The 72,089-nt window shown below is 36.2% G+C and overlaps 4 protein-coding genes across 4 annotated transcripts in view; 1 reads left to right on the top strand and 3 right to left on the bottom strand.

Moving 5' to 3' along the window:
* LOC113782888 (ferredoxin--NADP reductase, root-type isozyme, chloroplastic) overlaps window positions 1–4,622 on the bottom strand; it is a 5,222-nt gene extending 600 nt beyond the window's left edge. Inside the window, exons 1-5 of the mRNA XM_027328834.1 lie at window positions 4,448–4,622; window positions 4,287–4,346; window positions 3,423–3,758; window positions 2,451–2,670; window positions 1–182 (exon numbers count right to left, since the gene is read on the bottom strand). The exon at window positions 1–182 is cut by the window's left edge and continues 600 nt beyond it. Of these exons, the coding sequence (XP_027184635.1) occupies window positions 1–182; window positions 2,451–2,670; window positions 3,423–3,758; window positions 4,287–4,346; window positions 4,448–4,480 (831 nt within the window). The 5' untranslated portion in view covers window positions 4,481–4,622. The remainder of the gene's footprint in view (window positions 183–2,450; window positions 2,671–3,422; window positions 3,759–4,286; window positions 4,347–4,447) is intronic.
* A 46,452-nt stretch (window positions 4,623–51,074) lies between these two features.
* Window positions 51,075–52,055, bottom strand: LOC113782225 (zinc finger BED domain-containing protein RICESLEEPER 2-like). The gene has a single exon (XM_027328129.1). It carries the CDS (start codon window positions 52,053–52,055, stop codon window positions 51,075–51,077), a length of 981 nt encoding a protein of 326 aa, XP_027183930.1.
* Window positions 52,056–60,473: 8,418 nt separating this feature from the next.
* LOC113783469 (50S ribosomal protein L20) lies at window positions 60,474–63,886 on the top strand. The gene is made up of 2 exons (XM_027329609.1): window positions 60,474–60,782; window positions 63,478–63,886. The coding sequence occupies exons 1-2, from the start codon at window positions 60,597–60,599 to the stop codon at window positions 63,667–63,669; spliced, it is 378 nt and encodes a 125-aa protein (XP_027185410.1). The 5' UTR covers window positions 60,474–60,596; the 3' UTR covers window positions 63,670–63,886.
* Window positions 63,887–71,511: 7,625 nt separating this feature from the next.
* The window catches only part of LOC113783005 (nuclear transcription factor Y subunit A-7-like), a 10,918-nt gene continuing 10,340 nt past the window's right edge, over window positions 71,512–72,089 (bottom strand). The window contains exon 6 of the mRNA XM_027329007.1: window positions 71,512–72,040. Within this exon, the coding sequence (XP_027184808.1) occupies window positions 71,855–72,040 (186 nt within the window). The 3' untranslated portion in view covers window positions 71,512–71,854. The remainder of the gene's footprint in view (window positions 72,041–72,089) is intronic.

Here is a 72,089-nt window from a genome sequence, read left to right as displayed (position 1 = left end):
GTCAGTGTTTGCCACCCCAAGGAAGAGCCAAGCAAGGCCACCAAACTTGAAAGTTGGGACAGATTCCATAAACATGCGGCGAAGGTAAGCCCTATAGGGAGCCACACCAGTACCAGTTGCTATCATAATGTGGGTGGCCTTTGGGTTATCTTCAGGCAACAGCATGATCTTGCCAGAAGGACCTGAAAAATAATTGTGCAAATCGGAAAAAGGAGAGGTTAGTAACTATTTCACCATCCATGTAGAACCCAGCAAAGTAGGTAAAGCGAAAGACTGAACAATATTTGCCGCCTTGTTGCTTGGCCGGATTGCTGCCAAACTTCCTGAGTTCAAAACTGGGAAAAATACAGAAAATATTATAAAAAGCAACTCCACCTGACTTGCTTATGCATGACACAGTTGCACTTGCCAATAAGAATTAATGCCTATCAGTTACTTTATCCCAAAATTAATAGGAGTATTGAAGATTTCCAGAGTATCCTCTTCAGTCCCACAACAATGCCATATGTGAGTTTTCTTGGGAAAAACAAATCTTTGTTTTTAGGCGAAGTTGGAAACAATTGACAAAATTTAACAACTCTTTTGATGGTCACTGCCGCTACCTTCCCACCACACCTAATTCACCATCCTGAGTTCATCCATGAGTTTCAGCCAAATTATCAATCCACAATGGTGCTTTTTTCTTTTCTTTTTTTTTTTTTGGGTCAAAAGTGTCAGATATTTCATTTATTATAAACAAATAAGCACAAGCCATCGTGGTAACCTCTCTCTCCACTCCACATCATATTTAAGCTTTGTAGCAAAACTAGCTATTCTATCAGTAACACTATTACTGTCATTTCTACAGACTTCCTAAGTTCAGCAGTTAAACAGCATTCAACCGCAACATTTCCTCCCTTCCACGCTTTGCTTCTCTTTTAGGAAAAAATCAATTACTCAAACCCACCCCAAAGCAAAAGACTCATAACGCTTCATTTCCAGCTTAAATAACACAAAGGAAAATGCACCAATTTCAAGCACAAAGTGATGAATATTTCATAGATAATTTGGAAAGCCCATTTCTACCCCAATCTCACTATCACAGTGGGAAAAAATCTCTTTCTCCAAATAACCAAAGAACCAATTTATTTCTGAATGCGTGGAAAGTAGCAAGCTAGGGAATCTACTTGGCTTTTCAGAGAGCTTTCCATAAGATGGGGGAAGAGAAGGAAGGGGAATGAGAGGGTAAACAAGCACGCAGCCAGGAACAAGGTTAAGTTGGCACCAGGAATAGGAGTCATGGTGATTTGGCAGACAGTGGTGCCATACAGGGAACAGAGACATGAAAGGCAGAGGAAGACTCCATAAGAGAGATGTGCACTCTAGAAGTGTGGTTTCTAGGTGAGGCAAAGACGAAACTGCGGCTGGAGCAGGTGAAGGGCAAAATTGACAGATTGACAGGGCCAGCTTATGGATTGCAGCTACACAGGGTAAAGCTTTGATGGAGAGGGTTGCTTAAGTTTCATTTTTTAGGTTGTGGAGGGGTGCAGAGACCGGATGCCATGCTGGGAAGGTTTTGCCCGGGAAGAAGAATTGTGGGAAGCATTCTTTTTCAATTGTTGCATTTAGTACTATTGTCTGCTTTTCATAATTTTAAGTGCTATAAATTGAAGGTCGATCTCAGCATTTGGCATCCACCTTTACTCTATTCACAGTCTGTCAAGTATCAGGGTGCTTGATGTAGATTTTCAAAACTTAGGGCTCCTAGTAGTGATTTTAACATAAAACAACAGGTGAATAAAGTTACTAAAGACTGTAATTAAACAGCTCTTATAACTAGGTTCTTCAGACAAGAAAATGCAGGGCATGAATGTGATTAGATAGGAAGTACATTAATCAAGCAATACATAGAAATGTCTCTTGGTACCAAATAGCCCCTATGTGTATGCTTGATTAGCAACCAGCCTGAAATGTAAGATCAAAATGGTTGCATTAACTTAGTATTCCAGAAACATTAGATAACACAAGGACTTTGTACCATATGCTGACATCCATGTCTCTGAAAAACTTTAAATAACTTGCTAGCGATAATTCAATTCCAAATAACCTAGCAATAAGTAGTTTCCAGTTCCACATTTAAGGATTAGCCTTAAACATGGGAAGCAACCGTGCCAATAGCAGATAATTGTTTCTTTTGACAGTTAAAATACCTTTCTTAAATTTCAGCTAAAGAACAACACTCATGTTTTGTGTGATTACTAAAGCTAACTCCTCAAATTCACGAAAGATTCATAAACCAACCAACAAGTCAAGGATCTTCCCAAAATAACCACCAAGTCTAGCACCAAAATTACCTTTTCTATTTGATGTAGTAGCAATGACAACATCAATTACCATTTTAATCTTAACATCTTGAGCAAGTCAAATTGACTGGATATGGTGTAACTTTCAAATTATCAGTTGTGTCTTACCTGTGATCTTAACTTTGTCTCCAGGCTTTGAATCACATAGAAAGTTACTGCATACACCTTGTTTTGAAGGGTCTTCTTTTCCTGTATCCGGATCATAATACACGGCACGTCGGACACAGAAGCTTGCTGTTTTGCCATCAAAAGAGTCCCCATAGCGAGTAGAAGCAATTGAGTACAAACGAACATTGTTGGGACTACCTGGTTTCTTTGGATTTTCACCCTGCAATCCAACAGAAGAAAATTCCAAGCCATTACATGATTTCCATCAATATGCTAAAATAAAGCTAATGATATGTTTTACCCAAGAGTATAAAGTTGAAAATGATAAAAACAGGTAACTTCAATAATAAGTAATTACTTAATATAAGCCAAGTAGTTAGATAAGCCAACTTATAATCATCAGAAAACTGCTATATGATTATTGTTGATGTTTCTTTAGGTTCAGCAGTCCTGCTTGTTTAGAATTGATTAGCTAACAAAATTCACGAAATTAGAAGAGGAGAGGTAATATCCATCTATTAAGACATTCCCATCCTAGGAAAGTAGTTACAACTACAACTTCCGCAGTCAAAGGGCCAGGGCCTGCGATGTAAAAGGGAATATTAAATCAGTAGAAAGTAACATGCTCTTGATAGTCGATGCTACTTTCTATTTCCCTGTGCCACTGGCTTTATAACAAGGAATTCAAAATATGACTAGTGGTAGAGCAATAAGTCCATTTCTTTCTTCTATTAATATTGACAAGCACAATGAGCTGAACCTGTTCTTCAAAGTTCGAAGTCCATTAAGGATATATAAGCATGTCAGCAGAAAATAAGCTAAGCCTCTTGCTGTAACATAAGAAAGACCATACAACAGTACAACTATCAAGATTCAACAAAGGCATATTGAGCTGTTTTAATCTACCTTCCTATGGAGTTATTTATTCAACATCTTCAAGGAAAACAAGAAAGTATAGGATGTAAGGCTTACAGGAGGAATGACACCATAACTTTGTCCTTCCCAGTAAGGAACATTACCACCATGATCAATCACAATATGACAAGTCTCTCCAGGAGCTTTCGGGCCAACAAGCCTCTCAACAGAGACAATTGTTGCACTATACGGTTCCTTTGGCTTGTACAAGTGCATTGGTGGCTCCTTTGGATCTTCGAGCAACAAAGGTGAAACTCCAACCTTAGGTTTGCTTGCTTGTTGTACTGAGAAGCACAGAATGCGTTGGCTTCTGGAATGTACAACATTCTTTGTTTTCAAGTCAAAATCTGAGACAGAGATCCATGATTTGTCATGAAATCTCACATTGTTTGTCTGAAACAATAATGGGATTCAACTAATAAGTTAGATTTTATGTGATACACCAACAAGAACAGATATATAGGACAATGATAGAAAATTGTATAAACAAAATGGTACGAGATTTATCTACCAAAAAGGGTCTCAATCTGCAATAATAGGATAAACAGAAATGGTTACCATGTTATAGTCGGATGGAAATCCAATTAACATCAAGATAGTGATTTCATTTCAATTAGTTCTCACCATTGCATTAAACAGCAGGACAAAAACAAGAGGGTAAAAGAAAAAGAAAACTAAGGAATAAATTCTTCAAAAATGAAAATGATAAAAAAGAAAGGAAAAAAGAAGAACTGACTAATTTCATCTGACATAAATCATGGTCGCAATTTTTTATACTGAATTTGACTATAACCCAAAAAGAAAAAAGAATTAATACTTCAAAAAGACCAAATTTTGCAGCCGTAACTATTCACAAATCATCATTGCTTAGACTAAAACAGTAATACAAAAAGACAAACCAAAAAAAGAGAACTGAAATACCTTCAAAATCGATCTCCGGAAAGAAGAATCGCTGTTACAGGGATAAACCGCAAAAGTGATCTGCAAATTGAACAAAATCAAATTCAAATGCTAAAATCTAGGGAGAAACAAATTGGATTAAAATGTACTCAATAATCAACTTCTTGATTAATTATAGTAACCTGAGACAAAGCAGAGTGAGCCTGAGCCATCATGGATGAATAAAAATGCAGACTCAGAGAAAGAAAGAATTCAGGAGAATAGAAGCAGAAGAAGATGTATGTAATCAAGTGTTTCGAGTGCGTGAGTGTGTGAGTCAATGATGGGATGCTAGGAGGAGTTGAAATAGAGTACGGCCATCGGAGGGGGGTTTCAGCTTTCCGGCTTTGTTGCATTTGGATCACTGAGGTTTGCTCATATTACTATCTGGCCACCTGAGATTTGTTAAACCTCTGTTTTATTCCCATTACTTTACTCGATTACGAATTATTTTTATCTTTTCATAAAAAAATTATTAAGTAGTGAAATTAGTACTTATTGAATGGCGGTTTTTCTTTTTTCTTTTTTTTTTGGTGCAATTGTGGTACCAAGAAAAAGTTGGATGGATATCATATGAATAAAATAGGTATTATTCAGCATGTATTGAACTGGCACTTGAGATTGATTTAGTTCTACAAATACGTAACTTTTGCTGCTTTCTTGATTTTTTGTTTGTGTTTTTATTTTTCATACTCGTAATTCTTCGGAGTTAATCTTGAATTATTCAAATTTTAAACTTATTTTTTTATTCTTAATCTAATTAATGGTCTAAAATATGTCTAACTAACATGAAAAATTAATGTCATTCATCAAATATCTCAAAGTTTTCATACTAATTTATCATCATTACACTTTCTACTATTACAAACTTTATGGTATTTGATTAGTAACAATATAAATTATGCAAAGTACAATTAATTGGAACGAGATATATTCATTTTATAACATAAGTCAAGGCCTTGTATCTTCATTTACGAATTAAAAGTGTCGAATTCTCATTTCTACCTTCAATTTGTTCCACTTTCTAGTTACTCTTTGCCCCTCTTGACCAAAAAAAAAAAAGAATAAAAAGAGCAATCCCAATATATGTAAATCTCAAGGGGTCAACATGGATATCAACAAAAATATGTATCTGTCTTTTTTGTTTGGATTTGGGAAGTATAATCACAACTATGATCCTTTCGTAAGTTGCAAAGGACAAATCTCAAGAGGAAAAGCGCCACTGGACGTGTTAGGTAGGCATCATGGCTTTTCAGAGCTCTCCAATTTTTACTATGATTTTTCTTTTGTTGTCGCTATAGGGCGCTTGCTATGCTATGGTGCGTTACCTTGAGTTGTACATAGAGTTTTATTGGTTGTACCTTAAGTATTTGACTCTAGGGGAGAGTAACCAGTCACTCTTTCAATAGTCCAATTCTGGGTACAGTGTACTGATTATTAATTAATTTAATCACTTCCCTCGTGGGACATTTTCTAACGGAATGATGTCAAGCAAGTTATGGAGGCTACCTTGCCCAACAAAATTGTTTGGATTGGAATTTTTCTTCAAAAATTTTTATATTTTTCATGAATATATTTTTTAATTATTTTTTTATCTCAAATAAATCAAATATTTATGATATATAGTTTTTTACAATAATTTCATAAAATAGCAATCCAAATAGACTTAAATTGGCATCTTTGAAGATGTCTTTGTAAATGTAATAGAGCCAATACGAGTTGGCTTAGTTGCTAAGATTGAGCTACGTCTCCACAAAAGGTTAATGTGAGGACTACGGGTACAAACGAATCAAATTCAATTGAGTAACTTGCAATCTTGTTCATTCAAAACTTGAGCTCAAACTCGCATTAATCGTGTTTGAATAATGCAAATTCGAGCTCAATCTTAATGTATGAAACTTGAAAGCTCATCGACATTAATCAAGTTCAATTGACCTTCACATATCTACGTTTTTTTTTATTTTTCTTATTAGTATAAGATATCTATTTTATCCCTTGTTTACATAGAAAGAGAAGACCTATCTATCTTGCTCATAAAATATAAATTTAAATATTTTTAACCTCGATTAGGTTCGATTAAACTTGATTAAATTCAAATTAAGTTTGATTAGACTTGATTTGTATGAGCTCGAGTTGGAGTAAGGTAAAACAAAATTAAATTCAAGTTTTTTAATGCACTACTTGAGTTCAACTGGACTCGATTTTAATGAGAACTATGTTGAAAAATATCCGTAAGCGACCTATGATTCGAGGCATCTCTTGACCCGTGGCAGCGACAGAAGCCGAACCTGCCTAAATTTTTGTTTTTCAAAATAAAAAAAAAAAAATTGAAGACGTCACATGAATTTGCTGTTTGGGGACATGGTAAGGGACAAGTACATGTGCCCATTGCCTGATGTTTTGCATTTACAACTAGAAACTCAAAGCTCAATTTTAAGAAAATTTTGACAAGAAAAGAGAAAAAGAATCCAATGAGAACTTGTATTGTAAATTAAAGGATATTGAACTTAAGTAAATCAGTGGAGGAGAGAAAAAAATAAAGGAATCTGGAATTGTGAAGCGATAAAGGTCAGAAGAGGCCTTTGGAAGCTGGCTTAGTCACTTGATGAAGTTTGTAGCTGCCCTTAATTAACCTCAAGAGTCAAGAGTTCGTCAATTAATTATTGAAGCGTAGCTTTGCTAACAGTCCCTAGCAATATTTTCTGTTTGACCTCTGGGCATTTGGAAAAAAAGTAAGCGTGCCCTTAAGAAAAAACCTAGTATAGTCTTGACAAATCGTTGGTGTGGCAGTGGGATTAACCCGAGCGATGAAACTGGTCAAACGAGTGCTGCTATATTCAGCCAGATGCTGAGTATTTGATCCAATTCATTGCTTTATTTTAGTATCTTTTGGTTCGATTTGAACTCGTGTTTGGAGGAAAAATATTGGCACGCTCTTCGACCACATCAAAAAAGTCGTTACAACAATTTAGACTATATATCAGGGGTTCAAATTCTACTTACAATCAAAAAAATCTAAAGGAGGTGCCAAAACACCCATTTGATCTAGTCAGGTCTATATATCTGTTAGCCCTTACATAGTCTCTTTAGCCTCCCTCTCCCTATAGAATAGGATAGATTAAGTTATACAAATGTTAAGGATAGATTAAGTTATACAAATGTTATTGTTGGCAGAAAAAAAAAATTTTCAAAAACCACAGACAAAGACAACTGTACAAAAAATATCTACTTTTGCGGGGACTAGGGGCATGGACAGTGATAATCGTTCAGAACAATGTAGCATTTTTCGAATGAAACATAACTTTACGTGAATTATTTGTAAAATTTCATAACAGAAATATAATTATTATACATGATATTCATATGAACAATAACAAAATATCATACATTTATTGTAAAGATGTACAAACAATTCATTTAGAGTTACAAAACGTTTAAAAAGTGTTAAACCATAATTATTATGTATAAAATCCATATGAGCAATAACAGAATATTACACTTCTATTACAAAGATGTAAAATTACAAAACATTAAAAAAAAATTACACCGTTTTAACAAAATATCAATTTGTACTGAATCTTGTCACCTGCCACATCAATTTTTTAATTATAAAAAAAGGAAAAAAGATATTAAAACAACTGACAATTTGCTACTTTATTTTCTTTAACTACCAAATCACTTGAAGACACGGATATGGAGACCGAAATTCTTCTGCATCTTTTGCTCGTCATTTCTGGGTTAATCCAAAGGCTACAGATGTTGATAAGTTTAATAATCTTAAATTCTTAATTAGGCCCTAATGACTGATGCAGTTGTATGGATATAGTAGTATGTGGAAAATCTAACCGGTTTTATATGCATGTTAATTACAATTAACCCCCTTGGCCTATTTATTATTTTAATTTATATTTATCCCTTCTTATTAGTAAATACAAGTTTTATAGTAATAATATCCATAAGTCAAATGTGAACTTAACTCGAGCTAAAACTCACATTAAGCGTGTTCGAACAATGCAAATTCGAGCTCAATCTTAATGTATGAAACTTGAAAGTTCATCGAGTTTAATCAAGTTTAATCGACCCTTCACATATATATGTTTTTCTTATTTTTCTTATTAGTATAAAATGTCTATTTTATCCCTTGTTTAAATAGAAAGAGAAGACCTATCTATCTTGCTCATAACATATAAATTTAAATTTTTTAAGCTCGATTAGGTTCGATTAAACTTGATTGAATTCGAATTAATTTTGATTGGACTTGATTTGTATGAGCTTGAGTTCGAATAAGGTAAAACAAAATCAAATCCAAATTTTTTAATACACTGCTCGAGTTCAACTGGACTCGATTTTAATGAGAACTGTGTTGGTGAATAATCTATAAGAATATCTGTAAGTGACCTATTATTCCGGGCAAATCTTGACCCGTGACAGTGACTAAAACTGAACCCACCTAAATTTTTGTTTTCCAAAAATTTAAAAAAAATTGAAGACATCACATGAATTTGCTGTGTTGGGCACATGGTAAGGGACAAGTACATATGGTCCATTGCCTGATGTTTTGTGTTTACAACTAGAAACTCAAGCTCAATTTTAAGAAAATTTTGACAAGAGAAAAAGAATGGGAACTTCTATTGTAAATTAAAAGGTTATTGAAATTAAGAAAATCAGTGGAGGAGAGAAAAAAAATAAAGGAATCTGTAATTGTGAAGTGATAAGGGTCAGAAGAGGCCTTTGGAAGCAGCCTTGGTCACTTGATGAAGTTTGCGGCTGCCCTCAATTAACCTCAAGAGTCAAGTGGTCGTCAATTACTTATTGAAGCGTAGTTTTGCTAAGAGTCCCTAGCAATATTTTCTGTTTGACCTCAGGGCATTTGAAAAAAAATAAGTGTGCCCTTAAGAAAAAACCGAGCGATGAACATTGGTGTGGCATTGGGATTAACCCGAGCGATGAAACTGGTCAAACGAGGGCTGCTATATTCAGCCGGATGCTGAGTTTTTGACCCAATTCACTGCTTTATTTTATAGTTTCTTCTGGTTCGATTTCCAACAACTCGGGCTTTTAGAGAAAAAATTTGACACGTTCTTCATCCACATCAAAAAAAGTTGTTACTACAAAAAGATTTTTCAAAAACCACCCACAAAGACAACCCGTACATAAAATATGGTCTCCATATCCGTGGCTTCACGTGATTTGCTAGTTAAAGAAAATAAAGTAGCAAATTGTCAGTTGTTTTAATATCTTTTTCCCTGTTTTAAATTAAAAAATTGATGTGGCAGGTGGCAAGATTCAGTACAAATTGATATTTTTTTAAAACGGTGTAAATTTTTTTAATATTTTGTAATTTTGATTTAATTGTTTGTACATCTTTATAATAAAAATATAATATTTTATTACGGTTCATATGAATTCCATGCATAATAATTGGGATTAATTATATTTACCTCCCTTGTAGTTTAACCAAACTATGAATAAACCCTCTAAATTTTAGAAAATAACAGTCATCTCTTTTGACTTAATAATTTCATAACAAAAGCCTCCTTCACGTCAATCAATTAACGGATATGAAGCCTAATTATCTTAATTCAATATTACCCTCCAAAGCCTTAATTCTAATGTATGCTATTTAGTTTAAATAGTATTCAATAAAGAATAAAAACTCATTTAAGAAAAAAAAAATAAAAAATAAAAATGGAGTACTATCTCCAAAAAAACCCGCTAGCCATCACCCACACGTCCTCTTCCCCAATAGGACATCCCACCAATAAAACACCATTAATTGCCCCTCATCCAACTGTTCCATCCAAAAGGAATCCAAACAATCTTCCATTTCTCTCATTTTCATTCTTCTTCATTATCAACAAGCCTCAAATCCATCCATGAATTCCTTCTTTTTTTTATTTGATGGGTTTGGATATACATGTGCCTTTGCCATTGAACTGTAAAAATTCAATTGGGTGTTATTTCCAGTTGGCAAATGCATCCCAAAGAAATTCATCTTCTTAGTTGCCTCAATTTTGAAGAACCAAACCCATCCCAGCATCCTAATCGCTGTATAGATGCATTTAATTTTATGGGCTTATACTTCGTATTGACAAATTGTCTGTGATTGGAGGCGCTGTTGGGAAGGGTTACACGAGATTAATCTTTAGTTGCAGGAAACAATAGATTGATTAGAGGTTAGGATTTTGGCTTGAAAAAACCTTGCATGTTGTTAGACCATGGGCACAATGTTTAAGAGGAGATTTTAGAGCTGAGGAGTTAGAGAGGATTGAGAGTTTGACAAAGTGATGTTTGATGGCGGAGGACTACTTTTCAAGGCCATTTCGTTTTCCTTAATTTTCTATCGTGATGCTATTTTGATTTTCAGATTTTTTTAAATTTTTCTTTCTTGATTGTTTTTTCCCAGCCAACAATTTTTAAGTTTCATATAAATCATCCTTGACTTATATTAGGTGTGTTAACACTCGGTAGAAAAATCCATAGATAAATGCATCGAGTAATGTAACATAATAAACAACAGAACCCATTAACCACAACCTCCAATTACCCTAGTTACGCACTTTCATCTGTTACAAATTAGGCACAGCAATGTGGATTGTGGAAACAGTTTCATTAAGTTTCTCTTATAACTAATTACCTTTTTCCATTTGTTAACTTGGAATTTTTTTGAGGTATATCTGCCACTAATTATCATTTTTGTTAACTAGAATTTGTTAAAGATAAAAATAAATAAAGAATATTAAAATTAATATATGGATAATAATAGCAAGAGAAAAAAGTAGTTGGTTACATGGAAGGAAGAAAAATACAAAAGAAATGTAAGGAAAAGGTGCAAGAAGAAAAGGGCCAAAAGGGAGAAAAATAAATAAAATAATAATTTATATTGAACGGACACTTTTATCCTAAAACATAAAGTAGTGATGCGAAGTGCCCATTTATTAAGTTTAGGGGGTAAAGTGCAACTTTGAGGGTAAGTTTAGAAGGGTTTAATGCTTTTAATTCTTCATACACTTGTATCTTATTCAGTATCGGCTTCTCCACAAGCAAAATTACAATACAACCCTATATTCAGTGTCAATTAAGTAATTGCAAACAAAATTTTCTAGTTAAATTCCATGTCCTGTGTCCACCCATTTCCTAATGGATGTGCTCCTATCGGATCACATTACGGTTTTCTCATTTTATTTGTACCTCTTTGCAAGGACGAAAGTGATATTTGCACTCCTAAATTAGTCTCTTGCACTCTTTGAAGGAATATTATTTAGTGAGTGTATTGAAGTGCAAGATGCTAAATGGGAGTGCTAATATCAATTTCCTAGTAATAATTATTTCATTCTAAGACAATATTTAATTCGTTAATAATTTCACCAATATGCACTTTGGTTATCGTGTCATCAATTCATTCTCATCAATATGGTCTAATAAAACTTCATGGAGCCCTGTATCAAATGTACGAAATCGGGGATAGTAGAAGTAAACTTGGGGAGGAAAACAGAAACTTTCCATTAAATTGGGGGAGGAAAACATACATTATCTATTAAATCAAATATAAAATCATGGATTAATCTTCTGTACACTGAGAGTATATACACTTTCACCATTAAATGCATGACACGTAATCCGAATTTGAATTTGAAATTCAAATTTTACATATGTGTCGTATATCCAACCATGATGGTATATACACCGTTACTGTGTATAACATTTATTCTAAAATCATATATTGGCGAAAAAAAAAGTATCAAGTGCTAATCGTCCTCATCCCTAACACCAACATCTCATTCTAAAATATCCTTAGTTGTGATTTGAAAAAACACTAAATTACACCAAATCGAATGACATCAAAACCCACCATATATATTAAACCAAATTACAAACAAAGAAAAGGAAAGAAACAAGCAAAATGGCAATGATAAAACCAATTGCCAATAAGGATATGAACTGCCAAAACGACCAATTTCAACATTCAAGAGCATTGCTTGGTATCAATCCTACATGCAGAGCATGCCTTGGAGAAATGGTGAGAAGAAAGGCTACGTTGCAGCTTTATATTAGCATTGCTGGACAATTGACTGAGAGACGTGCAAAAGGAGAGAGCCTGAAGTAAGGCGATGAGAATAATTTGTTAAAGTACACATACCAAGGGATGTGCTCATATCAGCGGGATTGTATGATAGCCTAATAATAACCAACTCCTTTTAGTGGAGTTGGCCACTACCTTCAGTGTGTGGGGTGGGAGGCAAGGGTTGAAAAAGTTGCCATTTAATGTTGCTTTGCTTAAAATTCATATGGGTGCTGTGCATTCGTATGGTTCGATGGTGGTTTAGTCTCCATCGATTCCCTGTGATCCGCTGAGTTTTGGCTGGGTGGTCATATAAAAAGGACTAAATCCCTTCTTGAACTGTAGATCAAAGGTTTAAATCCTATCTATAATCAAAAAAATTAAAAGAAGGTGTCAGATCATTCCTTTATTTTAATCAAGTCTGTATACCTGTTAGCATCTACATGACTAGGGCTTTCTAAACGTTCGCACTCCAATGATTATAATAATTTTTATGACCATGCTAGTCGTGATTGATGTGCAAATATTTTGGGTTTGACTTCAATTCAATTTGAGTTTGATTTCATTGTAATTTGGGAGAAAAAGTCTATCTATTTTTCCTGTCCATCTCATGTTCGCTAGAATGACTTGCCTACGTGAAAAAGTGTTGCTAATTGATTTTTATTGAGAATTGGAGAATACTAAGTGAGACGCCCACAGCGATTACTAATTGAGAATTGGAAAGAGTGTTGCGAATAGGACGCAAAATCTAGCTGGAGTTTAGGGTTTGGCAAAGAAGAATAATAAAAAATGCAGCAGCATGTTATGTTTCGTTGAAGAAGATGAAATCATTGAATATTGCATCTTTAGTTCCCTTGATTTTCCTTTTTTTTTTATCCTTAATTTGCTGTTCCTATATTACCCTCAACTTGGTGGTATTTTTGTGCTGGAAAGTATTTAATTGGTGGCGCCACCGTAAAAGAATATAATTGATAACTAAGACCCTATTTGATAACTCAATTTACCATTTAAATTTAATGAATTCAGATCTTAATACGTTTAAATGCATTTAATAACTAAAAATTAAACATCTAAATTAATTAAATAGTACTGAATTTTCTAGACAAAATTTACTTCAAAAAATAAGTAATAATCTACCCACTTATCATTGAATGTGATATACACTCAAATATATTTAATTTAATATTTAATAATTTAATATATTCATATTTTAGATTTCAATTTTATCAAACACACCTTACATTTAAGTTAAAGGACTAAAAACAGCTAATAAAAGTTGAAGGATCAAATCGGTTTAAGTGAAAAAGTTGAAGATCTAAAATGGTGATTTTCCCCGTAACAAATTAACAACGTAAGATTTGCAGTTTCATGTCCATTCAATCTGGGTCCACAACCCTGTCATAACATCACCTTGTTTCTCTCGACCTTTACGGTTCACGTGCTTATTATTCTTTACGGTTCACGTGCTTATTTTAAGCAGCATTGACGTCAGCGTTTTTATCCGTTCTACTTACCAATGTATTGGTACCAACCGGCAACCGCTATACCATTTTTTAGAATTTTTGCTACTTTTGCAGAAAAATAGTTTATGTATTTATGGTTGTAGTTTTTCTTGTACTGGCAGTATATACATTATCAGTGTTAGATAAATAATAATTATGTAAAATTTGAATACAAAATTCAACTTTTAAACATATATCATGAATTTAATAATAATAATATATTATTAATGTATATAAAATTTAGTCAAATTTTATTTATACATTTTGCATTATACTTTGTCTTTTACGACGCATTGTTGGTTGTCCTCCGATCGATATTCATTTTAATTACTATGCTTTATTTTCGTCTCAAAAAATGAGCCAGATTTAGTGAGAGAAGAAAAACATATTTGTGGATTTTTTTTTTTTTTTTGGCTAACGGGCTTCAAGAAGCACGATTCCCTGGACCTGTCTTCTCAGCTTATGCTTAATATTAATACATTCTCCAAAAAGATCTTAGCCTTATTTGGACCAATTGACAATTGGAATGCGTAAAAATATTTCCCAGAGGGCCTCAGATTTTTTGAGCCCAGACTTCAATACAAAGGGTGCAATTCAAAATGTTACCGGAATGTTTATTGATTTTTTAGATATGTTGTTTCGGTTGATTTTTCAAATTTTATGAGCGCGCATATCATGTTTGATGTACTTTCTATCAATAGTGCCGATATTGCAATGAAATTATACTTTTTTATTAATTTTTTATCGTGGTTTTTTTTTTTTCCAACAAACGAATTTTTTTCGTAGTTAATGTTGGCTGATTGAATCAATTTTTGAGCACTTTACCATACCACATGCTCTCTAGATCACAAATATAACGGTTTAGTCACCCCAAGTTCTTGATTTTGTCGAAATTCATACTTGCCACAACTATTTGACATAGTTTTTGGAAACGTTTTATGTTATTTGAGTGGATGATCGAAATCTTGAGTTGATTGAGAATCGAAATTGCAAAAATGAAAAAAGTGGAAACTATAAACATCACTCTAAGCGTGGTTTGTTTGGATAGTATTTTATTTGCTAAAATTTATTTATGTGTATCATCGACACATTTTTTTAATTATTATTTTATTTCATATATATCATATCAAAAAAGTGTTGTAGTATTTTTATTTTCAAAAAATTATCCTAAATAATTTATTATCCAAACACGTGATCTCATTTTTAGTAATGATGAATTATGAAGCGTGACATGAATTGCCAAAAATTTCAGAGAAGTTCATTTCGATCGTTCGAAAAGTCATGGAACTCTACAAGTGCGTGGCTCCTTGTTTTGTCTAGGAGCGGAAATATATGGATTAAAGTCATGCTGAACAAAAGTGTCTAGAAATCAAGCAAGCTTTGTCTTAACAACCCAAAACTAGAAAAATATGATTCAAAGTTCAGACCATTGTGTTTGGTAAAATCACACGTGAATCAAGGTTTGATTGGAGATCAAGAAAAGCAAGAAATCGAGTAGTACATTTGATTCGTTGGTGGGTCAAATTAATTATTGGGAACTAAGCTGTTTAGGATTTTTTATGGACAAACTTTTGACAAATGTAAAGGTGGAGTACTTGAGTTGATAATGCTCAATGGGTGTTTTATTGTCCAAGAATGGAACTATAGGGCATTATTCCGCAACGAATCTTCTGTTCCACTTACTTTGCTACTCTGTGTTTCACTTTTAATTATATTATTATTGTTCATTCATAATCATCATATTTCAAATTTTTTTTATTTTAGCTAAATCACTATACCAATTGGACATTCAAGAAGCGGAAAAAGCAAATGTTTTAGCTTCAAGCTTGAGGAAACATGTTGAAGGATTTTCAAAAAAATCATGTGACCATTTATACATTTTAAAGTGGTACAATCATTCAATATTCAAACTTCAACACCCTCACAATGGGAATGAGTTCTACTTAGGCGGGAAAACTTGAATTGTGAATTTATGATCTACCAGTGAGAATAATTGAAAATTCTTAGATGAATTTGGTGCTCTATGCATCGAAGTCATTAATTTGACACCGTATGTCGTAAGCATATATTATATAGCTAACATCATGTGATGTCATAATGAAAATTTGAACACTTAGGTAGTTAGGTGGCCTCAGACTCACAAGGGATGAACGATAATTATGTAAAATTTGATTTATGCACATGTATTATGAATCCAATGGTGGTGATAATGTATATACTATCAGTGTATATAAGATTTACTATATATATATATATATATCAAGCTCCCACAGAACAAGACATGAGAAGATGAATCTTGCCTTCCTTTGGCCGTCGCCGTAGATATGTTGCAAGAGAAGCTCAAGAAGAATAGGCTTCCACACAATATGTGGTGTCTTCGATGTCGTTGAACGCCATTGTGGCAATGGTTGCTGCTGGATGTTCTGAAAGCACACTCGAGCATGTGCTTAGCTTTCTTAGATGCAAAAATTTGGACCAACTTAAATCAATGGTTTCAGAGATGATGTCCATCACAACCTCAACTTCAACCTCCTCCAGTACCACCAGTTTGGTGGCCATCAAAAAATTCAAGGCAGTGGTCCAAAGCTTTCATTCATCAAAAGCACACTCGATCATGTGCTTAGCTTTCTTAGATACAAAAATTCGGACCAATCCTCCGGCACCACCAGCTGTGGCGGCGAATCAAAATATTCATGGCAGCGGTCCAAAACTTTCGTTCGTTTATGGAGTTTGGATGGATAAGTGTTATCCTCTCAAGTCTTCATGTGAAAACTTTGTTACTGATGTCTTCAAATCACAAGCCAAAAACATTGATATCGCCCTCAAGGTAATATCATGATTATTCTGCTGCTTTTCATTATTTAAATTGTCCTGGAAAATATAAGTTCGAGTCATTTATCAAGCAATAATGCATATACTATTGTGACTCATGTAGATTGGCATACATGTACATTTGATTGCACAGAAACATGTTTATATTCACCAGCTAATGACAATACCATTCATCATTCATGAGTGAAACAAAAAATTTAACACCACTTGCTTTTCAGTACTTAGGGCATGAAATTGTGTAGTTATATGATTTCATATAAACTCACGTAACTTTTTTGTTTGTTTTTTTTTTGTCGTAACGACACATGTCTAGTCTACTCCTACTCCTACGGAGGGCGGGGGAAGGAGGGAATCTACTTTATGGGAAGACCCAACTGAGCCTTTGGGAATCTACTCCTATGGGAATCTACGTAACTTTTTTGTTGTATGTGTGAATTTTATTTATGTACATCAACTCAATGTACTAGCACAAGTAAGAATATAAGTGTACAACAAATCAACATTCGTACCATTTATACCAAAAGCAAACCAAACATGTGCACGCACGATTTATGTTTACTATCTACTCATCACTTAATCAATCTTAACACTGCTTTCCAAGTTTGTGGTCCTTTTGATTTAAAACACAATTGTTCATTAGTGATTTACTTTTATCTTTTTGGTATAGAAAGAAGGGTACTTTACAGTGTTGACTAGGGTAGCTAGCCATCAAGTGGATTATATTCAAAGCATTAGTTTGCACCGTATGCATGTGGTGGACTTGAATGTAATTAGACCTGATATGGCTAGCTCGGTGTTCAGTTATTTGTTTACTCAAAACATTAATCACTTGCTACAATTTTCGTTAACAAATTTGTTTCATCTTGGACACAACAATTGAAACTTCAGGTTGATGAAGCCATGAAAGAAATTTTACTCATCGGTGACGAGCCTAACCAACGGCCTCATCAGAGGTGTTATTGGGCCTGGACACATCACTCCTTTCAGAAATTTACACCAGGAAATGCACTCTATTTTTGAGGAGTTTGGGAGAACAAATTTTCTTCAGGATTAACTAGGAAGAGGAATTTTTATCTTCTCAATGGAGGCAACATTTCAGTTCCCTTTATGACTAGCTCAGAATTATGTCGATATGGCTCGTTTGGTGATTTCAAAGTCCTCGAGCTTCCTTATCAAAGCAGCAACTAGGGTTTTTAGAGATTTTCTATGCAATTCATCCTCCCAGACAAGAAAGACGGCTTGCAGAATCTACTTGACAAGTTCAATAATACTACTAGATTTTCAAACCCATATTTCAAATTTTCAAGCTACCTATAACCGTTCTCGAGGAACTTTGTATCCCCGAATTCAAGTTCTCCTGCAGCTTTGACAAAATAAAATTGCCATGCATGGAAGACATGGAGCTCCATCTCAAACAAAATCCGAGAAACTTTCATAGAAGTGGATGAGGTGGGTGCCAAGGTGGCAGCTGCAACTTTTGGGTTTACAACTTCTACATGTTCTCCGCTGAAAAATATGACTCTTGCAGCTGAACATCCTTTCATGTTAAGGAGATATCTGGATTGGTTCTCTTCACACTACAACAAAAATGACCTTTCCTGACATGCCTATAAGGACACTTACTGGTTTGTGTCATTATAACTTCTATCATGACACTTGTTATCAACTCAATAAAACATAATCTAATTTTTTTATTTTATCTGATATAAAAATAATAATGTGCCTTTAGACTACCTATTATGATACTTGAGAAAATGTGAGATATACCAAAAAAAAAAAGATACAAAACGACATCATTTGATTTTGGCGGAAGATTCGTTTGCCAAAACACTTGGGGAAATACTCAAAACTTTCATTTTGCTAGCCAAAAGACTTAGTCAAATTTTGCTTCTTCTCATCTCTCTCGAAAGAAACGCTATCTCCGTAAATTATCTCTCAACAAATTATCTCTCGGCCAAAACACTTGGGAGTTTTTTCTGCTGAATCTCTTTGCAAACAAACTATCCTTACTTTCCCATTGAAGGTATGTAATTGCATGGTAAATTTTTTTATTTTTGTTGAGTCTCTCCGCAAACACTATCTTGATAATGTTTTTGGTGAATGTCACCATAAAGAAGCTATCCGTTCTTCAAGTTGTTCTCTTTTTTTTTTGAGATTATATTAGACATTGGGTTTGTTTGGAATGTAAAATCTCCATGTTATTTAACTTTTTTATAAATAAGAGTTTGGACTGTATAGAATAAATAAGAGTTTTTTCACTATTTAACCGGACATTGGATTCCTTCTTGCGAGCAGCCTTTTTCACATGAGGCTTACTAAACAACAAAACATATGACGTGGCAAGCACTGAGGAACTTAGCAGTAAAAGTAACCATTGGCTAAAGCAATAAAGCCATTTACTCTTCCAATGCATCGACAACCTTCACGTGCTCCTTTCTTTTGTCCAATATTTTGCCGATTTTCTTCTACATCCCACCCGCTAACAACACTCCAAGCAGATCCAGCAAATTAGACAACTTCTCGGCCAACAACAACATGCAAAATATAAGGAAAGTGCGGTTAAGAAGGTGCTGGGTTTTCATTCGGCTGTCAATTGCAACACTCTAGCAGCGATTCCAGCAAGCTCTCCGGCAGGTATCTTCCTGGCCGCTCAGACATATGGGAGTTAGCTTTGTCTTCTATTTATTGCTTATTTTAAATAGCAGGTCTAATTTTAGTCGTTTCCTTTGTTGGATTGTCTCCTTGTTTGTTGTGGCTATTGTCCCTCTTTTATGCCTCAACTCAGAAAATATATGTGATACAAAAATTTGCAATTCACATGGCTTTTATTTACATGGAATTGATTGTCTTCTCACTACAGAAACAAAGGAATTCAAGTATATATTGTGATGCAATTTACACTTATATAGTACAATTCAGATAGTGTGGTCTGTTTTATTTTGCCTGACTTGTAATCGGGATTTTTTTGCAATTTCTGGCCATTATAAACTGTTGCAAGCCAAAATATTTGTACCCAAAAAACTAGCATGTCTTTACAATCTTATGGAATTTTGCCAGTATAATAATTCAAAAAATCTCCAACGGCTGTTAGAAATACGACAGGAAAATGGCTTCAACGCTTTCATTTTTACTTCACATTGGGAAATCTTGAAGAGGTTGCCATAAAGCCTAAAACAATTGTAGTTGTCAACAGCTGAGTACGCACCAAAAAATATTAGGAAATGCGATTTTCTGCTTAGTATTAATGTGAAAACAGCATAAATGTATTGATTTTGAGTCAGAGGATGCACTAATTGTGGGTTTATAAAGGCTCATACTATACACAATATGTGCACAAATGTATCCACTTAAGAGAACTGAATTTTTTTGGAAATACCAAATTAAGTCAAGGCAGAATCAGCTCGTGGATCACCCACCATTAGATGTTTTTAACTTTCAAAATTACTCTCTTGTTTTGTTAGTCCTTTCACGATATCCTTTTCCACCACAACAAAATTATAAAAAATTAATCTTCACTACTCCATTTTTTAAGTCCCTTTTGGTATTGGACAACTATTTTATCTATAAGAGGGGACAAACTTAACAAAAATTTAAGTCAGTGAGATTTCTCGTCCTTAATTACAGTTCTTTTGTTTGCTATTGTATTTATTTGTCAACTAAGAATTTCTTTCGCGTGCTTGGTAAGCTTTACAACTGATGAATAATAATACACATGTCCAGCTACTGCCACTACTTGGTTCTAGCATTGTTAGCTCTTCGGTTATGACCTCTGATAAGAGGAAGAAGCCTTCTTACAATTGTATGTTCTTCTTCCATGTGTATATGTATTACATGAGTTTTACTAGTTATTCTCCCTATTTTGTAGCTTAACCTGTTAGCTGTACTTCCGATTGCTCCTCCCGTTCGTCAACTGCCTCCAACAACTACATCAACTGCTTTTCCACCTACGTTGACCAAGTAAATTCGTACTTCTGGCTTGACCTTTGTTCCCCTACTACTATTTGTCGATTTCTTTTTTCCAAAGCACTTTAAACTATTTTTTAATATCCAGCCTGCGTATACATTTTTTTATTTTCACACATTTCAGCAAATGGCTACTAGGATTCAATGGACTGATGCAATGGACAAAACTTTTCTCATAGCCTATGTTAGCTTTAAGGAAAATAACTAGTGGGACAATAAGAAGTCGCTTGAGATGAACTATGACATGTTAGCAGGCCATTTGGTCAGTAATGGCATCATGACTGTCATTGGACAGCAATTGTAGATCAGATTCTATCACATCAAGAAAAAATGGAACTTGTTCTCTAATCTGCATGGGATATCCTCAAAATTAGAGACCGGGGTTAGATGGGTTGCGGACAGCTACTGCTTCACTGCTGACGACGAACACTGGGAAAAAGTGGTGCAGGTATGCACTTATAGTTGCCTTTACTTTTGTGAATTTACTTGCTTAGGATGCTCTTGGCATGAATACTTGTTCATTTGAGCAAACTGTTGACAAATGAGCTAGGGAATGAGCTGCTGAGCATTTGGTGATGACCAAAAATATATATTCAGACCTGCTGCAAACTCATTGTCACACTTTGGCCACAACGGTAGTACATTACTATGGGAGATGTGCTATTATGATTGATTCTTGTAAAGCTTGGTAGATTTTGCAGCTTTTTTACCCTGTCACTTGATTCTTACATTAAAAAATTTGATGCAACTAGACATTTAGTTTAATTGTTGCTATTTGTGTTGTTGAATACAATTCATTAGCAAATTTAGTCAATGATCTCGGGGTCAGGAGATTGCTAGTTCGTTGGATACAATAAATTTAATGTACAAATAGTATATGGAGATTCCCGGGTAGTTCATACCTGCTATTTAGCATATGCCGAGACTGGCTTTCGCAGATTTAATGTGCTGTCTCTTGCTCTATTATTACTTGTTTGCTTCAGATTTATACTTATCTGATACATTTACTGTCCTATTAGTTTGATAAGTAGTTACATAATAGCTAATGCGAAATTCCTTAGTGTGCTGACTGCTATTTTGCTTTTCATTAGACCAATCCCTCATATGCTGAATTCAAAAAAGAGAACTTATGCTACTAGTATGATCGGCTGACACCAATACTGCTTGAAAAACACGCCACAGGCAGCCGTACCCAATCTGCAAGCGAGGTAGTACTACCGACACTGCCTCACCGTCAAAGGGCCAACACTTTTGCTAGAAATCGGAAGGAAAAAAGTAAAGCCTCTAGCTTGAGAGCCCCTAATCCTGCGGACATGGATGAACAAGGGGATGAAGATGAAGTCTACTATGTTCCTCTAGTCCCAGGGGTTGTGGGAGGAAAACGGCCAATCTCAAGCCTAAGGACAAGTGGTGAGCCGGAAGGGACTAGAGGGTCAAAATCAACCAGGTCATCTACTAGTCTAGAGGATGCTGTTAGCAAAATTGGACATTACACCGAACTTGCACTGGAGGACAGACGGAGTAGGATGGAGTTCGAGTCCCTATATAGTGTAATCCAATGCCAGGACATGATCAAAACAATGGAGATTCCCGACCATTGGAGAATACATGCTAACTGCCATTATACCAATAGTGATAGAGAGGGGGAACAAGTTGTGTTCTTTAGGAGTTCTGATGCAAACCGATACGGCTATATCCTTAAGTTAATGCAGGAGAAGGGCTTGGCTTGAGTTGTAGCTGCTGAAAATTTTATATTTGAAATTATGTGTGTTGCTGAGGTTTCAAAGTTTTTTTTTATTTCTTGTTGGCCTGAAGTTTGTGTTTTGGCACAACTTCACCCGTGGGCAGCATGCCCAATTTTGATGCATGTAACATAGAGGTCAGCAATCATTTTAATTAGTTTGTTGGTATGTATTTCCCTACCTCACTTTGGTGGAGTAGGCTTTGTCAGGATTGACTATAAGATGAATTTTTTATTTATCGGAATTTGTATCTTAGTTAGTTTTGCTGTTCTTACGAATCTTAAAAAGTAGATGCCCATTGCTTTATTATATATTTTGTCAGAGCTTTGTCATTTTTCCCCAGGCTTTCTTCAGGGACTTGTCATTTCTGTTTTAAGTCTATCGTCTATACAATTCATACAAGTTTCTTAAAATGCAGAAATGCATGTGCTCATCTGCTATGTAAACTTGCTATTTGATTTTTTAAAATTTTATCTGATAACTGGTTCGTCAGCCATACGGGCTATAAATATATGGTAGTAGCATATGCACTTCACTCCAATTGCTTGCGATACAAAAGAAATAACGAGTTTTATAGACAGAAGAGCTCTGACGAACATGCATACATATCTGCTCATACTTAGTGTGCTCGTTGATTGGGTAAGTAGTAGCTCTCTGACGAAAGGACATAGCAATCTGTCAATATTTGGTGTCCCCGTGGATTGGGTAAGTAGTAGCTTCGCGTATAATATGCAATCTATGTACTGTGTGTCACTTTTTTAGATAAAAACACTTATATACAAACACGTATATAAATAAGTTTATGAAATTAGATATACACACATCAACACACTTATATAACAATATATATAGATATATACTCAATTGTCATGGCATGGAACAACCGCCGTGGTGTTAGGGAACGCAATTCAGTTCGCATAAGGCAAGATGAGGAGGATGAGACCTTACTAGTTATGAGTGTCTCGTTAATGCTAATGCATCCATCTCTTGCACACATAACCAACAATCAACTAATTCCGCAGCATGATGGATTATTAAGCAGTCAATAATGGGTGGAGGGATTACTGAACGGTCATCATAAACGATCAATAGACAACATGCGTATCACTATTGATAATTTTATGTGACTGTCCCTTCTTGTGGAACGTTAGTATGTTCCTCAAAACTACCAACAGCATGTACCCATACAGGAGGCGCTAGCTATGATTTTAATGTTAGTGAGCCACAAGCATATGTACCACGTGTTGGGATCTATTTTTGATCGATCCATCGAGACGATTAACCGAAATATAAGAAAGGTGCTCCGAGACTTGTGTTTATTTGTAACTGAAATAATACGACTGGGTGACCAGACTAGAATTCATCCACGAATTTTAAACTCAACAAATTTTTATCCATGGTTCAAGGTAATATATAAGGAAGAGTTTTAGAGAAGGATCACTGTTGTTCTAGCATTACAAACTAACAAATATGTTCTCCATGAATACTAGGATGCCGTAGGAACGATGGATGGCACCCACATCTCAGCTTGTCCTCCGACAGGAGAGCAAATGACGTATACAAATTGGCACGGGTTTCAATCATAGAATGTTCTGGCAGTGTGTGACCATGACATGCGTTTCATTTATGTGTATGCTGGATAGGAGGGTAGTGCACATGATGCGCGAGTCTTGAAGTCTCCATTAGCATATCCGTCCGATTTTTCACTGCCGCCACCTGATAATTAATCGTAAGAATTTTTCAAGTCAATAAATGGCATGTTTTAAATGTTAAACTCCCTGATAGTTAGCGCATTTAATAACTAAAATAACTTCTTCAATTAGGCCAATACTACTTAGTTGATGCGGCATATAGAAATGTTCCTGACTTCATGCTCCTGTATAAGAACATGGGCCCCGAATCTCCGGTAAAGACCTTGTTCAATACTCGACATTCGCAGTTTCAAAATGTCATTAAGCATACGTTCGGTGTGTTGAAGAAAAGATTCAAATTTTTAAAGGTTCCGGTAGATAATTTCTACATGAGCACTCAAATAACTATAGTCATTGCTTGTTGTGCGCTACACAACTTTTTAAGAATGCACCAACCAGAAGATACCCATTTTTAAAGATTCGAATCAGAGGATGTGCAGTTAAATGAAGAGCCAGAAGCAGACGGGTTAGCACTACAGCCGTTCGCATTGAACGTATCTCCTACAGAGCTTGCAGAATGGAAGGCTAAGCGAGACTACATAGCTACTCAAATGTACGCAGCACGGGGGCGACGATGCCGTTAGGTGTTTTTGGAATAAAAGGTCGTATTCAAGTATGAAATTTATAATTCTCTGTAATAGTACAATTGATAGAGTGTACTTAAAATGTCCTTTTGTTTCAATTACTAAATTAATGTGCACGGTGTGTGTATTAAGTGTGAATTGGTTTAGATTTTCTGCCCGACAATCAAAATTTTTGAAGTCAAAGTCAACTGATTAAATTCAATGATGAGTTGCTGTCCAAACGCTAATTTACACGATTTACTTACTATCTAAAGGCCTATTTCATATTTATGCAATCTTAAAAAGTAACCTAAAAATAATTTCAAATAATCTACTATCTAAACAGTACCATTATTAGCTATCCTTGAAGCCGTGTACTGTATTGTGTTGAATTAGGAGGGTTGAATTTAAAGGTTTGCCCTAAATTGATTACAGTTGAGATTAGTCCCATCTGTTTGAGATTGAAATGGATGTAGTAATAGATTATGATTTGAGTGCACTTGTTGTTCAACTTTATTCCTCTCGGTTGTCTACTTGATTCATGTGACTATTTTGTTATGGATTTGTTGTCCATAACCTGTTCGATAAAATGTCAAGTCCCCCCCTGTTTTTTCTTTTTTTCAATAAAAATGCGTACTTTGTGCGATAGCATATATGAGAGTGTGTTGTGCGTGAAAGAAAAATAACATGTTTGATCTTGCTTGTCACCCTTGAATGGCATGTCTTCTGGTATCTTGACCTTAAACTTAATTGATGAAGTGTTCTCATCAATGCCTTCACCTTTAATGTCAGTTACCGATGCCAATGTCCATGACTAGTTCATCCTTCAGAGGTCAGAATTGGTTTTAGGTTTTGAATATGAAAAAATAAAAATATCATTTGGCAATACTTTATAAAGCTTTTTACCTTGGTCAACAAATTTGTTTTTCCATTGATCAACTTCAACATTGTATAGAAATTTTGTGTTTCAAATCATTGTTTCTTATTCTCAATGATTTGATGGAAAAATGCTTAGAATGACATTTGTCCAGTTTTCTAAATACTAATTTGAAGTTGTCATTTTCGTGCTGTTGGACGCTTGTTGAAGGATATTAAAAGTATGGATAAAGGTTGGATAGATTTTTCAAGAACAAGTGAAAAGTACGCCGCAGGATTTAAAATGTTTCTAAACTTTGCATTTTCTAGATCAAGTTGTGACGGAATGATTTTGTATCCTTGCAAAAATTAAGGCATAGGTGTTTGTGTGACTAAAATGGAAGCATATGACCATTTGAAAGTGGTAGAATTTATCAAGAATTATAATAATTGGATAGCAAATGGAGAACTTTCAAACTATAATAAAGTCACATCTAATTTTGAAAAGGGCAAATTATCCAATTGGCCCTTGAACTCTTTGTCTAAGGAAAAATAAGCCCTTCATCTATTTTTTGTTGACTTTAAGCCCTCGAACTTGTAAAATTGGGCACCCGTGACCCTTTTAGCCAGTTTCTCCAGTTTTACAACCGGAAGGTCAATCACACGAATGTCAGTGTGCTTTTTCAAAGGGCATTTTTGTCAGCATTTTCTAAGCAAAAAGGGACAACTTCTCCTTCTTCCCTTCATCTAACCTAACCCAACCGCTAACTTATTCAACAAATGAATTGCAAAGGGAAGAGAGAGAAGTCTGCAAAGAAACAAAAAAAGGGAAGAAGGTAAAATCTTTGTGAAGGGAAGGAAAAAATAGGAAGCAGAGGGCTGGGATATTTTCGCATTTTTTTCTTAGTTATTGTAACAGATACAAATTTGGTTCAAGAAATAGGCGCAGCTCTTCTCCATATGATTAGGTGCTCTTATGGAGTCGTGCATAAATAAAATCTGGTTTAAAACCCGTACACCAACAATCAAACAACAACCTCCGGGCACCAAAATCAAGGCAAATCTGAGGCAAAGATATGTAATTTTGATTTAACAAAACTCTACAAAGAAAACTAAAATGATTGAAGAGAGACAGCCGCAATTGACAATGCTCCAACTTATTGGCAAATTTGCAGTGTCGGCGTTAAAGGCGAATTGATCGATGTCACAGAGATTAGAGGGAAAGTGACGAGCAGGGTCAGGCCTTTCTTGACAGTCTCTACATTATATCTCAAGCGACTTTTCTTGACAGTCTTTGAATAGTTGGATCCCAGCTTAACCCTCATGGACCCCGTCGAAGCTTTCAAACGAGAGGCAAGAATCTGGACATCTTTCAAAATAAGTAAAGGACAAGCGGAATGCATCTCGCCTAATCAACGGTCCCGCTAGTAACTTCTTTTTTCTTTCAGTAGGCTGCCCCCCCCAACCCACAAAAGGGGAAAAAAAAAGAGAAGAGAGTAACGGCGCCTTCTTGTGGTCTCTTTCTTGCTGCAGGTGGTCTCTTTCTTGTCTAGCTCTTTTGCCTGCACATTTACCGTAGCAAACTATTGCCCCTTCACTATATGGCCCGGTACATTAGCCGGTTCAGAGACGCCGCAGCTCCCAACCACCGGATTCCAACTGCAATCGGGGCAAAGCCTGAGAATCCCAGCTGTCCCGGGGTGGTCAGGTCGCATTTGGGGAAGAACTAGGTGCACATTCGACGCATCGGGCGTGGGGTCCTGTCAAACAGGGGACTGGGCGGGGAAGGCTGGAATGCGACGGCATGGGCGCAACGTCTCCTGCCTCGCTCTTCGAGATAACCCTCGGCGCTGGAGATGACAAGGATTTCTACGACGTCAGCATCGTCGACGGCTACAACCTGCCGCTCATTGCAGTGCCGCTCATTGCAGACTTCTCTCTCTTCCCTTTGCAATTCATTTGTTGAATAAGTTAGCGGTTGGGTTAGGTTAGATGGAGGGAAGAAGGTGGAGTTGGCCCTTTTTGCTTAGAAAATGCGGACAAAAATGCCCTTTGAAATAGCACATTGATATTCGTGTGATTGACCTTCCGGTTGCAAAACCGGAGAAACTGGCTAAAAGGGTCACGGGTGCCCAATTTTACAAGTTCGAGGGCTTAAAATCAACAAAAAATAAATGAAGGGCTTATTTTTACTTAGACAAAGAGTTCAAGGGCCAATTGGATAATTTGCCCTTTTGAAAATACATCAATTGGGGTTTCAAATGGGACTAATGACATGCAAGACTTGATCCATGATATATTTGGGATACCACATGGAACAAATGAATTAAATAGAGAAGGGGACATTCTTGTTTTAGAGGCTGAAAAATTTTACAAATTGATTGATGATTCTCAATAGGATTTGTACAATGGTTGCAAAAATTTCTCAAAGTTGTCTTTTATTATTCATTTGCTTCTCCTAAAATGCCTTGAGACTTTTAATATGCTTCTTGATTTGTTGAGAGAAGCATTTCTGGTGGCTGTGACTAATTTGCCTTTTTCTTACTATGAAGTTGAGAAATTGATGAATACATTGGAGTTGGGTTGTGAAAAGATCGATGTCTGTCCTAATGACTGTTCTCTTTATTGGGATAGTGTTGAAAAAAGAATTGCATGCGAAACATGCAATGAGTTTAGGTGGGTTGTCTCAGAAAATGATCCGACTAGTAAAAAAAATTTCTTAAAAAGTGTTGTGGCATTTTTCCTTAAAAGTTAGGCTACAAAGACTGTTTATGTATTCTAAAATTGCATCTCATATGAGATGACATGAATATGGGAAGGGATAAAGAAAAACGTACAAAAGATGGTTGTATGAGACATCCAGCTGACTTCCAACCTGACAAATTTTTGACCATCTACATCCAAAATTTGCTAAGGATTGTCAAAATATTATATTGGGGTTGGTGTCTGACAGGTTTAATCCATTCAATAGCATGAGTTCTATACACTGTACTTGGCCCGTGATTTTAATATCATATAATTAACCTCCATGGATGTGTATGAAGCAACTGTACTTCATGTTGTCTTTGTTAATATCGGGACCATCCTCTCTTGGGAATAATATCGATGTTTATCTACAGCCTCTAGTTAAAGAACTGATCAAATTGTAGAATTTTGACATTCAAACTTATGATGCATCCCAAAAATAAAATTTTCACTTGCATGCACCTCTGTTGTGAACCATTAGTGATATTTTGGGATATATAATGTTATCTGAGTGGAGCACTAAAGATGAATATGCTTGTCCTGTTTGTCACAAATTCACACATGTATGACGGTTGACTCATAGTTTCAAATATTGCTACATAGGCCACCGTAGATTCTTAGCTAATAAGTATAAATTTAGGAAGCAAGCCCAATTCTTTGATGGTACTAAAAATTATGAAAAGAGACTACCTTTGCAAACTGGAGATATGATTGTGAGTGAATTGGGAAACTTGCAAATTAAATTTGGCAAACTTGTAAAAGGTAATTCGAAACTACCTTTTAAGTGGAAGATGAGGAGTATTTTCTTTGACTTGCCACACTGAAAAGATAATGATTTAAGACATAATTTTAACTTTATACACATTGATAAGAATGTTTATGAAAATATTTGGAGGACATTGCTGGACATTGAGGATAAAGCAAAGGACCATTATAATTTATGATGTGATTTGAAAGAAATGGGAATAAGACAAAAGCTGCATCCCATTGAGATGAACCTGAAAATGTGTACTTACCTCCATCTTTCTTTGTAATGGATAAAAAATAAAAAACTGTATTTTACAATGTGCTAAAAAAGGTAAAGGTTCCAGATGATTATGCAGCTAACATCTCAAGATGCATTCTAGTAAAATCATCTAAAATTTCAGGGTTTAAAAGTCATGATAATCATATTCTAATGTAGCAATTGTTACCTATAGTTTTGAGAAAGACTTTGCCAAAATCTGTGCGCTATCCTTAAGTTCGATTGAGTAGATACTTCAGGCAACTTTGTTCTAAAGTGATTTGTCCTCAAGATGTGGTCCGCCTGAAAAAAGAAATTGCAATTATACTGTATGAATTTGAGAAATGCTTTCCACCAACATTCTTCGATGTCATTGTGCATTTAACTATTCATTTGGTAACTGAAATGAAATTAGGTGACCCGGTGCATTATCGCTGGATGTATCCTATTGAGAGGTGCTGCTCGTAATTCTCATTACGCCTTACTTTTTTTTATTTTTTTTCTTTCTTTGATTATTGAAACTAATCAGTTAACTTGAAATTATGATACTTTAGATACTTAGGAACATTTATTTTTAGTGTAAACAGAAGGATTCGAATCCGAAATCTCTTGCTTACGCTCCCTTCCCCCATACCACCCAACCCATTCCTCCTCCCAGGAACATTAAAATCTTATGTTAGAAATAAAAGTAGGCTTGAAGGTTCTGTTGCTCAAGGCTACTTGGCAAAAGAATGCATAAACTTTTGCTCATTGTATCTTGTGGACTGTGTTGAGACAAAATTCAATCGTCCAAGCAGAAATGAAGAAGTACATGAGGAAATTGAAGATGGTTTAGATATATTCTCTGAATCAGAACATCCTTTCAGTAAAGGCAAGCCAACAGTCTTTGATGCTCATATTTTGAATAAAAGCACATGAGTATGTTTTATTTAACTGCGATTTTGTCACAGCTTACATAGAGTAAGTTCAACTACAACTTGAATTCTTAAAATTTTATTCTGGTATTAAATGTATGATTACAATATTGACTTATACACTTCCAGGCAGCATCATAAATTGATAAAAGAAGGCCATCCTCAAACTGCACGGTATCTATTACAGAGTTTGCACAGTGAAAATTTTGCTTCTTGGTTTGCTGAACATGTAAGTAAAATTCTGGAGAATTTATTAATTAATGTATTTGAATTCTTCGTATTGAAATATATTTTAATCCTTTTTTTTATAGGTTGACAAGTTAGAACTTTCTCAAAATGATTCAGTATTGAGAGACTTGAAGTTCCTTGCTAAAGGTCCAGCTATTGTTGGAATCCAACATGACAAGTATGTTGTTAATGGATTTCAGTTTCACACCAGTGAAGTTGAGAAGAAAAGAAAAACGCAGAATAATGGTGTTACAGTCAAGGCAACAGCATCTAGTTTTGCAAGTATAAAGGATCAAAATCCAATTTTGAGTGAACTAATTTATTTTGGCGTCTTGAAAAATATAATTGAATTAATTTACAGAGGTCACCGGGTGGTGTTATTTGAATGTGATTCGATATCGAATGGAAAGAGAATGAAACAAGATGCTGATGGGTTTACTGTAGTTAATGAAACAAGAATGATTCGATATTGAATGTTATTTGAATGTAGCATCTATTAGAGAGTTTGCACAATGAAAATTTTGCTTCTTGGTTTGTTGAACATGTAAGTAAAATTTTGGAGAATTTATTAAGTAATGTATTTGAATTCTTCGTATTGAAATATAGTTTAATTCTTTTTTTACAGGCTGACAAGTTAGAATTTTCTCAAAATGATTCAGTATTGAGAGACTTGAAGTTCCTTGCTAAAGGTCCAAATATTGTTGGAATCCAACACGATAAGTATGTTGTTAATGAATTTCAGTTTCACACCAGTGAAGCTGAGAAGAAAAGAAAAACACAGAATAGTGGTGTTACAGTCAAGGCAACAACATTTAGTTTTGCAAGTATAAGGGATCAAAATTCAATTTTAAGTGAACTAATTTATTTTGGCGTCTTGAAAAATATAATTGAATATTATGGAGGTCGTCGGGTGGTGTTATTTGAATGTGATTCGATATCGAATGGAAAGAGAATGAAACAAGATGTTGATGGGTTTACTGTAGTTAATTTTGCAAATGTGAGGCCTCACACTGAACCATTTATACTTGCTTCACAAGTATTACATGTATTTTATGTGAAAGATCCAACTGATAAAGATTGACAAGTTGTTATCTCTACCACTGCAAGAGCTGGATATAACATAGAGACAGTCATGGATGTTGAGACATATTTACAAAGTGATGTTGGCAATCCTGTTGTTGAGAATAAAAATGAAGAAATTGATTGGGTTCGTGAGGATGTACTTAGGATTGAAATTGATTTGAGCCAAATAATTTGATTTAGTATTGTAGTTGCTAAGGCAGTTTAAGAGATTTATTGTCTCTATTTTGAACTTTGTAATGACTGAGCAATTGTATTTATTTGAAACTTTATATTTAGTATTTGACTATTGAAAATTTTTCCTTGTTGTATGAAAATCTTGAAAGTTTGAGCTCATACTGATGGTGAATTATGCACGTATGGCCCGTAGAAATAAAAATGTAAGCGAGCTGCAAATGGATTGAGAGATGAACCAATTGAGCAACCTCCCTCAGTGCATGAAAAAATGCAGCAGCCTCCACTTGGAACAAGCTATGAACCAATTGAACAAGTTTGAGGAGAAGAAACTTGAGATCCTTAATCACATGATCAGGGTTAGAAATCTCCAATTTAGCACTCTACACTTGGAACAAAGCATGAACTAGGTGAACAAGTTACAATACAAGTTGCTTAAGGTCTACAATCGCATGATCAAAGTCAGAAATCTCCAATTCAACAGTCTCCACTTGGAACAAGGCATGAACCAACCGAAGAAGATCCAATACAGGATTCTCGAGGTCCATATTCCAATGAAACCAACTTCATAACATGCAGCTCTGACAATGCAGTTTTAGTTAGTGGTTTGAACCAATTGAAGAATTGCATTTTTTATGTTCATAATCTGTAACTTTTTTTTTATTTAATACTATAAGGTACTACAAATGATTCAAGTGATGTACATCAGAAAACCCGAGATACTACATTTATGAAAGAAATTTGGGGTTAGCCTAAGGACCTTCCACAGATTGAGATTGAACTTGATGACAATGGGATCCCAATAAGTGAGAAAACTACTTTCTCTGAATTCTTGCACAGTTTGACTAGGAATGGTATGTATTGTCCAATAGATGTTGAATATTGGCTTAAGGTGTCAAGAAAACTTAAAACAGATATGTTAGATGTGATAAAGATAATGAGTAGCTTTTGTATTATATACACTTTCTAAAAAATTTACTGTATACATTGTTCATTTTCTTGTTTCTAACTATGTTTCAAGAATGGTTTGTTTTGCCTATGGGACAAGAAATTTGGACCTTAAGATCTATTGGCAAAAAATGGAGAAGCTGGAACTCAGATTTAAAGGCTACATATTTTAAGGATTAATCTTTCCTATACTGATAGTGTATATACTATCAGGATTGGATGAATGACAACTATGCAAAATTTGAATTTGAAATTCAATTTTTGCGCATATGTCATAAATCCAACGATGATAGTGTATACACTGTCAGTGTAGGAAAGATTTACTCATATTTTAATCCTAACTTGCCAATTGTTGAAACTCGATTTCAAAGGGACGTAAGGGTTTGGGAAGAGCAATGGATAAAACTTTGAATTTATTGAAAAAGTGAAGAAGCAAAGGTACAAATCAGCTACAACATTCTTAATAAAGTTGTGTTTATTCAATGGCATAATCTTGGTTATGATTTTCAATTTTAGAAACTAAGTGAGAGGAACAAGAAAGGTAGAGGGGAGAAGAAGATAAACCACACAACCGGATAAAAAGTCATTTGCTCAGTTTCGGAATAACATGGTGATATTTCTAACTTTTTTACTTGCTAATTTTTTAATTATATATGCTTGATTATGTTAACTTTGTTTTTTATTATATGCTAGATGCTAAAACTATAATTAAATTTCTTATAGGCCAAACAGTTGGGAAGATGTCCTACTAGAGTAAAAATGTTCAATAAATTTTATACCTATGCCGATGGAACTCTAGCAAGTACTATAGTTGTTAAGAATTTGGTAAAGATCATCGAAACACAAGCATTTAAATTCTACCATTGTTTTCATTACATTCTTAACAAGTGTTTTCCTTTATTATGTAGCAAAAAATGAATGAGTTGAAAAATCAATTTCCATCGAATTTGCAAGATCCAGTTGGTCGAAATGATATATTTGCCTAGGTGGTTGGGCAAGACAAACATGGCTATGTTCGCTTGTTTAGCAAGGGTATGAATCCAACGGATTTATGGAAAGACATTCCTGGTCATAACACATGTTACCGTATAAGTATTCAACAATAGTCAACATTGGTCCGTTTGAGGAAAGGTTTCAGCGACAAGATGAGGAAATTGCCAACTTGAAGAAAATGGTTTTGGTTCAACATGGAAGGGGAGATACAGTTGACAGCCCGAGATATCCTTCATCATTATCTAATAATGTTTCAAACTATACTCCAAAGCGACCTATTGTCTTTATAACTTCTAAACTTTTAGGTGGTTAATCTAGAATTTGGCTAGCAATCAGGATAATAAAAGGAAAGGATTAAAATATTTAGACAATTAATTGTAGTCACTAAATTGTTTAAAAACCTGCTGCCTTGATTTCAGTGGTTAGTCTGAATTTTACTCTTCAATTTTTAAAGTGCCCATGGTCATTAGTTTGAGCATGACTTTGATTCTTGTACTTGTTGGATCTTTTACTACGTAGGGAATATGGTTTCACTGAAAAGTTTGTTTGACCAAACAAAAATCGTGGCAAAGGGATATTTATGTATTCTGTATCCATTGGATGAGGTCGGGGGACAAGCTCTTGGACCAAACGGATATGAGATACAGATACAAGTTGTAATGAGTCCAAATGAGCAATTGATTAGATTGTTTGATTTGCAACAAACAATTCAAGATGCACTTGGCGTCCCAATTATTTGGCCTTGTCATGTGGTAATATATGTACTTATTTACTTATTGGCTTTTCTGGAATTTTATTACTAGCTATGATGATCTGATGATCCCCACCTTGTATGGAATGCCCAAGTAGTTCTCTTTCTAACTTCACAAATAATCAGCTAGTATATGTGATCAAGGTTAATTAGAATTTTTTGTAAGTAAATTATTGTGGTATGTATTGACTGTTTTGGGCTGATTACTAATGAATGATACTACATATTATGCTTTGTGAATAGTTAATAGAGGGAAATTTCCTATTTTTGAAGCTTCATTTATGCTTGTTGCTCAAACTAAAATATTTATGATTAGGTTTATTTCTGATACCAAACTACTTTGTGCACAGGTGGTACCAACTGAAGATTGATGGTGTTTTCGTGGTTATGACTGAAGGCTCTCATTTGGTTGGAAAGTTTGGAAGCTACTACAAGTTCTTTCAACTATTTACATTAGGAGAATCTTTTATTTTAATTTTAGCCAGTGGCGTTGTTTAACATTACTACACTACTTTAAACAACTTTTTCGATTAGCTGTGTTAGTATTTGTTACTAAGTTTTAGTTTAACAAATGATATTTGAACATTGACTTTTGCTTTTAAATTACTACATGCATTCTATTTTTTGAGATAATTTTACAAGTCCTTTGGGTATCTAATTGACGGAATGTATATCAAGGAGCACAACCAGGTTGCTTCTTTATTTAAAAAAAAAAGAAAAAAACTCCTGGCAGTTAAAAGTGTTATAATAGTTCAGATTCTTAAACAATATCTAGTGACACATGAGGGATGTCGTCCAAAGCAGTGTTTTATGACATGACTAAGTGTCCTTAAAAGCCATATATTAAGACAACTCAATGTACCTTCATAGAATTCGATATCCTGATGTGTTACTACAGCTATCCTGACACTATCGATTGTTAAGTAAAGGGATTTTTATTGGCAGATGAAATGCTGTAACAGCATACTTTTCTTGACACATTTGCATGCTACAAGTATATCCCCACATTGGAAGGGACGACACTCGTTCGAGCTATAAAGAAAGGTAAAGTGTCAGTTTAAATTATCTATACTGACACTTTTAAATGTCGTTAAAGGTCATTTTTGTTGTAGTGTCACTGGAATAGTGCTAAATCCCCTCCTAAAATGATCTACTTCCTCTTTATGTGTTCTCCATACATGTACATAGGGAGTTACTGATATAAATATTGTTTCAACATTTTTCTTTAGTTGTAATTTTCAAAGGTACATCTAGCTGCATTCAAGAATAAGGGGGTGTTTGATAACCCCATTAAACACTTAAGTTTAATGCATTAAGTGCTTAATCTATTTTGTTTGTTTAGTACAAAATTTGTTGAGCCCCACTTAGGGCGCGTTTAATAATACTGAAATTTGAAAACTGAAATCTGAAGTCTAAATCTATTAAGTAATTGAATTGTTAAGTATTAAATTTAATACATTTGAGTGCATATCACATTCAGTGATAAGTAAATAGCTTATCACTTAATTTGGAAATCAAGTTTTGCCTAAAAAATTCAATGCTACTTAATTAATTCAAATGTTCAACTTTTGATTATCAAACCATTTTAAATATTAAGATATGAATCCATTAAGTTTAAGTGCTAAATTGGGTTATCAAATAGGGTCTTAATTTGTATATAAAAGTTTAATTGAAAGTTAAGTGTATCACTTTATTTACTTAATTGTTGAACTAGTATAATAATATTCACTCAAAATAATTATTTTATTCACACACACACACACACACACACTCTATCTCTCAAACATACATTTTCACACATCACACATACGCGCGCGTGCGCGCGTACTCACACACACACTCTCTCTCACAGACACACATAGAGACATTTCCCATATTAGCATACAATTTATTAATATTAAAAACTAATATTTGAAAAACTAATATAACACAAAAATAAAACATAATATTACTACTAAACTATGCATTACACATGAAAAAAGAAATTTCATTCAATGCTTGCATTCTGTCTATTATCAAATGGATCTTTATTTTATGGATCAAATAAATTAAAACTTCAACAATTAAGTTTCAATTTTTAGATTTCAAACTTCACTTTTCAATTTTATCATATGCCTCCTAAGTGAAACTAATAGGAATTTTCCCCTATTATTGTGAAGTAATATAGTCTATTTTGGTAACTTCACAAACATTTTCTGAAGGAAAGGCGTTCTTGGAGTTGGATGGTTTCTATTACTTTGGTTCTATTACAATGCTTGCATTCTGTCTATTATCAAATGGATCTTTATTTTATGGATCAAATAAATTAAAACTTCAACAATTAAGTTTCAATTTTTCGATTTCAAACTTCACTTTTCAATTTTGTCATATGCCTCATAAGTGAAACTAATGGAAAATTTCCCCTATTATTGTGAAGTAATATAGTCTATTTTGGTAACTTCACAAACATTTTCTGAAGGTAAGGCGTTCTTCGAGTTGGATGGTTTCTATTACTTTGGTTCTAGTTGGATGCCTTTTTTTTCCAGTTTTTAATGGATAAGTTTTTTTTCCATCATTTTGTCTATATTAACCCTCCAAATATACCTTATTAATATACATATCCCAAGTTATCAAAAAACACACAAATTTTTTCTTTCTTTCCCTTCTTTTCTTCCTCCTCCCCTACCTGAACTCACCATCATCGTGCCCTCCTCTCCTTTTTTTTCTTTTCTCCTCTCTCCCTCCCTTCTCCTTCTCACTCTTTTCCCTCATCTCCCCTTCCTCCCTTCTCATCCTCTTCTTCTCCTTTCTCCCTCCCCCTTCCCTCTTCCTCCTCCTCACATGACTGGTTGCACCACTAAACAAGGAGGAGGAGAGGGAAGGGGGAAGGAAGAAGGGAAAGGAGGAGGAGGGAAAAGAAGAAGGGAGAGTAGAGAGAGAAAGGAGGAGAAAAGAAGAAAGGAAGAAGGAGAAGAGATGAGATGAGATGAGGAGAAAGGGGAGAGAGAGAGAGGAGGAAGGTGGCCAGCACTAGGGAGGTAGAGAAGAGGAGGAATAGTTGTGGTATGAGGAGGAAGAAGAAAAAAGGAAAAAAATAAAAAGAAAAGAAGAAAAAAAAGATATTTTTTCTCCAAAACTTCAAATACACAAAGTAAATTATAATAAGTTACAATAAAGTTTTATATAAATACCCAAAAAACTCACCATCCAAACGCTTGATTAATATCCTTTTATATAGAATGTACGGTAGGAAAAAAAAGCCATAAATTTGAAAGTTGTAACTCAATTTGTAACCCAACTTTGAAAATTTTGTTATCCGAATGTATAGACCAAAATTTTTAAGTAGTTGTAGCACTCTCCTTGTTGCTTTTCTCCATCATGGTCACTTTCAAATATCATGCTATCTTACTTTTTATTGAACTTTTGCTCCCCTGTAATTCTCTCCCGTGCTTCAGTTCTTTCCAAGGGGCTGCAACCTTAGGCTTTTTTGATAAATGGCACTAATACTTTTCCCGAATCTTGCTGTTCATTCTTCTTTGTTTTTGAAAGGCTAAGGTTGAGGATCTTTAGAGGAAGCATTTGATCTAGGGGCAAAGCTAGAAAAAAAATTCAGTGGGTAAGGTTAATATATGAAATTTTACTAATTATAATATGAAAAATATATGTTTAGATAACAATATAAGCCAAAAGTTATGTATATAATTAATTTACAATTTAGCAACAAAATAAATATCTTTCAAATCTCAAATTTCTAATAAAAGATTCTTCCATTTCTCCTCTCACAACCCTAATAAATTTTCTCTAGATTTTTGTTAAGATGAAACAAAAACTGACCAATTTTTGTGAGTTCCAATATGTAATGAAAAAGTTAAAAAATTTTCAAATGGGTATATGTAATGGGAGCACATTAGAATAGATAAAGAAGGAGAATAGATGCAAATTGAGTCTCTTTCTTTGTTTAGATAAGGTGGCGTCATTTAAATGTTATTAAATTTTTTGGATATTAATTGAGACATATAACAAAGTGTACACTACTACATTGGATTTTGTGAAAGGGTAATTTTATTTAAGTGTGGAAACAAACCTACAATTTTAAGTGCATATATGGAGATTTTGGTAGGACAATAATTCTTTAACATTTAAATTTTACTAAAAGGGTAGTGGGGCAATTTCTTTTAAGTGTAGGGGAAAAATTACAAATTTATATGTAGATAAGAAGATTTTGATGGGTCCAGTGGGGCACTTTCTCTCCGTCTTTGAGTTGATCCCATCGATCGCCAAATGGTTTTGCATGAATTGTGTTTTTCACATATGTGTTTTTATTTTTTGGTGTCCACGGTAACTAGAACTGGTAAAGAAATCCAAAACCCAATAATCCACCCAACACGCCCATTAATTTTAAAGGATCGGTCATGTCAGATGGGTAATGAATTTTGTTAGATTGGGTAAGACCAACTCAACTTACTCATTGGACGGGTTGAATTTTTTATTTGGGCACCAAATACCCAACCTGTTTAAAAATAATTCAAAATAATAAATATAACATTCAATATACCTATGCCCATCCGCTTGTTTTTGGACATGTGTTAACAATTTGTTGACCAATTTGTATTCACAATTCTCATATATAAGTTTTAAATCAACTTTTTAATTTTTATTTAAAAGAAAAAAGAAACTTGAAATAAAAACTTATACTTATTTTACTTTTACAACATTTGTTAAACGTGCTCAACTTGTATAATGACTTATTATGCCTTTTAAGAATATGTTGTGTTCCTCCCCCTCTCCCCTTTTTTTTGGTTGTTGTTCTCAGGTTGCTACTTGCTTCTAGTTGTTAATATTTCGTGTACGTAGAATAGAGTTTTAAATTTGTTCTAATTGCATTCTTTTTGTGACGATCCCACCTCCCCCTAAGGAGAACCAAAGGGTTTAGCGGACCACCTGCCCAACTCCCGCCGGGACTCAGTCGTTCACTTCAATCCTCACTTAAAATCGGAATAAACCACAGGAATAGATATATCAACAATCCAAAATTTAAAGTGAAACTTATATACATTTTTATCTCAAAAGGGAGTACAAACACCGAATATACAAAGGTTCTCAATCCTTCATACATCCAATCCGTGCCGAAAGGTAGGGCGATAACCATTACAAAAATCTAAAACTAGTCTAGACTAGTCTATACCGAGCTCTTGTCCTTGCTCGCCTTCCCCTGTTAAGGAAAACAAAACTAAAGGGATGAGTTAAAATCTCAGTGAGGTTCCGAACAGATAATCAAATAATAGGTTCAATGCATTAACCATCAATATTCAATAATTCACGAAACATTTACAATGGAAAGCAATACTAACACATTCATTAAAAGGATACGGGCTCACAGGGAGCCATTCATTCGTTCGTTTGTTCATTCATTCTCCTGTCATTCCCCTTATTCCTCCAATCATTTAAAAATACATTTTTGTAAGTAAAACCCTCGTTTGCATTGACATTCGTTCGTTCATTTCATTCACCCCCTCCTGGACGTTGGCCAGGCTCTACCCGACAACAAGGTAATACTCGAGTATACCAAACGTTTACCCAAGGTCACCAAATCGCCCGACCGAATCCGTTTCTGGCTCGAGTTGACCGGCAACGAAGGGCAAGGGTCCAATTCAGCCAAACGGCTTACATTCATGCGCAACTAGCAGTTAATTATTTAATCATTGAAAATTTCACATTCATTTAGGTCGAGTGCGATAAAGTACACACTCACATAGAAAACATTTAACATGTTATCATTCATTCATAACAAGTCATATAATTAAGAACAAGCCAATGAAATATAACAAAACAAGGAACACTCACCTATTTACGCAAAATAACGTCCAAAGTGTCCTTCCGAGTATTACCCTTAATCACCAAGGAACTCTAATATAATCAAAAGAACACATTATACTTCAACTATCAAAGATTTAAGTGATTCAAAGAAAATTCGAATACGTACTAGTACAAAATATAAGTTTTGGTAGTGAGAAGAGTACATTGAAACCAAAGGATATAAATAAAATATTGTAACACTTAGACTCACTCGTAAAACTTTAAAATCTCCATTTGAATTGAAGTGACAAAAAAAACGTATTTCTATTAGTCGAAAATTTTATTTTTCCAAGGGTACAAGTTTCGGCCAGATTCTAACTTATATACCTCAATAAAAGAAGACGCAAATATTTTAGATGGTTCATATGGTATTCGCTCTCAAATCGTTATCTAATTTTCGAGTGTAAATTTGGGCAGCACGTCCTTTGTATTTACCTATTTTTCAGCCATTTATGGCTTTATTATTTTCCTCAATCAATCCCAAAGTCACACACAAAATCATCTCATTTCAATAGCCATTCCATAGGCTCCAAATCATACAAGTACAAATCAAGTTAGGAACATGTGCGGAAATGAAGGTTGAGTCAAGAAACAAAAGACAGATTTGATGTTGTTTTACGTAACGGACACAACCGAGACTATGCTTATCGGATTGAGGTTCAATTTATACCGTTTCGAAGCTAAAACAAAAGCCTACAACTTTGATGAAAACCACTCAGTCCAGTTTGTAGTGTATCTAAGTCAAAATTGCCATTTATAGAACCAGAATCTCACATTCGGGCTAGTTAACCGCACTATGCGTAAACAACCATAACTCAGGCTACCGAAGTCCAAACGAGGTGATTCCAGGGTGTTGGAAAGCTAAGACATTGCACTACAACTTTTGTGTTTTGACTAAATGCTAATTCAATACGTATCAAGGTGAACAAACGCGACAAACTTGGTGCACTGTCAAAACTGTCCACTGACTTTACTCCCACGGCAGTCAAGGTATTTTCATCTTTTCATAAGTTACATTGCTCCGATTGAGCTGAAATTTTGCAGGCAACTATGAAACATTATTCTCTACAACTTTCATGTTTTGTACTAAGTCTAATTCGGCCTCTATCATAAAGAACTGGAACCGGGCAGAACTGAAGCTACAATTTCCAGAAATCTGGAATTTTGTTATATTCAAGCTATAATTCATATTTGTATCTTAAAACTACCACTACTTTCTCCTTTACAAGATTATATGCCATATAGGGTTAATTCCACTTTGTCCCCCCAAACTTTGGACGATTACCCACTTAAGTCCCTAAATTTCAAAATGGGACACTTAAGTTCCTAAACTTATAAATACCTCCCACTTAAGTTCCTAAACTTATAAAATGAGACACTTAAATCCCTAAACCCTTATAAAATGGGACACTTCGACCACCAACGGCATTCAGGATTTATTAACAATTTTCCTTAAGTGGGAGGTATTTATAAGTTTAGGGACTTAAGTGTCCTATTTTGAAGTTTAGGGACTGAAGTGGGTAATCGTCCAAAGTTTGGGGGGACAAAGTGGTATTAACCCTACCATATATATACATCATATAACACCCAACCCACAAGAAATATAAGTGAATAAATCAAAACCCTAACTCAGTATTCCTCCCTTCAATCATCAAAACCATTTGAAACAAGCATCACAAGCACAATTCTAACATTAATACCCAACTTAATCATGATTAATGGAGAAAGAAAGAGTGATCAGCCATTATACCTCAAGACAAGACCTTGCAAGAGTGATCCTCCACTACTCCTTGAAATTTTTAGTTCCCTAAACTTTTCAAGCTTCCAATTGCAAGTTAATCGGTCTAGATTCTTGTTTTTTTCACTCATATGAATCAAACTCAAGATGAAATGGAGTTTCTTCCCCTTGCTTTTCTCTCTCTCTCTCTCGGCCAAGACAAGCAGAAAATGATGAAGAAATGGAGCCAAATGAAGATAAGAAGGCAAGACAATTAGTTTGGCCAAAGGCCCTTAGATGGCCAACAAGTGTCTCCACCAAATTCCACTCATTTTTCCTTTTTTTTTTCTCTCTCTTGGTCAAGAATTTCAGCTGCCTTGAAGGGCATTTTGGGATGATTTTTGTTGATATCAAAGTAAGGAAATGAAGGTAATAAAGTAGTGTTCAAGTGGTGTGTTCAATCGGTAGCGCGCGACACCCGTCGGTCCGAGCCGATTTTTCTTAAATCGAGTATACTAGAGTTTTAATTTATAATTTACTAGCTTATTATTATCACTTCTACTCACACTCTTAATATCATCTAAAATTCACCCTTAATCACCACATTTATCGCACTAGCGGGTCACACATCAATAATGCGTTTCAAATTTAATGTACACTAAATCATACTAGAAAAATGAATTTAAAACTGTACATGCTTGTAAAAATGCATAGAAATTTTAATATTTCCAAGAAAAGTATAAAATGTAGGCAAAGAAATAAAATAATGTTGAGAAAATGTGAAAATTTTTTTGGGTTCTCATACTCTCTCCCCCTTAAGAAATTTCGTCCTCGAAATTTTTACCTTTCGTTGCCTCAGATGACTCCGGAACTTCTTGCTGGTCTACGGCATAAACCTGTGCTGATACTTTTGTTCAGTTTCCTCTTTCATTCGCTTGTTTTGATTTAGTGCCCTCCAGTGGTTGAGTACTACTTTCACGTGACTGTTTCCTCGGACAGTTGCTAACCTGGTGGTCACCACTTCCGCAAATCAAACACTTCCGCCCTTTTCTCCAACAATCGCTTTCGGCATGATTTGCCTTTCCACAGTATCCATAGACTAAGTGAGAAGCCACCTTTTGGCTTTCTTGAGACCTCTCTCCATGTCCGATTTGATTTTCTTTTGTAGACCTTTCATCTATCACCCCTAATGTCCATGGTGGGCGGGGTAATGGGTTCACTTTCTGCACTTTAGAAGGTGCTATCGTTTCACTAAGTTTCTCAATCACACTATCAGTTGCACTTCTTTTCCGAGTTTGGAAGACTTTTACCTGTGCCTTTGCATTCTCAATTCGTTGGGTTTTCTCAAAGGCCTCCGTAAACGTATTAACTTGAACCGCCGCTAATGCCTCATGGATTTCCAAATTTAGTCCTTGTATAAATCGTCTTATTCTCCTTCGCTCCGTAACCACCAATTCGGAAGCGAATTTAGACAGTCTAGTAAATTTGGTCTCATATTCGGTCACACTCAGGGTTCCCTGACGCAACCCATTAAATTCGTCCTCTCTCCTTTCTTGGACCAAAGGTGGGAGATACTTTTCGTTAAATTCCCTTACAAAGTTCGCCCATGTCCATACCGTCTGTTTTCTTTCCCACTTGACCTTAATTACATTCCACAACGCTCGGGTTGGTCCTTCGAATTGAAATACAACAAAATTTACTTGTCTTTACTCCGTGTAATTCAAAGCCGCGAAGATATTAATCATTGCCTCCAACCACTGTTCAGCTATATCCGGATCAGGCCCTCCTTGAAATTTCGGAGGTAAAAACTTTTGTAACATCTCAAGAGCCATATCCTCTCCTATCTCAGGATTCCGGGATTGATTCATTGGCATTTGACCTTGTTGATCTACCAGTCGTGCTAGAATATTTGTCATTTATTGCATTGTTGTCGCCATTTGATCTCTAGCCTCAACTCTCGGTCCATGTTCTTGCTCGGCCACCGTTTCTCTTTCTTCTCTCGGTTCTTGAGCTTGCCTAGTCCCACGACCACGACTACATCTCCCCTCCATTCCCTTTTCTCTCACACCAAGTTCAAAAGAAACATATCAAGTAGACAAGATCAAATGCAACAAGTACTATACATATGGATATTAACTTGCCACAAGCCAAATACACATGGTAGCGATACAAAGACAAAACAAGAAGATAACAGGACAAACCGTTTCACACTTGGTTAAAATAGCCCCGTCCGATTTCTCACTTCACTTTCTATTTGAACTAAACGTCCGTTCACCTCTTGTACTCATTCTAGTCAAACAAAGCTTGCTAATGTTCCCAAACTGCAAGTTTTAAGCACTTAGTACTGCTTCAACTCTGGAGTACTCGGGCACGAGAATCCGAATTAAGATAATTCACATCTCGAGTTGGCCAGTCCCAAGAGTAAACTATCTACAATCGAGATTCCTACCTGACGTACCTATCAATTGTCCTCAAATACCGGGAGAAAGATTTAAAACCTATAACATTCAAAATTCATAACTTATGCTCGAACGAGCACTGAGTCCTTCATACTTATTCACCACTTAACCCAAACTCACTCCACGCAAAGACCACACAAAGCAGACTCTGATACCAACTGTGACGACCCCACCTCCCCCTAAGGCGAACCAAAGGATTTAGCGGACCACCTGTCCAACTCTCGTCGGGACTCAGTCGTTCACTTCAGTTCTCACTTAAAATCGGAATAAACAACAGGAATAGATATATCAACAATCCAAAATTTAAAGTGAAACTTATATACATTTCTATCTCAAAAGGGAGTACAAACACCGAATATACAAAGGTTCTCAATCCTTCATACATCCAACCCGTGCCGAAAGGTAGGGCGAAAACCATTACAAAAATCTAAAACTAGTCTAGACGAGTCTATACCGAGCTCTTGTCCTTGCTCGCATTCCCCTGTTAAGGAAAACAAAACTAAAGGGATAAGCTAAAAGTTCAGTGAGGTTCCGAACACATAATCAAACAATAGATTCAATGCATTAACCATCAATAATCAATAATTCACGAAACATTTACAATGGAAAGCAATACTAACACATTCATTAAAAGGATACGGGCACACAGGGAGCCATTCATTCGTTCGTTCGTTCATTCATTCTCCTATCATTTTTCTTATTCCTCCAATCATTTAAAAATACATTTTTGTAAGTAAAACCCTCGTTTGCATTGACATTTGTTCGTTCATTTCATTCACCCTCTCCTGCACGTTGGTTAGGCTCCACCGACAACAAGGTAATACTCGAGTATACCAAACATTCACCCAGGGTCACCAAATCTCCCGACCGAGTCCGTTTCTGACTCGAGTCGACCGGCAACGAAGGGCAAGGGCCCAATTCAACCAAACGGCTTACATTCATGTGTAACTAGCAGTTAATTATTTAATCATTGAAAATTTCACATTCATTTAGGTCGAGTGCGATAAAGTACACACTCGCCTAGAAAATATTTAACATATTATCATTCGTTCATAACAAGTCATATAATCAAGAACAAACCACATAGTCAATGAAATATAACAAACAAGGAACACTTACCTATTTACGCAAAATAACGTCCAAAGTGTCCTTCCGAGTATTACCCTTAATCACCAAGGAACCCTAATATAATCAAAAGAACACATTATGTTTCAACTATCAAAGATTTAAGTGATTCAAAGAAAATTCGAATACGTACTAGTACAAAATATAAGTTTTGGTAGTGAGAAGAGTGCATTGAAACCAAAGGATATAAGTAAAATATTTGTAATACTTAGACTCACTCGTAAAACTTTAAAATCTCCATTTGAGTTGAAGTGACAAAAAAAACGTATTTCTATTAGTTGAAAATTTTATTTTTCCAAGGGTACACGTTTCGGCCAGATTCTAACTTATATAACTCAATAAAAGAAGACGCAAATATCCTAGATAATTCATATGGTATTCGCTCTCAAATCGTTATCTAATCCTCGAGTGTAAATTTGGGCAGCACGCCCTTTGTATTTACCTATTTTTCAGCCATTTATGGCTTCATTATTTTCCTCACTCAATCCCAAAGTCACACACAAAATCATCTCATTTCAATAGCCATTCCATAGGCTCCAAGTCATACAAGTATAAAATCAAGGTAGGAACATGTGCGGAAATGAAGGTTGAGTCAAGAAACAAAAGACAGATTTGACGTTGTTTTGCGTAACGGACACAACTGAGACTATGCTTATTTGATTGAGGTGCAATTTATACCGTTTCGAAGCTAAGACAAAGGCCTACAACTTTGATGAAGACCACTCAATCCAGTTTGTAGTGTATCTAAGTCAAAATTGCCATTTACAGAACCCGAATCTCACATTCGGGCTAGTTAACCGCACTATGCGTAAACAACCATAACTCAGGCTACCGAAGTCCAAACGAGGTGATTCCAGGGCGTTGGAAAGCTAAGACATAGCACTACAACTTTTGTGTTTTGACTAAATGCTAATTCAGTACGTATCAAGGTGAACAAACGCGACCAACTTGGTGCACTGTCAAAACTGTCCACTGACTTTACTCCCACGGCAGTCAGGGTATTTTCATCTTTTCATAGGTTACGTTGCTTCGATTGAGTTGAAATTTTGCAGGAAACATCATTCTATACAACATCATTCTATAAAACATCATTCTATGAAACATCATTCTATACAACTTTCATGTTTTATTCTAAGTCTAATTCGGCCTCTACCATAAGAACTGGAACCGGACAGAACTGAATCTACAATTTCCAGAAATCTGGAATTTTGTTATATTCAAGCTATAATTCACATTTGTACCTTAAAACTACCACTACTTTCTCCTTTACAAGATTATATACCATATATATACATCATATAACACCCAACCCATATAAGTGAATAAATCAAAATCCTAACTCAATATTCCTCCCTCCAATCATCAAAACCATTTGAAACAAGTATCACAAGCACAATTCTAACATTAATACCCCACTTAATCATGATTAATGGAGAAAGAAAGAGTGATAAGCCATTATACCTCAAGACAAGACCTTGCAAGAGTGATCCTCCACTACTTCTTGAAATTTTTAGTTCCCTAAGCTTCCCAAGCTTCCAATTGCAAGTTAATCGGTCTAGATTCTTATTTTTTTCATTCAAATGAATCAAACTCAAGATGAAATGGAGTTTCTTCCCTTTGCTTTTCTCTCTCTCTCTCTCAGCCAAGACAAGCAGAAAATGATGAAGAAATGGAGCCAAATGAAGATAAGAAGGCAAAACAATTAGTTTGGTCAAAGGCCCTTAGATGGCCAACAAGTGTCTCCACCAAATTCCACTCATTTTTTCTTTTTTTTTCTCTCTCTCTTGGTCAAGAATTTCGGCTGCCTTGAAGGGCATTTTGGGGTGATTTTTGTTGATATCAAAGTAAGGAGATGAAGGTAATAAAGTAGTGTTCAAGTGGTGTGTTCAATCGGTAGCGCGACACCCGTCGGTCGAAGCCGATTTTCCTTAAATCGCGTATACTAGAGTTTTAACTTATAATTCACTAACTTATTATTATCACTTCTACTCACACTCTTAATGTCATCTAAAACTCACCCTTAATCACCATATTTATCGCACTAGCGGGTCCCACATCGATAATACGTTTCAAATTTAACGTACACTAACTCATACTAGGAAAATGAATTTAAAACTGTACTTGCTTGTAAAAATGCATAGAAATTTTAATAGTTCCAAGGAAAGTATAAAATGTAGACAAAGAAATAAAATAGTGCTGAGAAAATGTGAAAATTTTTTTGGGTTCTCACACTTTTACAGTTCTCTAACTTGTTTTATTTCATTGTTAATAATTCCTCATCAATATTATAATACAACAAATTATATGTCTCTTAATTACATTTTCAAGTATAATATAATCTAACATTCAATAATTTAAATACATAGAATATTACAACTTACAATAAAGCAAATATGAATAGTAAAAGTGGTAAATAAGTTGTAACAAAAATAAGTTTCAATCAATTATAGTATTAAAAAGTAATGAGTAAATGAATTTTTTAAGCTAATTTATTTAAATGTACAATTTATTATCTAAAATTCACAATACAAGCAATATAATATATTATTATATTTATGATGTGTTTCCAAGAAGTTTAAGAAGTGAGTGTGTGTTTGTGTATGTAAAAATGTGTTAGTATGTGAAAATATATTTATGTATGTGAAAATATGTTTATGTGTGTGAAAATTTTTCTTTGTGTGTCAAAATGTATGTTCAAGTTACTGGGGGCACTAATAAAACTTATGTTCAAGTTAGGAATGATGAGGAGGCGCTAGTTGCGAAAGGAAACAATGGAGTCATGTCTGATCTGATTGTTCATACCCTACCAACGAATGGAAGGACAACTGATTGAGGGGAATCAGATAAAGGAAAAGAAATGGCTGAGGATAGGGAGAAGCAAGGGGCTAATCTCGAGAGCAGCAGTGTTAGGACGCCGTCAGCCATGGTACCAATAGGTGTGAACAATAAGGCTGGTGTTTCTGCTTCTCAGAAGCAGCATATTGCAGGTGATAGGGATGACGGAAAGGTCATTGTGAATCATGCCGAAATATTACCTAATGTGGTTCCCCAACTTGAAAAGGAGATTCGATAGGTAGTTATCACGAATCAGTTGAATACTAACATGTAGTTCGTTGATGGAGAGATGACTGGTTATGAAGCTCACATTGGGTGCAAAAGTCTATTGTAGAAATGTCGGTACAGGAGGATGGAGAAGGTATTGATGAGGGGATGGAAGTCGAGCTGCCTCCAGTTGCAGGCAGCTTGTTGCCGAGGATAGTTATTGAGCAAGAAAAAACATTGGCCTCTTCTCTGCTGGCGCTGAATATTGATCAACCTGGTAAAGTTGAGAAGGGATTCAAGCAAGCAAGGGGAAAGGGTGTACAAGCTCGATTTCCATCTGATAGGTAGTTTTGGTCCGCAACTTCTTCTAATAACTCATTCCAGGTTTTGTATCATGATTAATGTAATTCTTTGGAATATTAGAGAGGTGTCTGAAGCCCCAAATCTGAGAAGATTGGTTAAATTAGTACGTTTGCATAGTGTTAAGTTCGTAGCTATATCGGAGCCAAAACTTGATGTGTCTAAAATAGGGCTGCAAACGAGTCGAGTCGAGCTCGACTTAAAAATAGGTGGGCTCGAGTTCGAGCTCGAGCTCGACGAGCCTAAAGAATTGAGCTCGAACTTGACTCGACTAAAAAATACTAGACTCGAGCTCGACTCGATATGGATCGCGAGTTGAAGCTCGATTTTTGGCTCGCGAGCAGCTTGAATCGTGAGCTCGAATTTTTGACTCGTGAGTAGCTCGTTAGCTCGAATTTAGATCTAAGGCTTCTACTCCGTCTCCTAGCTTAAGTTTTAAACAGAGTCACTAATAACAAATTGTACATCATTAGGATCATACAAGAACAAAAAAGAAAACATAGGAATTGAAGGAACGGAGAAATGAAGGAACAAAATCCCATTAGGCATATACATTAACACATTTCAAATCCTTGACACTTCTTCAGGAGCTGCATCAATACAAATGAAAGACAATTTGATATCAAAATAAACTGACTCTGAAATTCCGTTCCCATCCCTCAATTTGAAGCACATTTCTAATCCAAGGTGAAACTCACATCAGATTACAGTCACATTGCCACCTTATCCAACGCAATCATACAAAAGAGTGCAGAAATCACCAATCATCCTAGTCTCAACTAAGTCACAAGACAACTAAAACCCCACCATTCCAAGAAGCTCAGTACAGCAGAATCAACAATTTAACCATTTAAACAAAACCCAGAAATGAAAGCCAGTTACTTTAATCATCAATACCCCAATGTACATTTTCTCTTTTACACATTGTCTAAAAGAAAGCAAAGGACAAGAAAGAAGTGAAATCTCACCTGAGTAAATGCAATTACAACAAGAAGTCCATCAACAAAAAGCAATCCCACATAAACTCCAACCAAAGCATGATCATAATCAAAAAAGGCCTAAAAACTTTTTACTAAATACAATCATAAATTTAGAAATACATGCCACATAAAAGTCTAGAATTTAAATGCCCAGCACTTCATACAAGTTCAACATTCTCGGTCACAAAGTTCAATATCAGAAAATAAGTAAATAACAACCAAAAGCAAGCCAAAAACTTTTTACTATAGAAACATATTGAACTACAAAGTACAAACTAAGCACAATCATTGAAGTCACGAACTTCTTCTTTTCCTCTGATCAGCAACAGAAACATATTAAACCTGGATAAGTTTGCAATGGCAATGGCAATGCCCGGACGTGGAGGGCCCAGTCTGAAGCGCAAAGAGTCACAAAGTTTTAGACAATCTACAAAAGCAGCAACTAAAAATCCTGCCCAGAATTTAACTAATGAACAGCCCAAACAATAAATTAAACAACAGCTAAAAATCATCTGAAAAAAGGGAACTAAAGCAGCCAAATAACTTCCATTTTAGTTGCAATGAAACCAGCCACCAAATAAATCATATACACATATAAAGAAACCAGCAGCAAAAAAACTGAGAATATAGATTACCTAAAACATGAAAAAGTTCAAGGAATAGGCAATGAAATCTCTTGTGCTGACTTCATTTTCTGCAAAGTAAAAAAAATAATAAAGACCAAGATTAAGCCAACTATAAAACATATTGTAATAGATGAAATAGTAATTTACAACATAATTACCTTATCCCTTTTCTTCACCCCGTGTAGCTTACGACACCAATCCCCAGCACACATCAACATCTCTATAGTTTCTGGAGCTAAAGAAGCACGGTAGGAGTCAAGCACTCTAGTTCCAGCACTAAATGTCGCTTTCGAAGCTACGGTACTGACAGGAATGGCTAAAATATCAGCAGCCATCTTAGGCAAAATCTTGTATTTTGTTGTGCTTTTCCACCATTTCAAAGCATCTAAGTTGACAATATCCAGGCTCGACTTCTCCGTAGCAGTGAGAAGGCCATCTTCAAAGTAGATATCCAGCTCATTCTTCTCCGGTTGAACGGGTTCCACAGTAGCAATATGAGATAGAAATTCACACATTCCAGTAATGTGTGTCATTGTAGAGGATGAACTACTGCTACTCTTGCTAACTGGATCATTTGTCACTATTTGACAGCTTGTCCAGAATCTCTTGAACTTGAAACATGCACCTCCACATACTCGGCATATAGATCATACAATGCTTGTCGAACTTTGTTTATATTCGCTTGCACTTCATGCAGAGGATATATCAATGGAAAACAGTAGTTGATAACTCGTATCTTGAGCCTGGGATCCAAGATGGCTGCTATAGACATCATCAGGTTACACTCACCCCAATACTTGTCAAATTTCATCTTCATCTTTATCTTCCAGACCATTGCTTGAATAAAGCTGTCTTCATCGTTTGCTCTGCTATCTAGAAGCGTTTTTATCCGACAAACTTCATTTAAATATAAATTAGCTGTCGGATAATCACTCCCAGATATTATATGAGTCGCATTCCAAAAAACTCCTAAAATACTGCACATATTTTTTACCTTTTCCCAATCTTCTGTGGAAGGACAAAAAGTATAGCTTGGCTCTCTGTCTTTGAATCTCGGGAACACCTCATTGAACTTGAGAGCGCAAGCTAGCATCTCATAGGTCGAATTCCACCTTGTTTTGCAGTCATAAATCAGCACTCTTTCAGGCAATCGTAGCTGATGTACAATTTCACCAAAGATCAATCGCCGCCCTTCAATTTTGTTTACAAACTCTACACTTGCCCTTATGTCATGAATTATTTCTTGAATTTCACTAAGGCCATCTTGAACCATTAGGTTAAGTATGTGAGCACAATATCTCACATGGAATAACTTTTCTTTGGCCAACAAGCACTTGTTTCTCGAGAATGTGTCCTTCAAACATCGTAGTGCGATGTCATTATTTGACGCGTTATCAACTGACACTGTATAAATTTTGGTCTCAATGCCCCAATCCAACATGCATTTGTAAATAGCATCTGCAATGGCAATGCCCAGACGTGGAGGGGGAACATGCACAGAGTTGAGGACCCGTTTTTGTAATCTCCACTGGGTGTCAATCCAATGTCCAGTTATAACCATGTATTCAATTTTTTTGTTCTTGGACTTTCAAAGGTCTGTGGTCAAGCTGATTTTCTTGACTTTACTTAACAAATGCTTCAATTTTTGCTTCTCTCTTTCATACACGGAAAGACAATCTTTCTTGTTGGTAGTCCGGCTAATTTTTTGCCATTCAGGCATCCCCTTTTTCATCATTAAGTTGAAGCCATCTTCCTCCACAATTGAAAAGGGATGCTCATGCATAAGCACCCACTCAGCCGCGCTTTGTCTCATGGCAGCAATGTCAAACTTGCCAGTATGAAAGAGGGAATGAGCATTTGAGCTAGAATCAGCAGTTGAAAATTTGAGTTTTTGCTGGCGTGCCTCTACTATTTTGAGTTTCTCCAATCGTTTAGAACAATTTTTCCGATGCCTTAACAAACTTGAAGTTATACCGGTCTTCGTCTTTTTGAATCTAGATTGGCAATACCTACACTCTGAGTAAATTGTTTTTTTAGGCCCAACTTCCACATCTTCGAAATCATCCCATGCTTCAGATTTTCTGGCTCTCTTTTTCTTTTTAAAAGCATCTAGAGTATCACCTTCAATAGCTTCTTTGTTTGAAGTTTGAACAGGAGCTTGTGTATCGCCTTCTAATTGCTCCTCTTCACTTCCTAATTCTTCATCGCCAAGAGAGTATTCCAGCTCTTCCTCGTTGTCATTTCCACCCTCTGTATCAATGATATTCACATGACTAGTGGAATTCCCACCTGTTCTACCTAGCTGTGAAGACGCATCTTCCGTAGACTTATCCATATTATGATTCAACTATGAATAAAGGAAAATAACAAAACATGATTAGACAGCCATCTTTTACTCTCAAACATTCAATACTATAAAACACATAGAACTAACGAGCTTGTGGTTTTTAATTCTATCAAATTTTTCATATTAAATCATCCCAAGCAGAAAAATATCAGCCAAGAAAAAAGTGCAAAAACCAGCCCGAAAAAAAGCACTTAATCTGTTGAAGTTCCCACCTAGAAAAAAACAGCCCAAACTTTGATGACTTAAAAGTTACTATCATTGTCTCTTCTGAAATGATTCCAGTCAATGGCATTTTAAGAAAAGAGAACCAAAAAAATTGTTCATTTCATCAGTTTTTGTGGTAAGGAAACGATATCCATAAAACTAATTAAGTAATGACGGTTGACTGAGAAATATATGGAATTCTACTGGACTTCTTGTACTCCAAATGATTAATGATCAGACTCTAGGATGACCATAGTTTTATAGCCTTTTGATATCCAAACAACTGGACTAATGCCACCAGTATGACAGCTAATAGAGAGTTTCAAACTATGGGAGCTTCAAGGCTAGCAATTACTACTTAAAAGTTTTAGAATCTAAACTACATTTAAAAGAAGCTTTCTTTAACGCAACACATAAAATCAAGACAAATGGAGCTGATAACAATCAACAAGGTGGACTCAAATAAAATTACAAGAAGAAGAGCACCAAAAAAGCAAAATATAAAAGCTTGAATTGTCTAGGAATTTTTGTTCGTAACTCTCATAACCAGAGGAAAGGACAAACAATGAAAAGAAAATTCTTGATTAGGCAAAATTCCAATGCCACCCCAAATCCAACCAAGTAAGGTGGTCCCAAGTCCTATCAAATTCTAGACATTCCAAATTATTGATTAGTTGGACACCACTGATCTCAATGACATGTTGTTTTACATCACCCCACCAATCATGTCTCTTTGTTTCCATAACTGGACCAAGAGATACATGGAAATGATTTCCTATTCAACTAGTATTTCATCATTTTAAGATATGCAATTTAATATGACACTCTGGAAAAAAATGGTTGTCGATTGATTGATCTTCAGTCACATTAAGGAGATTTATTAGCTGCCCCCAAAAATATAAGATCCCTACTAGTATTACGCAATTCAAGTCGGATAAATTATTACCATCCCCTAATTAATAACAAAGGCAATCTTTAAAAGAGATGTATCTATAGATATGATTCTCTTCCGGTTCTATTTTAATGCAAACTCATTCCAACCAGCACATGAAAAAGGTACTTTTTTAAGTCTAGATGACAAATGCAAACCGCATATTTGTTTATTTCCAACATAACTAAGCCGGCACAACTTTCACCTAAAAGAACATGATATTCAAAGTCAAGAAACCACATATGGTGCAGAGATACCAATAAAGCAGGCCATTTTTCTACTCTGCCACTTTAACCATCAGCATGCATCAAGTTATCGGTTATCATCAGCATGATATATGTATGATTTGGGCAAAATCAAGATTGATTTCATACTTGCTAACTAGAGGGAAGCAGCAAATTTCAGACGAGAGAAAATAATCTACTTACAAATTCTTTAATTGAACAAGTGAAGCTACGACCCAAATGAAATCCCGGATCCAACGTAGGAATTAAGAGAACGGCGAACTAACCTTAAATTGGAAATCAAATTGAGGGCTTTTTTCTTAGAATCTGGATCCGAGGTGGGAAATGAAGGACGAGCAGCGCGAAAAGAAGAAGGACGGTTAGCAGTCGTTAAGAATACAGCTGGGCCGAGGAGAGCCGCCAGGTGTTATTTTGATGGCGATGGGTCCGAATACAGCTGGGCTGAGGAGAAGAAGTCGAATTGCAGACGATTAACTTTACAACATGGCGGTGGTGGCTGTGGCGGCATCGGCCGGTGGCGGTGGTGGCTATGGTGCACTCATGGCGGCTGTGGCTAGGGTTTGTTTGAGAAATTGTGAAGGGAAGACGAAAGAGAGATGCAGGACAGCGGGAGAAGCAATTAGAAATGCAATTCAATTTAGGGAAACAACTTTTGCTCTGAAGTCTGAAGACTCTGAACCTCAGCCCTCTGATGCTTGAATTCCAAGTTCCAACTTAGTAATTAGTTATATAAATAGGGGTTTTTTTGTAATTTCATATGTCTCGTCGAGCCGCTCGACGAGCTGACGAGCTAACGAGCTTAATCTCAGATGGCTCGAGTTCGACTCGCTTAATAAACGAGCCGCTCGAGCTCGACTCGAGTTCGAGTTTGACCGAACTCGAGTCGAGCTTTGACTCGAGTGGTTCGCGAGCGGCTTGATTCGTTTGCAGCCCTAATCTAAATTCGATTACATTCTCTTGCAGTTATCATTTGATTCAGTGATTGTTAATTCGTCAGAGGATCTTTGGATATTTTATAGGTGTCCATTTGTATGTTCGGTAGTGGGAAATTCTAATCAACATATTTCCTTATCTGTGGATACCGAGTCCCATGATTTTTTCATTTGTTCATGCGAAATGTTCAATGGAGGAGCGTAGGGATTTATGGCAGAATTTATTGATTGATAAACCTATTTCCCTTTCTTGGTATATTGGGAAAGATTTTAACATCATAACGGCCCCCCACGAAAAACGAGGAGGTCGACCTTTTTCTGTGTCTGACAGAGTGGAATTTTTGTCTTTCATGGAAGAGGTTGGAATTTTTTATGTCGATTTCTTGGGATCTAGTTTCATATGGTGCAACAATCGGAGAGGCAGAGCTAGAATTTGGAATCGACTAGACAGATTATTAGTTAATGAAGAATGTTCGGACTTTGCTTCATCAATTTCTGTAATTCACTTAGTGAGACATCTGTCTAATCACGCTCCTTTGAAAATTTTGTTTGCATCTAGGTTAGGTAATAAGCCGAGACCATTCAGATTTTTGAATGTCTAGACGTCTAAACCAGAGTTATTGGAGGTGATTAGAAGTGCTTGAAATCTAGAAGTGCATGGCTCTCCCTTACAGGTATTATGCTCAAAATTATTGGCGACAAGAAGGGCTATTCAACAATGAAACAAGCAGTCCTTCAGGAATGTATTTGATGTTGTTCGGGAGGTTGAGCTTGTGGTGATGAGGGCTGAGGTAGGGGTGGAGATTGATGATTCTGAGGTGGCTCAAGCCAAGCTTCAAAATGCTCAAGCGGAGCTTCGTAGAGCATTGTCAATTGAAGAACAATTTTGGTGTCAAAAAACTACAGTTAAGTGGCTTCGTAGTGGGGATCATAATTCCAGGTTTTTCCATGCGGTCGTTAAGCAGAGAAGAGTGCAAGGAACGATACAGAATAAAAAATTCAAATGGGGCTTAGTTGGAGGAGGATGTGCCTTAGCAAACGAGACGATTGCGTATTCTTCAGACCTCTTTACTAGGTCTACGAATTCCAGCCCGATTGTGTTGCATCTAATTCTGCCTGTGATCACGGGAGAGGATAATAGGCTCTTAAAAGATATGCCTGACATGGAGGAAGTTTGGCGAGTGGTGTTCGCAATAGATGGGGAGAGTGCTGCTAGCCCGGATGGCTTTATGGGAAAGTTCTTCACTTTTTCATAGGATGTCATTGCTCAGGATGTATATAGTGCGGTAGTGAGTTTTTTCTGTGGGATAGAGTTGCCTAAAGTTCCACCTCTATTGTGTTGATTCCTAAAGTTCAGAATCCCCCAGGATTTCTCTAAATTTAGGCCGATTGGTCTCTGTAATTTTTTAATAAATTATTATCCAGAATATTGTTGGATTGAGTGGCTTCTATTTTGCCAAAAATTATCTCACCCCAAGAGACAAATTTCATTAAAAACCGGAATATAACGAAAAATTATTTGTTAGCCTAAGAGGTGATGTCGGGTATTGCAAAGAAGTCAAGATGGGAGAATATAGCTCTAAAGCTGGATATGTCTAAGGCGTATGATCGGTTGTCATGGTTGCATATTATTAGTATGTTGCGGAAATTTGGGTTTGGGGAGCAATTCATAAACATGGTGTAGAGATTATTGTCTAATGTTTGGTTCTCAGTTATAATTAATGGGGCGTCGCATGATTTCTTCAAGTCTAGTAGGAGTTTGCGTTAGAGTGATCCGTTATCCTCCGTGTTATTTGTTATTGGGGCTAAGGTGCTTTCACGAGGTTTAAATAACCTGGTGCTGCAATCGAGTTTCGTGGGGTTTAGAGTTCCGACGAGTTGTACTGCTATAATGCATTTAGCGTTTGCTGATGATATGTGATTTTTGCTATGGATCTACTACTTCTTTAAAAAGCATTATGCAGGTGCTCGATGTATACCAGCAGTCTTCGGGACAATTGGTGCATGTTCAAAAAATTGGTTATTTGGTTCATCCATCGCTGCTATCGTCTCGCCGAAGGGTGATTGAGCGTGTCACGGAAATTTTTAGATAGGTTTTTCCATTTCGCTACCTAGGTTTTCCTTTGTACTTTGGAAGGTGTAAATCATCATATTTTGGGAAGTGTGTCAATCTATTCTAGGTAGAATCCTGTCTTGGAAGTCAAAGTTTCTCTCTTCGAGGGGGAGGTTAATCTTGATTAAGCATGTTCTTTCGTCCATTCCAGTGCACTTGCTATCAGCCGCTGTGTTTCCTACCTCTGTTTTTAAAGTTTAGAAAATGTTTGTTCAAATTTTCTGTGGGGTCATCGGGTAAAGGGATGAATTCCATTGGATTCATTGGTCTCACTTGTGTTATCCGGTTAAGGAGAAAGGTGTTGGTTTTAGGAGGCTTAGTGACGTATATATGGCTTTCTCTTGCAAATTATGATGGAGTTTTAGGACAGGGTCTTCGCTCTGGGTAGAGTTTATACGAGCAAAATATTGTAGGTTCCTTCACCCTTGCCAGGTAGAGTTGAGCCGATATGATTCGGCGATATGGAGGAGAATGCTAAATATAAGCTAACAAGTGAAACTATCTATGGCATGACTGGTAAAAGAGGGGTTTTGTCATTTTTGGTATGATAACTGGTTGGGTAGTGATGCTTTATTCCTTAAATCTACGGTGACTCTGGCCCTCTCCTTTAGGGACTTCATCACGAATGGGGATTAGGATGTGAATTTGCTCTCTCAAGCTCTCCCCCAGGATCTTATTCCTTCCATTTTGCAGCAGCAAGTCCCTAAGGGAGTACGTGCGGATGAGGTCGTATGGAGGCCGATTGTGTTTGGAAAATTTTCATTAGCATCGGCTTTTCATGAGGTACGCCTAACTCGTAATACTTATGTTATTCATTCTCAGATTTGGCATTCTCGAATTTCATTGAAAGTGTCTTTCTTTATGTTGGGATTGTTGTTGGGGAGGCTGCCATTGCCTGATGCTCTAAGTAAGTTTGGTGTCCAATTGCTTTCGAAATGTTTTTGTTGTCGAGACGTGTCAAGTGAGTCTTTGAAGCATGTATTTTTGAAGGATCAAGTTGTGAAGGAGGTCTAGAATTATTTTGGTAGTATGTGTAGGTTAACGTGTTCAGGTTCCTCCTTGCAAGCTCATGTAGTGGCTTGGTGGGTTTCTTCACTTAGGTCAGATAGAAGACGATTCATTTTTTCAATTCTTTCAAATTTTATTTGTTGGTAGATTTGGAAGGCTAGAAATAAAGCGTATTTTGAAGGGATCCTGATGCGAACTGCAGATATTTGTCAAACCATTGTTTTTAGAGGTTAAATAAGTGGTGGAGATTCACTTTAATCAGAGGATTGGGATGCAAACATTTCCTTAGTTGTATGACTAGTTAGCTCAACCGGCAAGTGTCTTTGGTTTTAAGTTTGTTCGTTGGAAGACGAAGGAGGTTGGGGTGTTAACGCTGAATACGGATGGTGTTCTAAGGGCAATTTAGGTGTGAGTAGCGGCGCTGGGATCTTACGTAACTCATCTAGGCTGCCTCTAGTTGCTTTCTCGGCTTTTTTTGGGAAATAATCTAGCTTGCACGCAGGGATACTAGCCCTTTTAACTGGTCTTCGAGTGTGTACCCAGAGGGGGTTTAACAATATTTGTATACAATCTGATTCATTGGTCTTGGTTGGGATTCTTCAAAGGCGCCTTCAGTGTTCATGGTAGATTTGAAGGGAGGTAGGGCAGATTTGGAAATTAGTTAAGGACGCGGCAAGGTTTTCTCATTCCTACAGAGAGGCTAATGGAGTTGTTGACATTCTATCTAATATGGGTGTCTCTCATAATCAACATCGTATCATTATTTATGATTATATAAGTGTGTTTTCAAAATTGGCATGTGGGGAAATCCGACTAGATAGACTAGGAATATCTTCTATTAAGAAGATGAGGATAGGCTAGGCCATTGTATTGATCATTTTCATGTTGAAATTTTTGTAACTCTTGTTTCTTTATTTGAATAAAGGTTGGGGTAATGTCCGTCCCCGTATACGGGGTTAGCTGGAAAAAAATGTATGTGAGAAAATTTATGTGTCAAAATATATTAATTAATATACTGGATCATATTTGGGTCATAGGTCTGAGATGACCCAATATGACCCAACTCAAAATTAACCCAATCTAAAGTTGGACAGGTTAAGTATAACTCATTTAAGTGAAAACCCAATATTAATCCACCTAATTACCAAGGTATGACAGTAACTTGCACAACAACTCTGAAAACACACTCAAATACATTAAAATAAATAAATAAATTCTCACCCTTTTTCTTCTTCCACATGCCACCATCACCCATTACTACCTATCACCAATAGTGGCCATTCTCTCTCTCTCCTCCCTTCCTTTCTCCGCACCTCACACTCCCTCCCTCTCTAGTGTCTAGATGTGCGATTGTGACCACTGGTATTTGGTCGCGACTGGCAAGACCAAAGACGTAGAAAAGAGGGGCAATGGGATGCAGGGAAGGAAAAAGGGAGGGAAGGGGAGAGATGTGAGTAAGAAAGAGGGGGAAAAGGTCGACGGTGAAGAAGATGAGGGACAGTGGCAGGTGGTAGGTGATGGTGAAGTTTTTTTTAAAAAAATGTTTAAATATATCCCACTAAAATTTTAAATCTTACAAATATTCCAAAATACATCATCAAAAACATTTTCAAAAACGCCCTCAAAAACATCTTAAAAAACACCTAATAGTCTATAATAAAAGTTTTTTCACATATATACCTATAATAAAATTTCTCATAAACACCTCCAAATACACCTAATTCATATGAACCCATATATAAATAATTGCGGATTGCATTTTGCAAGCCAATTGATAACTCACAGAGTTCATCAACTTCACCTAAAGGATAGGTGTGTGAGCTAGGATCTTCAAGCTTTCAACAAATGAAGGGAAAAAAATCTCTGCTACATCACTAAAAATAAAGGAAAAAAGAGAAAAAAAAAGAAAAAAGAAACAACGAAATAGAGAAAATAATAAATTTGTAAAACTCATTCTATATTAACAAATATACTATTAATTTTCATCAAAATCCATTATCATTGACCCCTCTATTGCATTAATAGTGATATTGATTATGGAATTCCAACCAAACGGCTCCTAAATTGGCTAAAAAGAAAGATTGCTGGTTCAAGAAAAAAGTTGGAGGTCTATTCAAGTGCAACCCATCTGCCCGGTACCTTCTTGCAAATATTCCCATTTCACCGGTAATAATAATATGTATCACTCACCCAAAACCAGTCGACCAAGAGGGCTAAAACCCAAAACCCCACCCACCAGAAAGGGAAGCCAAGAGAAAGAGGAGAGTTTGCAGAGGAGAAAGATTAAACCCAGAGAGAGAGAGAGAGAGAGAGCGAGGAACAATGAACAAGAAAGAGGTCTTCAAATTAGCAAAGGGTTTCAGAGGAAGAGCAAAAAACTGCATCAGAATTGCCAGAGAAAGGGTGGAGAAAGCCCTTCAATACTCCTACAGAGACCGCCGCAATAAGAAGCGAGATATGCGGTCCCTTTGGATTGAACGTATCAACGCCGGCACTCGCCAACACGGGGTAATTGCAGCTAGCTCTAGTGTCTTTTTTATTTTTCTTTACATTTTCTTGTGAATTAATTTTTTTTTTTCATTTCAGTACGCCCCCCCCCCCCTCCAACCTTTGATTGTTGGGCTGTGTTTTTGGTTGCTTGATAAATCTGGATTTAGGTGTCAATATTTTGATGTTTCTGGTTAATTTGAAGCTTAAATGGGTTAAGATACTGAACGGTTTCCGACTATTCTGTGGAGAAAGGCGATTTATTTGGTTGATTATGTTTTTGTTGCTTAAATGCTTCATTTTGTTAGTGTTTTGAATGGTATGTGCTCTTCAAGAATGCCTTTTTTCCTCGCCTGTTGTGGCAAATATAGGCAAGAGATTCCTTTTGTTTTAAATTTTGATGGATTTATATTTAGGGGCTGGGAGGAGGGTAGGTCTTAATCAATGTTTTAAGGACGTTTTTAAGGGCAGTCCTCAAGGCGAGGCAAAGCCAAAATGTCTCAGTTAGTCCATGTTCTAGCGAACACGCACAATGCGCAAATTTGAGGCATAGCCTACGGCGTAAAATATGTAGGCCCTCAGATAAAACCCAAAAAGGTGGCTTGCAAAGAAGCCAAAGTTCTTGAATGAGGCAAATATAAAGGGACAGAAAGCTTTATATGGATTTTTGGCTCTGTCAATTGATACAAGGTGATTAAGAAGCAGAACTCTGCAAAAATTTGAAGGTAATAAATGATTGGTAAAATTCCTAGAATAGAGGAGGCGTTAGGGACAAAGAAGAAGGGCACTATTGGCTGCACAATGAGCTCTGAAGCTTTTTTTTGTTAAATTTTATCCCACCACTGGGGCTCGCTTTTCTACTCACTTTCTCTCAGAGAATACCTGTGGCCACCATTGCTTACAAGTTCCAACTTAGGAGTTTCCTTTTTTAGGAGATCCAGCCATCTCTCTCATGATGTCTCTCACGGAGTGCTACATTCATTTATCCTCAGTCCAGAACATTTGTAACAATGGCAACAAAGTCCATACACAACAATCAACCGTGTTTGGTAACAATGTTCAGACTTAATATCCCAAATGAACCATACAAAACTTCAACCAATTCTCCACTTTTGTGAAACCTATAATGACTCATTAGAAAAGCACCCAGACATTGTGCATTTTGACAAGAACTTCATCATTTTTAAATGAATTGGTGACAATTGTCATTATATGGAAGATAATTTGGAATATCATGATAATGGAGATAGGGCCAATAGTGGAGTTCCTCATGTGGAGGCTGTATATTTTCCTCAATTGATCCTTTGGGCTCTTAAATGGATAATTCTTATTTCCTATTATGAAGAACACTTGTCTGCATAAAGCAAATCTTGGATACGTTTTCCTATTCTTGCTGCTGTTTCAATATTAAAGTTTGGAACTGGTGGGAGAAGCGGCTCAAATGATTTATTCTTTATATATACTGTAGAAAGTGGAAATAGTTAACTTTCTTTGTCATCCCTGACTTCTGCACGCTTGGAGCTCTGATAATGTGAGGAACGTTTTTCATAGATGTATTTTATGTAGACTAAATTTGAATAGGTATACTGTTTATATATGTTTATTTATGATTTTGCACACAGAGGCATCTCTATGCTTGAAATTCATATGTAGATAGTAAAATGAAGTTACATGAGGTTGCTACATATTCACCTTATTGGAAATCTATAGCTCATATGGGTCTAAGCCATAGGAAAAAAGAGAGAGCAATTCATTCTAGATTTGTTATTCCTTTAACTTTGGTCTTTTTTGAGCTTGTAAAGAGGATTAGATGGACGATATATATTATGAATATATTTAGCCTGTAAATTGTCAGGATAAGATTTAATTGTCTTAGGGTAGATTGTCAGGAATTGCATTTTGTTGATTACATCTCAGAACATGTAGGTATGTGCAATTTCTCAGTGTATACAACCAAATCTATCATATTCACTACCATTAGCCCTGATATGCGTTTTCTTCCCTGGTTGTTTGCCAAATATAGATGATATTTTTCTGTTTCTACTTTATATATTTTTAAATTCTCTACTTGAAACGGTTGATGATGCTTTAGTAGTGGAATACCTGCTCGTTAGCACATCTCTTATTACCTACTGAGCGATCCAACTCTCAAAGGTGTTGTCATTTATTTCTTACAATAAGCAATTATCTCTCCTCTCCAATGAAATGGTTCTGTACTTATAGACTTGATTGCTTCTCTCAACCATTACGTCTCTCTTTGGATTTGAATTTGTCAGAATTTCAGGCAATTGACACACCGCAGGCACCTTAGAAAAAAGTTTGAATAGTCATTTTTCATTTTTATGGGCTCACATGAACAATCTCTAATTATAAGAATTGGGTTTTAAGAAAGCCTTTCAATGGCCTATGATGCTTGTTTTCTTAACTAATTCATTTACCTTTTCTTGGTTATTTGGATAAGTCAGCTTCTCTGTCCTTGATATGTGCACTGTACTTTTGTTATTTCTATTTCTACCATTCCATTCCATTTGGTTCAAGACGAGTATTCCGGGTGATGCTGCATCTTGGGATTGATTCTCTCTGGGATGACAAATTTCTCTTCTGAATACTGTGCTTGTTTCAAAAGCCATGATTTCAAGATTTTACTCATCTAACTCATCTTTTGTTTCATGGTCTTCGGCAGATGATTAACCTTTCTCTTTGACTTCCTTTATAGGTTAACTACGGTAACTTTATGCATGGTCTGATGAAGGAGAACATCCAACTGAACAGGAAAGTCCTGTCAGAACTTTCTATGCATGAACCACACAGTTTCAAGGCTTTGGTTGACATCTCACGCACTGCATTCCCCGGGAATAAGAAGCCTGTGCTTGCTCCCAAAAAGGAAGGACTTGCAGTTGTCCTGTAATCATCTATGTTTACCAGCAAATGCTTTCTACCTGATTGTGTCATATCAATGTTTTGCGCTTCTCTGGCTGTTTCCTTTGGTTAACAGCTTCTTGAAATGGATGAAAAAGAAAATTGGATGTAAATCCTTGATCAGTATACAAACTTTTATCCTTTTCTGGAAGGACTCGAGCCAGAATTTCGTGAAGTATGATTAGCTTCTTGAAGAGTTTGGCTAATGATTTGAACTATAAAACTTAGGTCTGCACATTTTTATGCTTTCTGGCTTGCAGGATTTTCTTTTTGGATATTTGGTAACTAAACAAAGGAAAGACTTGATACCTGGGATCTTGAAGCACTATTATAACTCTATAGCAACTGCTGATCACAGCTAGAATAACGGCAAAAAGAAGAAAAGACGAAATATTAGAAGAAGGTGAAATAAGAAAGATTTCGTTACAAGCAGGCTACTATTTCATAAACCCTTCAAGAAGATAGATCGCATTCTTCAGAGGTGGAATCAATCATGCCATTCTGAGCATTTCCATTCAAACAAACGTTTCCATTAAATAGGGAAATTCTAGAGTATGCAAGAAATTAGTGTCTATGAAGTGCTTCTGATGGAAGAATTGCTCTTACTATATGCAACGTTAAGAAGAGTTGGTCTCTTGATTGCCATTGTCAGACACATTTTTCGAACATTGAGTTCCAAAGAACGGCAAGTGCATCTTTTACCTTAACAATGTAAAAACAATCACACCCTTCAATCCTCAAAACAGCTAAAAGGCATTTCGTAATACTTCAGAATTAGAAGTGTCTAGCCATTTTTTGATTCTCCAAATACTTTCTTCCTTGGACCTAAATTCTTATGCCTGATTGTTCTGCCGTATAAGGAGAAATCAACTCTCAAATTGAACGGTAACCAAGCTCATAGGACGGTTTGGAAAGGCACAGAGGTTCAAGTTCTGCTAACTAATGTATAAAATGCTAAGCAGCAATTTTCTATCAATTGGAAATTTACAACTCCGTATTATACTCTTTATGCAAAATTTAGAGTCTCTCGTGTCCAAATTCTGTCTACCTAAACTGGAAGCTTTGAAAGGTACCCCTTAACCAGCATAATTATGCAAAAGATGTATTCTTTAAATCCAAATTAGAGCACATTTTAAGACTGAATAGTCGTGTTGTGACAGCCCCACCTCCCCCTAAGGCGAACCAGAGGGTTCGGCGGACCGCCTGCCCAGCTCTCGCCGGGACTCAGTCGAACCTCAATCAAATCTGAAATAAAACCACAAGATGAAATGAAGTTCACCAAACTATCCAAGTTTGCTTCCGAATTAGTGGCCACGGAACCAAGAAGGGTAAGACGATTTATACAGGGATTGAATCTGGAAATTCAAGAAGCACTAGCAGCGGTTCAAGTGAATACGTTTACAGAGGTCCTTGAGAAAGCCCAACGAATCGAGAATGCAAAAGTACAGATAAAAGCCTCCCAAAATCGGAAAAGGGGTACACCTGGTAGTGTGACTGAGGAACCAAGTGAATCAATAGTCCCTTCCAAAGTGCAGAAAGTGAACTTTTTGTCCCACCTACCATGGACAATAGGGGCGTTAGATGAACGATCTACAAAAGGAAGTCAAGTAGGCCATGGGGAGATTTTTCAAAAAAACCAACAAGTGGCTTCTTCCTTGACTTGTGGCTACTGTGGAAAGGCCAATCACACTGAGAGTGATTGTTGGAGGAAAGGCTGGAAGTGTTTGATTTGCGGAAGTGGTGACCACCAGGTTAGCAACTGTCCGAGGAAACAGTCACGTGAAAGTAGTACCCAACAACTGGAGGGCACTAAATCAAAACAAACGAATGAAAGAGGGAACCGAACAAAAGTACCAACAAGGGTATATGTGTAGACAACCAACAAACTCCTGAGCCATCTGAAGGTAAAAATTTTGAGGGCGAAATTCTTTTAAGGGGGAGAGGGTGTGAGAACCCGTACATTTTCTTATTTTCTAGGTTTTATGTTAATTAATTTCATGTTATTCTGCATTTTCTTTATTAGGAAAATTTTCTAGGTAATTTGTATGAGTAAATATAGTTTTTCGATGATTTTTCTAGTATCGGTTAGTTTTTGAGAAATTAAGAGCGTATACCGGACGTGGGACCCGCTAGTGCGGAAAGTTCGGAAAAATTCGGCCAGTTAGGTTAAGTTTTGGATACCGGATTTATTTTAGCAGGTGTTAAGAGATAACTAGAGGTTACTAAATGAGTTGGTGTGAGAGGGACAAAAGGATAGCCATGCATTAATTGGAGTGACAAGTGTCACTTGGAGATGCATTCTTACATTTGACCACTATTCACCATTGTACCAAATAAACCAAAAATTGACCAAAAATCATCTTCATTTCAAGCTTCTTGTGGCCGGCCATCTTCAAGGGAAAAGAAAGGAAAACCTCTCCAAATTTCTTGCTCCAATCTTGCTCAATCCAACAAACCAACCGATTAATCTTGAAGTTTCTCCATAAAAACCCTTAGTTTAGTGATTGTGAGGTGATTAGTGAAGTGGTTTGGAAGACTAAGGTGCTAAGTTGTCTCCTTTCTTTGGATGATAAGGTGAGTAGCTAAGGAACCTCTCTTTTCTATCTAATGATGTTTAATTAGTGGCTTGTGGTAGTCTAAGAGGTGATTTTGTGGGCTATTTCATGATTTTGGTTGAGATTGGTGAATTTTTCTATTTATTCATGATTTTTCTGTTTTTATATGTTTAATATTGATTGGCCATGGATGATGGTTGGGAATGATCTAAAATGAAGCTAGGGTACGTAAATTATGGCTATTTGCGGAAAATTTCCGCTTTGAAAGGAAATTTCGGAATTAGGGTTTCAATTAACCCCATTCTGCCCGGTACTGTTTCTCCTAGTTAGAGACCTAATTAGCCTTGGGTTAAAACATAAAAGTTGTAGAGAATGATATTTTATAGTTGCCTGCAAAATTTCAGCCGAATCGGAGCAACGTAACCTATGAAAAGACCGAAAGACCCCTACTGCCCTGTTTCTATCCGAAACTAATAATCCGCTTCTGTAATTGGTTAGTTTGATCGGGAATACTACTGATTTGGTTGTTGATGTCTTCTTAAGAAATATAGCCTGGTATCCTAGCTTTCAGATGATTTTGGAATCACTTGAATTAGAGTTGTATGTGCTGAGATATAATTGAATGAATCAGGACTGCTAGTTGAACTGCGAACTGAAAAATCTGGGGTTGTTTTGGTAAATTTGCCCTAGATACATTGCAAACTGGACTGAGTGGCCTTCTTCAATATTGTAACCCTTTCTCTTAGCTTCGACCACACTTAAGGTTCCCTGGCGTAGTCTAATAAACTCATCCTCCCTCCTTTCTTGAACTAAAGGTGAGAGATACTTTTCATTAAATTCCCTTAGGAAGTTAGCCCATGTCCATACAGTTTGTTCTCTTTTCCACTTTGCCTTAATCACGTTCCACCATGCTCGAGTCGGTCCTTCAAATTGAAATACCGCAAAGTTCACTTGCCTTTGTTCGGTATAGTTCAAAGCTGCAAAGATGTTGATCATGGCCTCCAGCCACTGTTCGGCTACATCCGGATCAGACCCTCCAAGTAATTTTGAATGAGCAAACTTCTGAAACCTCTCAAGAGCCCGATCTTCTCCTATTTCAGGGTTCGGAGGTTGATTCACAGGTATTTGACCTTGTTGGTCCACCAACCTTGCTAAGATGTTTATCATTTGTTGAATTGCCGTCGCCATTTGGTCCCCGGCTTCAACCCTCGGTCCTTGCTCTTGTGCAGCTGTTGTTTCCCTTTCCTCTCTTGGCTCTTGAGTTCGTTTATTCCCACGACAACGTTCACGTCCACGACTACGTCTCCCGTCTATATATATGTTTTCCCTCTCTCTTTTCTTTTCTTTTCCCCCCAAAAAGGTAATTTAGTGAATAAACACAGTAAATTGACTAAAGTAACAAATTCCAGCATACCAAATACACAATTAAACATATACACACATAACACACCATATATCAAGAAGACAGATGATCAAATACACAAAGGCATATCAAATTAGACAGATAATCATATGCACAAATACACCAACTAACGTCATGTGTAACAATAATATAAGGGCAAATCAAAAGAAAAGGCGATATCGTCCTAGTTTCAGCTGAATAACTCCGTCCGGTCTCTCACGTCACTTACTATCCAAACTAGATATCCATTGACCTCTTGTGCTCATTCTAGCCAGACAAAGCCTGTTCATGTTCCCAAAATGCAAGTCTCAAGTACCTAGTAGCTAGCATCGCCTCAACTCTGGAGTACTCGGGCACGAGAATCCGAAATAAGATAATTCACATCTCGAGCTGGCCAGTCCCAAGAGTAAACCATCTACAATCGAAATTCCTACATGACGTACCTATCTATGGTCCTCAGATGTCACAAGAACATTTAAGGCCTATAACAATCCACAATTCATAGCTTATGCTCGAACGAGCACTTAATCCTTCATACCTATTCACCACTCAGTCCAGGCTCACTCCGCGCAGAGACCACGCGAAGCAGGCTCTGATACCACCTGTGACAGCCCCACCTCCCTTAAGGCGAACCAGAGGGTTCGGCGGACCGCCTGCCCAGCTCTCGCCGGGACTCAGTCGAACCTCAATCAAATCCGAAATAAAACACAAGATCAAACGAAATAACAATCCAAAACTTAAAGCGAAACTTATATACATTTCTATCTCAAAAGGAAGTACAAATATCGAATATACAAAGGTTCTCAATTCGTCATACATCCAGCCCGTGCCAACCACTAGGGCGAGAACCATTACAAAAGAAAAAAACTAGACTAGGCTAACCTACACTGGGCTCTCGTCCTTGCTCGCATCCCCCTGTTAAGGAAAACAAAACTAAAGGGGTGAGCTAAAAGTTCAGTGAGGTTCCGAACACATAGTCAACAACAAAGCCAATACATTAACCATCGATAATCAATAATTCAAGAAACATTTACAATGGAAAGCGATAATAACACATACATTAAAAGGATACGGGCTCACAGGGAGCCATTTGTTCGTTCGTTCGTTCGTTCTCCTGTCATTCCCCTTATTCCTCCAATCATTTGAAAATGCATTTTTGTAAGTAAAACCCTCGTTCGATCGTTCATTTCATTCACCCCCTCCTGGACGTTGGCCAGGCTCCACCAACCTACAAGGTAATACTCGAGTATACCAACGTTCACACCCAGGGTCACCATATCGCCCGACCGAGTCCGCTTCTGGCTCGAGTCGATCGGTAACGAAGGGCAGGGCCCAGTTCAGCCAAAAGGCTTACATCATGCACAACTAATGTATCAATCATTAAATCGTTGAAAATTTTCACGTTTCATTTAGGTCGAGCGCGATAAAGTACACGCTCGCCTAGAAAATTCGTTTTGGAAATCATTGGAAATACTTAACACATTATCAAACAATAACAACAAGTCATGAAGTCAAGGAGAATATAACAAACAAGGAACACTCACCTATGTACGCAAAACAACGTGCAAAATATTCTTCCGGATATTATCCTTAGTCACCGAGAAAACCTAAGATTAAACGAGAAAGAATATTACAGCTTATCTAGCACAAACAATTAGGTGAAATCAAAGAAACTCAACAATTGATGAGTAGAACGTATAAAAAGACTTTAAAGTGAAACGAGAACAAGAATAATTAGGGTTTTGTAGACCAAACGTAAAACCAAACTAAAGACAAGTCGGAATCCAACTAGATAGGCTAAGAAATACTGTTTTCGGAATCGTTTATATGGTTCAAAATCATCTCATATTCAAGTAGATCTTATACACTAAAGGTCTTAATGAAATTCATGAAAAAAAAGAGGTCAAAATACCCAAGAAAATCCTAAACCACTCCTCTTTATTTGGGTAAGAGTAAGTACACATTTGGAGTTTCCAATTGAAGAAGGATCAAGTTTTAAGATGGAAAACGATCATAGTATTTGCCAAACGAAAAATATACAAGTTCAAATAGAAACTTAGCCCTCGAGCGAAAATTTGGGCAGCACGCCCTTTGTATTTACCTATTTTCCAGCCATTTATGGCTTCATTATTTTCCTCAATCAATCCCAACATTACACACAACATAAATAGCCACTCAATAGGCTCAATGTCATATGATTACCAAATCAAGCTAGGACATGTGCGGAAATGACGTTTAGATTGGAAAACAAAAGGCAGATTTGCTGTTGTTTAGCGGAACTAACACAACTGAAGCGCCACTAGTCGGATTGAGGTGCAATTTACACCGTTTCGAAGTTAAGAGAAAGGGCTACAATATTGAAGAAGGCCACTCAGTCCAATTTGCAATGTATCTAGGGCAAATTTACCAAAACAACCCCAGATTTTCTAGTTCGCAGTTCAACTAGCAGTCCTGATTCATTCAATCATATCTCAGCACATACAACTCTAATTCAAGTGATTCTAAAACCATCTGAAAACTAAGATACCAGGCTATATTTCTTAAGAAGACATCGACAACCAAATCAATAGTATTCCCAGTCAAACTAACCAATTACAGAAGCGGATTATCAGTTTCGGACAGAAACAGGGCAGCAGGGGTCTTTCGGTCTTTTCACAGGTTACGTTGCTCCGATTGGACTGAAATTTTGCAGGCAACTATAAAACATCATTCTCTACAACTTTTATGTTTTAACCCAAGGCTAATTCAGCCTCTAATTAGGAGAAACAGTACCGGGCAGAATGGAGTTAATTGAAACCCTAATTCCAAAATTTCCTTTCAAAGCGGAAATTTTCTGTAAAAATAGCCACAATTTACGCACCCTAAATTCATTCTAGATCATTCCCAACCATCATCCATGGCCAATCAATATTAAACATATAAAAACAGAAAAATCATGAATAAATAGAAAAATTCACCAATTTCAACCAAAATCATGAAATAGCCCACAAAATCACTTCTTAGACTACCACAAGCCACTAATTAAACATCATTAGATAGAAAAGAGAGGTTCCTTAGCTACTCACCTTATCATCCAAAAAAAGGAGACAACTTAGCACCTTAGTCTTCCAAACTACTTCACTAATCACCTCACAATCACTAAACTAAGGATTTTTATGGAGAAACTTCAAGATTAATCGGTTGGTTTGTTGGATTGAGCAAGATTGGAGCAAAAAATTTGGAGAGGTTTTCCTTTCTTTTCCCTTGAAGATGGCCGGCCATAAGAAGCTTGAAATGAAGCTGATTTTTGGTCAATTTTTTGTTTATTTGGTACAATGGTGAATGGTGGTCAAATGAAAGAATGCATCTCCAAATGACATTTGTCACTCCAATTAATGCATGGCTATCCTTTTGTTCCTCTCACACCAACTCATTTAGTAACCTCTAGTTATCTCTTAACACATGCTAAAATAAACCCGATATCCAAAACTTAACCTAACTGGCCGAATCTTTCCGAACTTTCCGCACTAACGGGTCCCACGTCCGGTATACGCTCTTAATTTCTCAAAAACTAACCGATAATAGAAAAATTATCGAAAAACTATATTTACTCATACAAATTATCTAGAAAATTTTTCTAATAAAGAAAATACAGAATAACATGAAATTAATTAACATAAAACCTAGAAAATAAGAAAATGTACGGGTTCTCACACGTGTGACATGCCAAAGTCACTAGGACTTTAGTATGGAGAGCTACTGTCACTCGGAGAATAAAAGTCGGGTCGTTATGCAAAAGATGTATTCTTTGAATCCATGCAATTCAAGCTTCAATCTATTTTCAGGCAAGGCTTCCACTTTTATTCAACAATATGGACAATCAGCAGCAATGCAATGATCAAGCATACTACACAACAATACTCCTTACATTTCTGACCCATAAAACATCATCATACAACTAAAGACTTCCAACTTTGAAAGGGAAGAAAAAGCACAATGCTAAGCCGTTACAGGAAAAGACGCTAACTCTTACTACACTTCAAGAATAAGTAATCCTGCAGCCTCCAGTAGCTCCTTCGCACAAGCCTGTTGCTGATCCTATACAGACTGACTACAAATACTAAGCCTGCCTAAGCTAACAAACCTGCAGAACTAAAACTATTGCATTTTAAGTGCTTCAGATGATCATTGTCTTCTGGGTGCCTCAGCCTCCAATGTTTTGCATTGCTATCATGACTTCACGAAGCACTTTCTGAAGAAGCATGATCATCTTTCTTGGCCGTAAGATTGATGTCTGAATCTGGATTATCACCTGAACCATTCTCTTTCAGGGTGTTTTCATCTTTCTTTGCATTGAGAAAACGGCCTCCAGTTCCTCTTGCTCGTCTCAGTGCATGCAAGTGCCGAGATTCATGCAAATAAGGCTGCAAGAGTGGTTTTCTTTATAAGTTCCTAACCATTGGTACCAAAAGT

The sequence above is a fragment of the Coffea eugenioides genome, chromosome 9, assembly GCF_003713205.1.
Source record: "Coffea eugenioides isolate CCC68of chromosome 9, Ceug_1.0, whole genome shotgun sequence".
NCBI lineage: Eukaryota > Viridiplantae > Streptophyta > Magnoliopsida > Gentianales > Rubiaceae > Coffea > Coffea eugenioides.
The sequence above is the reverse complement of the archived record's forward strand: the minus strand, read 5'-3'. Positions and strand labels throughout refer to the sequence as shown.

Excerpts from the sequence above, each read along its gene's own strand:
- LOC113782225 (XM_027328129.1), bottom strand. The coding sequence starts at position 52,055 with ATGGTTATAACTGGACATTGGATTGACACCCAGTGGAGATTACAAAAA.
- LOC113783469 (XM_027329609.1), top strand. The coding sequence starts at position 60,597 with ATGAACAAGAAAGAGGTCTTCAAATTAGCAAAGGGTTTCAGAGGAAGA. Across the intron at positions 60,783-63,477 it reads CCGGCACTCGCCAACACGGG|GTTAACTACGGTAACTTTAT; the intron begins GTAATTGCAGCT and ends CTTCCTTTATAG.